Source organism: Canis lupus, chromosome 16, assembly GCF_003254725.2.
Source record: "Canis lupus dingo isolate Sandy chromosome 16, ASM325472v2, whole genome shotgun sequence".
Classification (NCBI taxonomy): domain Eukaryota; kingdom Metazoa; phylum Chordata; class Mammalia; order Carnivora; family Canidae; genus Canis; species Canis lupus.
Genome location: NC_064258.1, coordinates 12851534 through 12915249, shown reverse-complemented (window position 1 = coordinate 12915249; position 63716 = coordinate 12851534). Strand labels below are relative to the sequence as shown.

The window sequence follows — 63716 nt, the reverse complement described above, 5'->3', positions numbered from 1 at the left end:
TCACTCTCTTCCCTGTTGGTCACTCGGCCTTGTACCTCAGAGACTGACATGCACCCTTTCCTACAGACCACATCACCCTGCTCCCTTGCCCTCTGGCTGCCAGCTGGGCTAGACTAATGGGAGCAGAAGATGGAAATTTGAAAGTGGGAGAGGAGAGAAGTCAAGGCATCCGCTCCCCTGTTCCGCGCTAGGCCGTGGTCTACAGCAGTTGCATCCTTCTACCTGGCCCACAGCTCCTGGCAGGTGGCCTCTCTCACAGTTCATTGCAAACAGTGTATTTCCTCCCCTTGTCCCTGAAGCCTCTGAGGGATGTATCAGTGTCCCAGAGCTGCTGTAACAAAACGTCCCAAATTGGACAGTTGGACAAGTGTATCGTCTCCCAGTTCTGGAGGCTAGAAGTCTGAAATCAAGGTGTTAGCAAGGCCGCGCTCCCTCTGGAACATGTCAGGGAGGCCAGGTAGGGCTTCCGAGGGAGAGGGACACTGAGCCAGAATGCAAAGGATGTAATATGGAGTCAACAGCAGCACAGTAGAGAGGGTACAGCAGGAAGTGAGCGCCTAGAAACTAAGGAACACAGGCCCAGAAGGCAGGCTCAGCACTTCCACACTGAAATCACAGTGTCCCGGAAGCCAGCACCACCTCCTTCTGTGCTCAGAGTCTCAGCTGGGGACACCCCAGAACTTCTTATCTGCCTCCTCTCTCCCTCTCTCAGCTCTTGCTCTGAGGAATCACTGTGTGTTCCCGATTTTACCTCTTCAGTCTTTCTCAAATCATGCCCTTCTCTCCTTCACCACTAGCCCCTGCCCTGATTCAGGTCCTTAGCATCTTTCCCTTGAACTTTGCATCTGCTCCTTCCTCGACTGGTCTCTACCCTATCAAATCCACCCTCAGCAGCCTAGCCACCTCACTCCTTGGTGGTGGCCTCCAGGACTCCCTGTTCCTGGCAGAGTACCATCCAGGTGTGACGCAAAAGGTTCTCCGAGATTGGGCCCTGCCTCCCTACCAGCCTGCCTCCTGCTGCTGCCTGGTTCACCCTTGGTCTTTCAACAAGACCACCACTTTTAGTTCCACATTCACATCAAGTTGTTTCTCCCCTCTGTGCCATTTTTCAGGTTGCCCCACTCCCCACTGTCGCTTCTCCCACAACCTAAGTAAATCAAACCCATACTATTTCAGGTGTCAGCTCCTCCAAGAAGCCTTCCCAGATAACCCTCCCCTCTCATTTACTACCATAGGATCGTCCCTCATTAACTCTAACATCGCATGTTCTAAATACCTATGGGGTGTCTATTTCCCTGATTAGAATAAAGATCCTTGATGCCAGGGACCATGTCTCCTTTGGTTTGGTATGCCTACTGCCTGGCATGGAGTTGATGTTCAAAGACTACACAAATGGGACAGCTGGGTGGCTCAGTGGTTGGGCATCTGCTTTTGGCTCAGGGTGTGATCCTTCCACGTCAGGTTCCCCTCAGGGAGCCTGCTTCTCCTTCTGCCCGTGTCTCTGCCTCTCTCTGTGTGTCTCTCATGAACAAATAAATAAAATCTTTAAAAAAAAAAAAAAGACTACACAGACTACACAGATGAAGGAGTGAACAACAAAACAAATGGGTGTTGACCGTGTCGCTTCTGTGCTGGAGCCCTCAAAATGAACAGAATCCTCCCCACCCATTACTCCATATTACCTGGGCCCAGCCCAGCAGTCCCTCGGCCACAACATGCTTCCAACGTGTAGAAGCTGCTTTACTGGTGCCATGTTTTTATCTCAGCCCCTGCTAGGTAGGCTATGGGAGTACTCACCACTTCATAGTTGTGTGACCCTAGCTCTTTATCTTTTCTAGATTTCTATTTGTCATATGTAAAATGGGTTCTATTTTAATAATAGTCTCCACTGAACAGAATTGCTATAAAAGCTGAATGAAATAAAATGTGTGATCAGAATTCAGTAAATGGTCAGGGTAACTAAGCTGTAAAGCATCTGGTGCTGACAAGAGGTACACAGGTTACATGCACCGGGAGTTCAGAGGCAAGAATGTCCTTGAAAACTGTTACCCTAAGTAGCACATCCTCCCCAACCCCTAAGTGTTCTTTACATAAGCAGTAACTCCGTGAAGCTCCATTGTTGTGGGTTTACTGTATTGTCACATAAGGCAATGTTTCCATTTGCTTGCCAGTCCTACCTGGCATGTGCAGAATTGCAGCATGAACAAGAAAAATCAGGAGAGCGGGGGAGGGGGGGAATCAGTGCATTAGGCCAGGGTTTTCCTGGCCAGGCTTCAATGAGGCTCCCAAAGAAATGAAGCATTTCCCTCCTGCTGCCAAGTTGTAGCAGTGGGAGAGAAGGCCTAGTTCATCATCGTATGAACTGAAATTAGTTACAAATACATTCATTCCCAACCCAAATCCAAAAGCCAATCCTCAATCCAGTTTAGGAATTAGTAGGTAACAGTTTGGTGATTTGAGCCTACAAATGAAAAAGTCTAGGACCAGAAGCCAAGAGTATCATTTCTGGCCCTGGTTTCCATGTGGCCAGGCAGTCATGTCCATCTTCCCTCCCCAGTACTGTCTCACTCGTGGAAGTGTTGGCAAGAGAACAGGGGGAGCTGGAGCTTTCTCTGTTTCCTCATCAGTCAACAAATATTCCATGGGAAGCTAGAGTGCCCAGTCCCGTGCTAGGTCCTTTGGGCTATCTTTGTAGATTTAAAAAGGAAGTACATTGAATAGCAAAGGAAACCAAAGCAAAATTAAAAGACAACCTACAGAATGGGAGAAATTACTTGCCAATCATATATCTGATAAGGGATTAGTATCCAATACATATAAAGAACTCATACCCCCCAAAAAAAGAACTCATACAACCCAACAGCAAAAAAACAAACAATCTGATTTAAAAAACAGGCAGAGGAACTGAACATTTTTCTGAAGAAGACATACCAACACGTATACGAAAAGGCCCTCAACTACACTCATTACTTTCTCTGAAATTATAGATTTCAGAGAAGGTGAAGAAGTGATACGAGACAAAAACCACGGTGTCTGTCTATGGCAGTACTTTAAAAATGATCAAGGACATCCAGTGTTCTCGTCACAAGAAAGAAACGACAATCATGTGACATGATAGAGGTGTTAGCTAACGCTACAGTGGTCATCATATTGCAGTATGTAAGTGCGCCAAATCGAATCACCACATTGTACACAATGTTACATGTCACCACCAAATCAAAACCACAATAAGACATCACCTCACCTGTTAGGCTGGCTATCAGCAAAATGACGAGCAGTTACAAGTGCGGGTGAGGATGTGGGGAAAAGGGAACCCTTGAGCGCTGTGGGTGAGAATGTAAACTGGTGCAGCCACTGTAGGAAATAGTATAGGGGGTTCTCAAAAAATTTATAATAGAATTATCATATGACCCAATGATGCCATTTCTGGGTGTATATAGGAAATGAAATCCCTATCTAAAGCTGACATCTGCATCCCATGTGCATTGCAGCATTATTTACAATAGTCAAGACATGGAAACAACCTAGTGTCCACCGCAGATGAATGGAAAAGAAGATGTGGTTTGTGTATACACAAACACAAACACACACACACACACACACACCGGAATATTTTCAGCCATAGGAAAGAAGGAAATCACACCATTTGCAACAATATGGATGGAACTTGAGGGCACTATGCCAAATGAAATTAGCCAGATAGAGAAAGACAAATACCATATGGTCTCATTTATATGTGGAATCTAAAAAAAAAACAAACTTAAAGAAACGGAGAGCAGACTGGTGGTTGCCAGAGGTAGAAGAAATGGGTGGAGGTGAGTCAAAGGTACAAACTTCCAGTTATAAGATAAATGTGTCCTGGGGATGTGATGTACATCACGGTTAGTACGACTAATAGAACTTGATTGTACATGTGACAGTTCTAAGACAATAAATCTTTTATGAGGTAATAAATGCTAATTAAATTTATTGTGTTGATCTGGCTCCAGAACCTGCCCTCTTGCCTTCTAGCTTTGCTCTGACCAGTAGCCGCTGGTCACATGTGGCTGTTGACTACTTAAAATGTGGCTGGTCTGAACCAACATGTGCTGTGGGGAATACACATTGGATTTCAAAGACTTGGTTTGAAAGAAAATATCCTGTTGATATTTATATTGATGACATATATGAGCTTATATTTTAGATATATTGGGTCAAATAAAATGTATTGTTATGATGGTTGCAATACTGTTTCTTTTTCCTTTTTTTAACCGGCCTACCAGAAAATGTTAAATTACATTTGGGACTCACATTATATGTCTACAGGACAGGAGTGCAGTCCTGTATTGTCCTCATAGCTTGCTGCCAGCATTAAATCAATCAAGATAAGGAGAGGACCTAGCACAGTGCCTGAAACAAATTAAGAACCAAAGGCTATTGTTAATATTAGTAAGATCAGGGGTTTTCACATCTTATAGCCAAGTTTGTTTTTCAGGCAACTTTTTATAACAAATTTTAAAAAGGAGCTCTGCGGGTGCCTGGGTGGTTCAGTTGGTTGAGAGTCTGCCTTTGGCTCAGTCATGATCCTAGGGTCCTGGGATCAAGCCCCATATGGGGTTCCCTGCTCGGAGGGGAGTTTGCTTCTTCCTCCACACTGCTCGTGCTCTTTCTCTGTTTCTCAAATAAATAAAATCTTAAAACATAAATGATGTTCTGATCAAAGCAGAGAGACCTTGAGGTCTCCCCCAAGGACCCATTCACACCGGACACCTCCTCCCCAGGTTGGAAACCCACATGGCCAAGTCATCCAGAAATGTCCTTGAAGCTCTAGCATTACACATCTAGAATTTCAGAGAAGGTGAAGAAGTGGCATGAGACAAAAAACCACGATGTCTGTCTGTCTATGGCAGTACTTTAAAAATGACCATGGAGCTCCAATATTCTCGCCACAAAAAAGAAATAATAATCAGGTGACACGAGAGAGGCGTTAGCTAACACTACAGTGGTCATCATATTGCAATATGTAAGTGCGCCAAATTGAACACCGTACACAGTGTTACATGTCAATTATACCTCGATAAAAGTTAATTAATTAAGTACCACCACCCCCCCAAAAAAAAAGATCATGGAAAAACTCTACCATTTTGCTTGGGGGAATCAAAGGGGTTGGTCCTGGGCCCAGCTAGACACAGTCCAAAAATCGGGCTGTCATGGATGTGTCATGGATCACTGTAGGTCCCTGGGTCATTGGCTGCATACACCATACCTGGGCGCCACAGCCCTGCTCTGCTTCTACTCCTCACCACTGCTGACTCCCCATCCAGCCACCAGCTGGGTGGGGAAGGCTCCCGGAGCTGACCCGAGGCACCAACTCCACGGAAGAGCCACAAGTGACGCTCAGCCCAGACACCACAATGACTCTGCTGTCCTGAAGGCAACTCTGGCCCGGCAGCCCCAGTGTCTGCCAACCAAGCCTCCCAGCTCTTCCTGCAGCCCTCGCCCCTGGCTCTGCTGTGTGTGTGTGTGTGTGTGTGTGTGTGTGGACGGGGACAGCAGCCAGCTCTCTGCCGGGCTCTCTAACAAGTTCCACGAGTCTGTTTGTTAAAGAAAAATTCCAGTGGGTCCATCCAACACATGGAACTCAAGTACAGAAATTATATTTATCCACCCCACTGCCAAGGAGATCACATGCCCCGTGAGTCACTCCAGATGTGCTCAAAAACAGCGTCTCTCTGTGGAAGCCCAGTCCCCAATCCCGGAGAGAGTCGAATTAGCAGAGGTCCCAATTCCTGTCCCAACCCCCCGACCCCCCCTTGTTTGATGTTCATTATTCTCCCACCCTTCTGGGGCAGGAGAGGGCATCTGTGCACCTCTGCAGAGGGAAGGGGGTAAGAACTGTATCCTCACACTGGGAGGACCAGTAGGGGCATACCTGTAGCTCCGGAAGTCCCATTGGGTTTGCGGACAGTTTTTCACCTTTTTGGACGAAAAGATGTGTTGGAAGACGTTGCTGCTTCTGCTGTTGTGTTACGATGCCCAGGCCACTGTGTCCCACAGGTGGAGCAGGGGTAAGTGGCTTTGTGTTTGTTTGTTTGTTTGATGTTCATTATTCTTTTCTTAAATACAATTGGGAATTTGAGGGGGAAAGAGTAAGTTGGCAAAAGGAAATTAGAAGCCCTGCACTCCTCCTCCCTTTTATCCCCCCTCTGCCAATTGCTTTATGCTTCCTGATGTGTTAGAAGGTGCTAGAAGCTGATGAGGATGGATGGGACACTGCAAAATATCAAAGCCACTGAGGGCACCTGGTCGAGGTGAAGAAAGCAGAGGGCATCCCCTTCTGACCTCTTTGCCTCAAAGAAGATTGAGCAGACTCCCTCGAGCCCCCGCGCCCCTCACCCAGCAGCTGCAGCCAGGCAGGGCATATCAAGGGCAGGTACCTGATGCTGGCATCGAGGGACTCTGGGTGCTGCAGTGCAAAAGGCCTGCTACCCGGGGGACCCCAACAAGGGACGCTGGGCATTGGCTGTCCACATGGAGGTCTCCATGCTGCTTCCGAGCTGGGGTGGACGACACCCTTCCAGCTGGGGAGAGCTGGCCCAGGGGCAGGAGAGGAAGAGTAACCCTTTGGCGTTGACGTGCATACCGGACTGCTACTGCCACCCACCGGCCCCTGGGTCCACCTGGAAAGGAGGGAGCCCGGCGAGGCTGTTCCCTCATGGACAACTTCCTTTCCCTTGGGACCATGTGGCATCTTTTTCCTATGCCCCGGACTGGCTCCAGTTGGAATACAGGCTCCAGTTAGCACGTCCAGCCAATTAGACTTGATCACTGCTGGGGACTGAGGGAGCAGGAGTGTGGACCTCTCTGTGCAGAGCTCACCAACCCTCCCCACTGCCTAAAGTCAACTGAGGTCTCTCTCCTCAAAAGCACCCGAAAAAGAAGTCAGGCTCCTAGGTGTTTCTAGAAATCCAAAACAGGATGAGGACTGGCCTGGCGGGAGGGGTGGGGGTGGGGGGCTGAGGCTCCACGTTCTCCAGGAGAGTGTTGGGGAAGGAAGGAGCAGCCAGTGCGGAACTGGAACCGAGCAGCACAGAGCAAACGGATCTGACACGGGTGGGGAGCAAACGGCGCTGCATTGATTCGGATTCTATTCCCTCATTTTTAGGCTTGAGATCAGGGACTTGCCAATTCTCTTAGCTGAGCTGTGAAATGATTGCTACTTAGAGGCAAATCATTAATGGAGCATTTTCCTTTTTTTCTGGTCATATCACCCACACATCCCTTCTCTGCTCGTGATGTGCACAGACTTTAGAGGCAACACTTGGGAAAGCAACGAGACCTTGGCATTACCTTAGGCCACTTACCCTGTGTGCTACTGGGGCCCTTTCCTATTCTGTCTATTAGAAAAAGAGGATAATATCCCCCCCGCCCCCCAATGCAGAGGCCGTTAGAAAGCCAAATGAGATAATTCGCTTTATAACAAGGCTTGCAAATACCAAAGCCACGTCATGGGCAATCCTGCAAGGAACTCAGATTTAAGCCCTGCCTCTAATTAGCTGTGTGATGTCTGGCAAGTCTCTTAACCTCTCTGAGCTTTGATTCACTAACAGGTCACATATTAACCTATCAAAGCTTATCTTCGCTGCGCATGGTGAAGGTCATATCCAAAATGTGAATAACACGCTTTGCAAGTGGTGAAGCAGCTGATAAATGTGAGTGATCACCTACCACATAAACCAATGGCAAGTTTTCCTTGAAGAAAGTTTGAGGCTCTCCTTCAACAGAAGGTTCTATCAGCAACGTCCTGGGAGCCAGTGCTGTACCCGCCCCCCTCCCCGGGGAAGGTCTGCTCCTAAATAATAATATCAAATCTATCTAGAGACAGGAAGCCTGCACAGCTGGACCAGAGGCCATGAGGGGGCAGCTTTGTTAAGCGCTGGATTAGCGGTTCCCGCAGGGTTTGGAGTCAACAAGTGATAGAGTCCCTCCAACCATCATCAGAAGTCTTCCACGTAGTTGACTTTTTTTTTCATTTTTGACATTTTTTCCTAATTATAAAAGGAATACCCAACTGCCGTTTTTGAAAGATGGAATGGGAGTCACACCCAAGTAAAAAAACAACTTTTCCAAATGTACTTAACTGTTCCTTTCGCCTTCATCCTTACCCCCACCCCCACCCCAGCGCCAGGCCTAATTTAGCGGAATTCCCTGTCCATACAGCCTGAGGACGACCTCTCCCTGCGAGGTCCTCCTCCTCTTCCTACAACACCTCCCCCTCTCCCCCCGCCCTGGACCCCTCTCCGGCACCACCACCACCACCCACCCCATCCCTGCACCAGCAATCAGGCCTCCACCCTCTCCCACCCCCTGCCCCAAGTGGAAATGTAGAAATAACCCCAAAAGGAACACACCCTGCTGTCAGGACAGCCTCTCCCTACAAGTGCTCTCTAGGATTCCGCCCTGGGAGGCAGCTTTCCATGCCAGCCCCACCAGCTGGACCGAGACCCAGATGACTCACCTGTGGTTAGTGAGGCCAGCCCGGAAGCTGGACACATCTGGCCCAAGCCCCCAGGTCCTGCCAGCGTGCCCTTTGGGGGGCTGATGGGAACTAACCAGTCTGAAAGAAAGAAAGAATGAAAGAAAGAAAGAAAGAAAGAAAGAAAGAAAGAAAGAAAGAAAGAAAGAAAGAAGGAAAGAGAAAGAAAAAAGAAAGATATGTATTAAATACTATAAATAAGCGTTTTTATTAAACACATGTAAATTGTTCTTTTTAAAAGCAGGTTCATAGGGAAGAATGGCCCTTCAGTTAGCAGGTGGATTGTCTTTGTCAGGAGTCCCTTTTAGTGCTGTGTGTGTTTCCAGTCATGAACACTCCACGAGGGGCAGGGCCTGTGATTGGTGGATCTGTATTCAACAGGTATTGACTGACTAACAGGACGTAGCTGAGCGCACCCCCGCCCCCCTCCACGGCCGCGGTGCCTCCATGGGGCAGGCGCTCCTCTGAGCATCCGCAGGTAGGAAGGTAGAGGATGGGCAAGCAATCCATGAGCCCAGATCACTCAACTCGAAGGCGACAGATGGATTTTTGGCAGCCAACCCATGTCTGGGGCATCAGGGTCTGGCTGCCCTCCCTCACCACCCTGGAGAGGGTGGGCATCCCCACCCAAGATCTTTCATAAAGGAAGTTTTTCCTTTCCACGCCCATTGCCATTTCCATTGAGTCGCTTCAAGGGATTCGTTGAAAATATCATTGGGTTTGGGCTGATACGGTGTGCAGCCTGAATCCCTTCCAGCAAGCTCTTTGGTACAAATGCTGTGTACAGTTACGTGGGAGCCATGGTTAGGCTTAATGCCATTCTGTTCTATTAGACATATTTGGAGGATTTGGGGGAGGAAGATTTTTATCCCCAGATTACAGAAAGTCGACAAGAAGGTCAGGCTGCAAAGCAAAGATAGGCCCTTCCACTTAGGGAGACTTTTGTCCATATGTCTGGGCAAGAAGACTTGGATGGCTAAAGTGTAGGGGAGACAGCTGCCGGCCTTTGATTGAGATCATTAAAAGTAGCTTCTCGGGGTACCTGGGTGGCTCAGCAGTTGAGCGTCTGCCTTTGGCCCAGGGGTGTGGGATCGAGTCCCACATGGGGCTCCCTGCATGGAGCCTGCCTCTCCCTCTGCCTGTGTCTCTGCCTCTTTCCCTGTGTCTCTCATGAATAAATAGATAAATAAAATCTTCTAAAAAAAAAAAAAAGTAGTTTCTCCTAGGGAGGAATACAGGCTCCTGGGAGATAAAGGGAGGGGATGGCAGAGACAGACCTTATCTATATTTTGATAATTAGCCAGCACTTGGAACTGCAAATAAGTTCTAGAATCAACTTGTTAGATAGAGAAGAATTGAGGGGCGTCTGGGTGGCCCAGTCAGTTAAGCCCCCAACTCTTGATCTCAGCTCAGGTCTTGATCTCAGGGTTGCGAATTCAAGCCCCATATAGGGCTCCACACCCAGCTTTTAAAAAAAGGGAGGGAGCCCCCCCCCCCACCCCGGAGAGAAGGATTTAGTAAAGCACTCTGTTTGAAAAGGGTGGAGTTTAGTGACAAGGGTAGTTAATGTGTTTCTATGGGATCATCTAATCCTTCAATAGTCATGGGCAGGATGCTATGTGCCGGGAATACAGTATCGAGCAAAACAGACAGGATCCTGGGATCCCTGGGTGGCTCAGCGGTTTGGCTCCTGCCTTCGGCCCGGGGTTTGATCCTGGGTCCCAGGGTCGAGTCCTGCGTCAGGCTCCATGCGTGGAGCCTGCTTCTTCCTCTGCCTGTGTCTCTGTGTGTCTCTCATGAATAAATAAATAAAATCTTTAAGAAAAAAACAAAAAAACAGACAGGATCCCATGACCTCAGGGAGCTGACATCCTAGTAAGGGAAACTGACATAAACACGTATATAAGTAAGACCTCTGGTGTGCTGGATGACACTATATGAGAGACAGAGTATGCAGGATTATATTTTCAAATAGAGAAGTCAGGGAGGGTGTCCCTGAGGGCGTGACTGATGGCCTGGAGGAGACATGGAGTAAGCGACTGCTGGAGAAAGTAGTCCAGGCAGGAGAAACAGAGGTGCAAAGGCCCTGCAGCAGAAGCATGCCTGGTAATGCTCAAGGAAGCGGCCTGTGGCTAGGGTGGCAGGAGCCGGTGGGGAATAACAGGCTCGGAGAGGTAGTAAGAAGTCAAGTCACATAGCACCTGGTAGCCATTTGAAGATCTTTGGCTTTCACACTGAGTGAGATGGAAAGCCATTGAAGGTTCTGGACAATGAGTGAAGCATCTGACCTATGTTTTCACAGAATCACTTTAGTTGTATTAAGAATAGGATGATTGGGGATCCCCAGGTGGCCCTGTGGTTAAGTGTCTGCCTTCGGTCCAGGGCATGATTCCGGAGTCCCGGGATCGAGTCCCATGTCGGGCTCCCTGCATGGAGCCTGCTTCTCCCTCTGCCTGTGTCTCTGCCTCTGTGTTTGTGTGTGTGTGTGTGTGTGTGTGTGTGTGTGTGTCTCATGAATACATAAATAAAATATTAAAAAAAAAAGAATAGAATGATGGGGCGCCTGGGTGGCTCAGTTGGTTAAGCATTCGACTCTTGATTGCAGCTCAGGTCGAGATCTCAGGGTCGTGAGGTCGAGCCCTGCATTGGGCTCCATGCTCAGCAGGGAGTCTGCTTGAGGACTGCCCCTGCCCCTGCCCTGCCCCTCCCTGCGCTCACACACACTCTTTCACTCAAAAAAAAAAAAAAATCACATGTGATTCATTTCAGAATATGTTTTATACCAAATGCCTTCATCCATAATGAACTACATTATCTTCCCTGAGCCCAGTCTTCAGGCGCCACACCTGCGGGAAGATAGCATTGTCCTCCGTCCCTATCAGGGAGATAGGCTTTGGGAGCCTACAGGTCTCGATTTAATCTCAGAGCTACAGCAAACAAATCGGGTGGCCTAGGGCCAGTTTCTTAACCTCCACGTTTCTTCATCTATGAAAAGGCACGTTAGTACCCACCTGACAGCACGCTGTGCAGCTAGGAGTGGGCTCACGAGCTGCCATGGCAGCTGAGCTTCCCATTGTGACCACTTCGGCCTGCGGTCCGAATGCATGTCCCAGCAGAAGAGCTGGACACGACCTGCCATAGCAGAGGACCCTGCAATCTCTGGATCCGGTTCCCGGACTATCTCAGTGCATGTGCATGACTTTTAGCAAGTGGGTCCCTCTCCAGCCTCTGGCCTCGCACACTGCGCCCCACTACCCCCCTTCTCTCAGAGAAGCTGCGTGGCTAATGGCCATCCGTGGGGAGCACTCAAGACTCCCTGCCATCAGCCTGCTGAAGATCATGCTGCCCGGAGCAGGTCACTGATCGCCCACAGTGCACAGGCAGCAGGACTTGCAGGGACCCCCGCAGAGAGCAGGCCAGGGGAAAGCTCAGCAAAGCCTGAAGGGTCTCCGTGGCTGGTTTGGCTTTCTTTAGGCTTTTTAGAAGTCCCTGGCTTTGAAATCCTTTAAAACCACCCCCACCCATACACTGAGCCTTCCCTTGGAGCCCAGCCTCGTGCAGACTTCGAGGTCAAGGAGGGGAAGCATAGACGTCCCCCCTTGCTCCCAGGAGCGGGCCACCCCAAGGAACGTTTTCGGGGGGCCAGATGGCAAGATGTGAAATGGGGGGCCTGGCCGCAGAGGGCAGAGGGGGCCGCAGCGGCGGCGGGGTTGCAGGGAAGGGCCCCCCGGGGGAGCGGGGCTGGTTCCAGTCTGCACGGCTCTGCTCCCGGGAGCTGCTCAGCTCCCGCCTGGGCCGTTCGCATGTCTGGGAGTCCAGCCTCCGCTGTCGGAGACTAGAACATCTGGAGGGACTGTGTATTTAACCTCTCACCCACATGTTTCGCTGTGGCCCGGACATGCCTTGTGTCCACCCCTGCCTCCAGCATCTCCGCAAAGGGGAACTTACACTCTCCGGGCCTCCCCCTGTTCACAGAAAGTCAGACCCGGGCCTCTCCGACGTTGGGCCCAGGGCCGGCTGCACTTGCACACCCAGCGCCGTCCGAAAGCATCTGCCTGCCCCACTGTCCCAGCAGCCCCAGCATGGGGACGAGTTCCGGCAGAAGGTGGTGGAAGCAGGTGGAGCCGGAGAACCAGGAGGGAGGGATCCATCCGTCAGCTTTCTGTGCTTCCCTGCACACACTTTCTGGGGCAACGATCTGCCTCCTGGTCTAGAGGCTGACACCTACGATCGTCCCCAAACTGTGTTACCAGTTTTCAAAGAATCAGAATAAGGGCGCTTGGGAACAACAGCATTTTCATTATCCAGCTGAGCTTTGAATCCACATCCATTTTCCTCCCCATTCTTTGAGGAGTCAGGGTCCACTTGGTGGCGGGGAGGCGGGGTGTTAAAGGAGTGTTGGTGTTCACAGGGAGACAATTTCACCATGAAGAACTTCCCAGAAGGCAGCCATCCCAGAAAGGGCTCCATGCACAGGCCATTCATCCCCTCCTAGCCTCTTCACCTGCTGGGGTGTGGATTTTTTTTTTTTAAAGGAACAATGCCTGTAATTTCACAGTAAGAATGGAATCCCAGGAGAAGAATTAAAGAAGTAAAGTTGCTCTCAGATCCTATCCCGAGAATGAGATTTCATCCACCCTCTCATGGTAAGAAGAAAAGAAGGGCATGCAGAAAGAAGCAGGCCACGTGTTGGTCTAGGACCAGGTCTGGTCCTGGTGTCCTCTCCCACCAAGGAGAAAGTGGAGTCAAAGTACCTACCTTATTTGTGCCTCTATTCATTTGTCTCCAAGAACATGATGGCCCTGGTCTCCTTAGATGACCCCTGCAGATGGGTGTGGGGTGTGCCTCGTGGCATGACCCTGGATCTGGATAACCCAGTGGCTGCCCACTGCAAGGACCTGGGAGCTGTAAAAAGTCCTGCTGCCTACACCCACCCCAGAGATGCCCATGCATTGGTCTGGGAGCTGGCCTTCGGCCTTCAGGATTCTCCAAGCTCCCGGGTCAATATTGAGAACCGCTGGGTTAACTTCCAAGCGGCATCCGGCCAGGGCAGCTCCTTCTGCACGACGTCAGGTCAAGCACCCTCCGATTCTCAACCCTGGCTGCCCCTAGAAGCCACCGTTAGAAGTCTAGGAAACTTCAAAAAAAAAAATCTTCCAGTCGCATTTGCACTCTGGTTCCATTAAACCCAAACCTCTGCGGCTGGGACCCAGGCTTCATCCCTTTGGGTGATTCTAATGTGCGATCTAGGTTGCAAATCAGGGAGCAGGAGAGGCCTCCTTCCTCCACCTGCCACCATAGGGAGAGGCAATGAGCGAACAGAAACGAAGGCCTTCTCAAGCCCTAAAATCGATGGTTCTATGGGAAGTTGGCACTTTTCTGGCAAAGAAAACAAATTTTGCTAAACTGCTGGGCTAGGAAATATTGCTCTGCGATTCATTGGCTCCTTGCCCCGAAGGGCTCTGGGGGAGCAGAGCTGGTTACCCCACCGCTCCCTGGCTGTTGGTCGCCAACACCTGCACACTACCCCGGAAGCCTGCGGGGCTCTGCTGGGGGTGCAGAAACACGAAACCATCTGTATCCTCGCCCATGAGGAGCCCGCGGTGTAGATAATAAATGACTTACACAGTAAACAGTATTACAGCAGTACGACGCCTTGCTGACCAGTTTTTTCCAGGAGGTGGGAGATGCCTACCAGTGAGCTTTTCAGGAAATGCCCTTTACATCGAAGATGTTGCATTTTTATCACTTGCAATAGAAAACCCCAAATACTTGAGCAGTGCCCTGCCTTCTTTAACTGCAGTATGCTGGACCACACTGGACTCTTTCTAGATGGTTCCAAGGGCACCATCATCGAGAAGGAGAACTGTCACATAGGATTGCACAGCTTGTGCTTCACACACCTTTGGGGGGCGCTACTTACCTCCAGGTCTCTCGTGGATTTTTACAGCTAGCTGTCCAGGCTTCTGGTAGATCCCAATCAAGTGTCTTGAAGAAGATCCACGTTTTTTTGTTTTGTTTTTGTTTTTTTTTAAATCAGCTGGCAGCAAGATCACCAGTCACTTCTGCGCAGTGCCCTGGTACGAGGTGGGGCCATGGGGTACATGGGGTTGTAGGCTCCCACCCAACACGATCCTAGAGGACTGCCATTTCTCATGATCATTCCCATACTCTGTAACAGTTTGTCTTCTCCTTCACCTGTCCCGCGTCACCTGCACCCCCCGGCCCCGGCCTCCAGGGGCTCATCCATCTTCCTCCAGCTACAACTTCTAAATGCAGTCACCAAGGAATAACACTGGCAAGTCCTTGACTTCATAGCAAGTGCATCTCTAAGTCCGCCGGCCCTTGGGGGAAGCCCTGAGTTTAGCTCCACACACCCCGAGGGCCAAGTGTCAGGGTCTGGTGGCCGCTCTCTTCCTGAACGTTGTCACCTGTATTCAGATTCCTGGCAGCTCTTGCAGATGCCTGGGGAATAGCCGCAAGTCTGCTCCTCTGATTAAAAGGGTTGTCCATAAACACGAACCGGCCCTTCACACTGATCAGCGGGACCGTATTAGAGAACTCCTTTGTTAAATTAGGGAGGGCAAGGGGTTGTCGGTTTGCTCACTTCTGTTTTAGTTTGCTTTACATAAATGCCTTAGGGGATACATATCCTATTTTTCAAGGCTTTCTGGGACGCTTCTGATGAGGAGCCAGGTTTGAAGTCACTGGTCTGAGCTAGTAACATCTGACACGCCTGGGAGCCCTCGGGGACACACCAGAGCTGTCACCTCTCCCCGCTTCACAGCCGCCACCACCTGGAGTCAGTCGCTCCCCAGGCCGGCTGGGAGCAAGGAAGCCATGTGCACGCAGTGGCCCCCCCGAGCTGACTCTTGTTTCTTGCAGCCGTGCTCTTCCCTGCCGCCCACCGGCCAAAGAGATCCTCATCGATGCCATTGAACCCCGTCCTGCAGAGCTCCCTGGACGACGTAGAACTGCTCTACGAGGTAGGCAGATGGGACAGTGGTCAAGTCCCGCCAAAGGCATTGCACCCTCTCTGTGGTCTCTTGGAGAAGGAGCCTAAGTGTGGGAGGATGAGCAGCCTCTTGCCATAGGGCCTGGTCTAAATGAATTGGTAAAAAAATTAAAAAATTAAAAAAAAATAAACGATTTGGTGGGCTCATCCCATCCTGTCCATCCCAGAATGACGTCGTCCTCACACCTCCTTCCCATGACAGGGTCACTCATGGTGGCATCAGGAGTTCAGTGGAGGCAAAATTAGAGATTTCCATGTGGCCCAGAGGTGCCACTACAGGCACCCAAGGAACAGAGCAGGGCAACATTCCCAAGCACAGGCCTTGAGGCAGGACCCGTCGGGGGGGCGGGGGTCAGGAGATGCCACACCACCATCTGAGGAGAGCCGTGTCCCTGTCCCCAATAACTGCATGCAAAGACCCCACCCCGCCTGCAGACCACGGGGGAGCTCCCCAGAGCTGCTCGGACTGGTTCACGATAAGGCTTCAGATTCAGGATCCGAGCTGTAGCCCTGGCCCCCATCAGCTGTGTGACCTTGCGTAAGCTACCATCGCTCTCTGGGCCTGAATCTCCTCAACTGTTAACTGGGGAGCTATGGCCATCTCCGAAATTCCCCTCTGGCCTCTCACATCCCCCACGGACCAGGACTGTCTGGCTCAGAAAGAGACAGCCTACTGCGGCCGAGCGGTGAGCTAGGGGGAGGAGGGGAGATTTCAGATCCTGCCACGGGGAACCAACTTTGTCAAGTCTTGAACTTGGGAGTCACATGAACAGAGCTGTTCTAGAAAGATAACAGACAGTAGCATGGAGGATGGATTAGTGCCAGGAGGAGTCAGAGACAGGGAGGAAAGTTAGAACTCGGAATCCAAGAGGCATTTATTAAGTTCCTGGTATGAGTCTGGTACGGAGTGGGGGACCCATGTGGCAGGCTCTGTGCTGCTCTTCAAGAACAGGTGAAAAATGTGGCCAGATCTCTGAATCCCACTTCATTCCTAGCACCATTCTCTGCATCCTTCGAATTCAACTTCTGATCTTGGATTACCCAAAATAGTCAGTTCATGCTTTAGGAGATCTTTGGTGGATGTGAGGGAGGGAGGCAGGGAAGCAGGGGCTGGCGCGGTGGTCCAGACCACTGGTGACAATGAGCAGTCACTGAAACAGTGGCTTTGTGCCTGGCACGGTACTAGACGTCGTCCGTACTTGTCTTACTTCTCTCAATATCCCAGGGAAGTATGGTCACTAATCATTTCACAGAGGAGGAAAATGAGGCTCAGAGAAGTTGAGTAACTCGTCCGGGGGGTGACACAGCCAGTGGAAAGGTCAGAACTGGAACCTTTTAGGCAGCAGCCGCCCTAAATGAACATCTGTGATAACGATCGCAGTGATGCCCTCGACGATGCCCGAATGCTTCATGTCTTTCTCCGTCCCGTGTCTCTCTCTCCAGTTCCTGCTAGCTGAACTTGACATCAGCCCTGACCTGAAGATCGCCATCAAGGACGAGGAGCTGGCCTCCTTGAGGAAGGCCGCTGACTTCCATATCATCTGCAATGACGTGATCCCCAAGCACATCCCGGATATCCGCCGGCTGAGCGCCAGCCTCTCCAGCCACCCTGGCATCCTCAAGAAGGAGGACTTTGAAAGGACAGCGCTGACCCTGGCCTACACGGCCTACCGCACAGCCCTGTCCCAAGGGCATCAGAAGGACATCTGGGCCCAGTCCCTCCTTAGCCTCTTCCAGGCCTTGCGGCATGACTTGATGCGGTCCTCGGGCCCCAGAGGGTCTCCCTGAGAGACCGGCCCACACCCGACCACGGGACAGGGACCAGCACACACAGTAATCCAAATACTCTTCCTTCTCTACTCCGTTTACAGAGCCCAGCAACAAAGCACATGCCACCAACTCAGAGTAGCGGAGGTAAAACAAGTGGCGCCACGTTCTTTGCCCTTTGTAGATCCCTGACAAGCACGTTTACCCATGTCACCATGTGACCTGCACTGGAAGAAAGGGCAAGGGTGGGAATTCGAGATTCCTCCAAAGGCCAAATGATTTGCTGAGTGTCATGTGGAAGTCTAGGATATGCCTCAACACTGACTGCCGCAAATACCCTAGGGCAAGGCCAGAGCTAGAGGATCCAGCACAGAGGTTTGGGCACAGCGGGAAGATGGAGGACAGACCTCTGGGGTGTGAGTTGATTAAACATCTTTCCAAAGATTCTATGGTAAAATATTAAAAAAAAAAAAAAAAGCCAACCTAGAACTATAGCCAGATAAATACGTTGTTGGTCAAAGATAGGCTTCTCAACTTTTCCAAAAGTCACCAAGAAGAATCAGTTAGAAAAGCAGTAATTTAATGACCTATATGTCTTGATTCTTCTTCTCTGAAAGCTGAGCTAACACAGAGGAGAAACAGGAAGGGGGCTGCCTTCCTGGGGAGAAGCAGAAAGCCAACAGTCATGCCCTGGCTCTTGTCTTCTCAACAGAGAAAGCAAGCTAGTGCACAGAGGGTCCCCCTAATGAGGAGGTGGCACCAACGGCCATGCCTAGCCAAACGCTTGAAATTATTTAGCACCATCAGAAAATGAGATGCTCCAAATAAAGATATTTCGGATGATGGAATTTCCCCTCTCAAATGCCAAAACTTTCCTTCTAGCAATATTGACCTGGTACCTTTTTAAACTACACATACGAAACACCTTAAGCTTTTATTTAGTTATCTTGAAGAATCCTGATGGAGTTGGATAAAACACCTCTAAGAGGGCTCTGCTTCTGAAATGTCCATGATCACTGAGGGAACCGTGAGCTATTACAGAGAGGAAAGCAGGACCGAGGGGTCTGTTGGACTGTCCCAACCAGCCCTGGAAGGCCCCAGGCTTTGCTAACTCTGCGTGTATGGGAGCTCCTCTGTCACCTTCTTCACTGTGAGACTGTAAGAATGCACTTTTTCTTTCTTGCCTACATAGCCTGCCCTTTGCAATTTGTTCTTTTGTAGAAGAACAGGATGGCTAGGCTTGTTACAACCCGATGTCAAATAAGTGTTAGTAGATGAAGGTCTCTGCTCGCAGTGAAGCACTGGGCTCTCATACAGATTCCTCACCAGCTCAGAGATCTTTCTGGCTCCCCTAGGTTGATGGCTGGGTTTGGGAGGCTAACACCGAAAGAGGTCTAACCTTTGAATGAATGAGACCTTATCAGGCTAAATTTGATTCCGAAATGGGTATTTAACAACTGTCACTTGGTGATGCCTAAAGCTGCTCTGGACTTCTTAAAAACTTCAACTACATGATTGCCAAGCAGCCCAAGCTGCATGATCGCTTTGGAGAAATAACATCCTGATGTTCTTGGGCTCAGTATATTAATAACTTCAAATTTAGTCTCTGATACAGGCTTTCTGTTCAATTTCTCTCTAATAGTATGTGTTCTCTTTGACACACGGTCATTAAGCTGGTCTCTTTTTGTTTTACTTGATGTCTCTTCTGCTCTTTCTTGGAGCCCATTGCTGATTATCTTTGGATCCACCTCTTCGAGGCATCTCCCAGTCTCTGTTGGTTGACTTTTGCTCACTCGAACTCTGCCTGCCTGCACTCTGACACCCATTGTCTTTCCACCCCCTTTAGGTATCACTGTGTAACTCAAACAAAGGTCAATGTACAGGGTCAGGATTTCCCAAGAGGCAGATTAGCCTCATGGCCTGCCTTCACTATTTGCACTTTCCCTAGATGTGGGATGGGGAGGAGGTAGGTGAGCAGAGGCCACAACCTTCGACATTGTGCAATAACCTGACATCAGAGACTTGTATCCCACCCCAGGGCCCCACCCCCATCAGGATAGATCTGAGCGCTTTCTTCCAGTCACTGGGTGGGAAGACCACCCTGTAGTCCCTGGCTACCATGTTATGATATACATGGCTGCTTTGACAGGTAGGAGATCCATGAATGGGAGGATGGTCCCTAGGACCAGTGATCAGATGGTAGTTCATTCACCCAGCAGCAAAAAATTAAAGGCACTTGTGTAGTCATAAATTGGGGCCCATATTTACGTGGCAGTCAATGATTGAAAAAAAAAAAAGAAACAAGAAGGGCATGACCTTTTGAAAGGCAAATGAAAATTTCATTTTCAGTAACTGGATGACACTATTAATTACTATTTTAGGCTGATCACAAAGTGATCGTTTACCCACAAGAAATTTTATAACAATAACTTTATTTGAGTGCAAAATCAAATATATCGCTCGCCACGACCACCCCACGACCCGACCTTTTGCTCAAGGAACAGTGAAGTAATAGACCAGACAGAAACGGACTGTCCCATTTTTGCCTCATTAATACCACACTGTAAACACCATGATCACAACCAGGTCACGTTTTGCCCTATGTACTCATAGACCGAATAATTGGGGGTGTGGTGTCTGTGGCGGGCATTGCCATTTCTATACCACCGGGGACTTTTAGGATCTAAAAATTCTGAAACTTCTTCCAGGGTTGGAATCCTCATGGCCACCTCTGGTGTCACTCAAGAGACATTGAAAAACATCAATGTTTTTCTGAAACTTCCATTGCTCTGTCATCTATCATCTTGAGTCTAAAAGAGAATCACCTCAGTGATAAATCAGCCAGAATATGTTTCTACAGGTGAACTGGTCTCAAATGAAATGCTTGTCAAATGTCTACATGGCGTCCCTTAGTCTCCTAACCCCTTTTTAATGTCTTACGTGTTTTTAGTTGTGGTCACCAACACAACGCGCGATTTTCCATCCGAATGTCTACGTGTGAGGTATGGAAACACTCGGACAGATCTCTAGAACTTTTCATCTTGCAAAAAAAAAAAAGAAAAATAATACTTCTGGAACCATCCCCCCTTCCCCTCTGCCCCGCAGTGCCTGGCAACTGCCTTTCTCCTTTCTGTTTCTAAGAGTTTGACTACTTTAGATACCTCATCTAAGTGGAACCTGCCTTGTATTTCTCAAGCACAGTATTCTGGAAAATGTTTTCTTCATCTGAAAAATGGATAAAGTCCTGAGGGAGAACTACTGGTCTTAACTGTGTTGCTCACCTTACCTAATTTTATTTAACAATTAATCACTTTTGGTGTAATAAAAATGTCATGATTGACTTTACTAGGCTCAGTGGAATCTTTGTCATGTCAGATTATCTCACCAAGGAATTTGAAGTGGTCTGGGGGTTTAGTGGTGGATGTTGATTTCCTCCGCTGTTTATTATTTTTCAACCTCTTTACTATTTGCCACCCAGACATCACACAGTGTGGTCTGGTTCATTCTGAGTTTCAAAATCATCACGAGAATGAGGCCCGAATGGAGCGGGTCTCCACTGGGGCGGGTCTTTAAGACGTGTTTAGAGAGATGGGTCGCTGTCGCCCATCCTACAATGGCAAGATAACCTCAAGGGAACCTGGACTGTCCATAATTGCACCTGCCTTGGGAGTCAAGAAGAACTGGTTTTCTGGAGTCACTTCTCCAGTCACTTTGCTTTTAGCCTGGGGATCATTTCTGACTGGTATAGCTGCACACCTGGGGGTGCCATTCTTGCATTTTGCGAATTCAAGAAAACAAAGGTAACCTCAGCCATGTGTCCCTTCTGGGGGAAAAAAAAAAAAAAAGAGGCTAACAGCTTCTCCTGATCTCGAAGCAGCAGAAATTCCAGAGTGCAACAGCTGCTAGGGCCCTGACCCTGAACTCTTCAGCTTCTTCTCTGCCCTCCCACGTCCTTCCTCCTTGCATACCAGCAAAAGGAAGCTTTCTGCTTCTTTTTTTGTAAAGAGCCTCAGAGGGGAGCACTTGAGCCCCTACCCCAGTCAAGAAAGACCACTGATGTCTGGGCTCCAGGGGTCTTGAGTTGAGACTGGCATCTAGACTTTTCGAGAGAGGTAGCTATCCTTCCCAATGTCCCTAAAAAAGGTCTGTGGTCTTTTCTTACAGGCTAACACTCTCTGCTGACCCAGATGCTTTGTATTTACTCAGACACTGAAGCAAACGGTCTTTGTCATCAGCGAAGTCTGAAAGGCTTAATACTGTACACACCGGGGGGGCAAATTTCTCCAGAATTATGATTTCATTTTCTCCCTGCCACCAAACACATGGTCCTAAGGACTGCATTAGGAAGTGGCTCTCCCAGGGAAAGCTCTGCGTGAGTGGGATTATGCTTACGGTGATGATCATCACTCCAGCCCCTAGGATGTTTGAGAAACAAAAATAAGCTCTGCAAGTTGCCTGGGTTCTGCAGACTCAGCAAGCCCCTGCTGGGACCAACCAAGGAGTGCAGTTGGAAGAGATACGGCCCGGATCTTTCCAACCTACCGATTGGCTCTGAGGCCTGGGCGGGGCTGCTGCTCCCTCCGGCTTCCCATAGGTGAAGGAAAGTTAAGGTGGACCTCCCGCAAGATTTTGTCCCTTTGTCCCGTGACAGCAAGGAAAGTCTTGGGGATTTTTTTTTTTTTTTCTGCTTTGGAGGCCCAGGCTCCAGGCAAATTATAAGTGGGAAACCAGTTTGAAGGAAAGAAATTGGAACCGAGTGCAGGTGCCAGATCCTGGGGAGAGAAGACCAGCCCTGTTTGAGGCTGCACCTGCCGTCGCCAAACTTAGGGGCCCGTGTTAAGGGAAGGGGGTGCAGCAAGCAGAGGTAGAGGAGAAATCGGTACTGCCCCAAACGGGCCATCAGACAGAGGAAAACTGATGGAGGGTACTTATCACATGTGCTCGGTAGTCTTCAGTTTCTAAAGCCTGTCGGTGATTTCTTCAAGGCTCAACAGCAGCAGCAGAGGTGCGACTTTGATTGGTTAGGGGGGCTTTTGCCTGAGCCCTAGGATGAAGTTTCTGTACTGCTAACCGAGCCAAGGGGGACCCCACTATGCCTCCATCCATCACCCTCCCCCGGTGCCTTTCTGCTGGGCCGAGAACGATGCTCAGCAACCCCACCTAAACCTGAGGCCCGGCGTCCAGGCTTCCGTGCACAAGAGAGGAGCTGTCACTGTCCTCCCCTTCTGCCCCCAAGACAGGAGAGGACGCTTGGAAGCCCAGAGGGGTTGAAGAAGTCTTTCTGGACTGAGCCGAGGTGGTGAGTGGCGGAGGGAGGGCGCGCAGGGTCACCATGGGCCTGCTCAGGGGCCTCCTCGGCGCCAGGAACCTGTTGCTCGTCATCTTCGTGCCGCTGTTGCTGCTGCCACTGCCCGTGCTCCACCCCAGCAGCGTGAGTACCGCCGGGCCGCGCAGGGAGGGCAGGTGCAGGTGCAGGTGCAGGGCCGGGGGGAGCCCTGGATGGGGTCTTTCGCGGGGGAGGCCTGGGTGCTTCCCTCCCCCCATTCCCAGGGCCCGGACCACTTGTCCCAGCCAGGGGTGAGGGGTGGCGGGTGGCTGAACCGGCTCATGGGTGCTATGCCGTCATCGGGCCACCTGCACAGTGTGGGGGGGCCACACACTGTGCCCCAGGACTGGCCCGTGGCCAGGTCACTCTGTGACCATGGCTCTGTGAGGGAGCAAGGAGGCCTCCCAGTAAGGGGGGGGTACCGGGGAAGGGGTCACCCTGCAGGACTGGAGGGTCGTGGGGGCGTTGCCCGGAGGCCCCTCTGCACCCAGCGGGCTCCGGGGGCAGGCCATGCTGGGTGCTGAGAGCTACACTTTAAAATGCAATGGCCTAGGACGCTTGGGTGGCTCAGCAGTTGAACATCTGACTTTGGTTAAAGGAGTGATCCTTGAGTCCCAGGATCAAGTCCTGTGTCGGGCTCCCTGCATGGAGCCTGCTTCTCCCTCTGCCTGTGTCTGTGCCTCTCTCCCTCTCTCTCTCTCTGTGTGTGTGTGTGTGTGCGCGCGCGCGTGTGCATGTGTCTCTCGTGAATAAATAAATAAAATCTTAAAAAAAAAATAAAATGCAATGGCCCAAGTCACCCTGAACCTTACATTGGGAGCAGAGCCTGGCATCGTGCCCCAGTCCCATGCACATGGCCCTCTGATCCTTTGTAGCCTCTGTGGTTTCTCCTCTGTGCTCTTGAAGGAGAGACATGCAATGACACAATAAAAAAAGAAATAAGAGCCCCCAACTCTAGACCACGGCCTAATTTTTGACTGGGTCCTTGTGAGCAGAGATGCCAAAGCTTTGGCTCTGCCTTGCGCTTGCTTCTCAGACCACCCTTCTCCTCCCCCTTCCCTTCCTGTCTCCCTCCTCCTCCTCCCCCTCCTCCCCCTTCCTCCCCCTCCTCCTCCTCATCCCTCTCCTCTCCTCTTCCCCCTCCTCCTCCTCTTCCCTTCTCCCCCTCTCCTCCCCCTCCTCCCCCCTCTCCTCCCCCTCCTCCTCCCTTCTTCAGGGGCTTTACCCCTAGTCCCGCTGGCACTACCCTTGAGACTTCAGGAAAAACAAGCTGAGAGAAGTTAATCATGTTTGTGAGCGGAGAAGAGATTTTCCAGGCAGCTCCCCGAGTAACTTGGTAACCAGCACTGAGTTATAAAGTTAAATAGAGGGGATTAGAATGGCTCGTCTTGAAAACAAACTGGCTTAAATCTTTACTAGAATAAATACCCCGGAGTGCCAGGGAGATGCTGATTAACAGCAGGCTGGGATTAGCAGACAGTGTTTGCTGCTGACAGTTTTCCTGGCCTCACGCTAGTCAATTCTCTGCTTTAGCCGAATGGGCTGATTTCCTCTTTTTCTTTCTTCCTTGTTTCATGGTGTGTTGTTGTTGTTGTTACTCAGTGCCTGACGCATTTAAGAGAATGTTCTCCAGACACGTGGGCCTCTTCTGCACAGTGGGATCAGGAACCTCTGTGTCCCCCGAAGCCAGCCCCATCTCTGGGGACCATGACTCTAGGCTATGGTGTTGTCTACCTTTCACCCTGGGGCCCTGGCTTTGAGCTTCTCGGTCACCAGTGACCGAAGTATCCACAAGAAGAAAAAAAGTAAAGTCACAAGTTATTGAAGTAGGCAAAATAATCTATAAATTCGATGGAAGACAGGTGTTATAAAAAAAAAAAAAAGAGGAGAAAAAAATCTTAAAACAAGAGGAGAGAAAAGTGGTGAGTCTCTGCTCTGTTTGGATCTATCGATGACCCTTGAACAGATTTTGTCGGCTGGGCTTACTGAGACCAAGAGCCTACGTCCTCTCTTGGCCTAACTTTCTCTGTCAGGCTCAGCTTCAACCTTCAAACGTGGTGTCTCAACAGCCACAGCAGTGGCATTCGGGGCCACATAACTCTTTGTTGTGGGGAGGGCTGTCCTTTGCCTTGTAGGATGTTTGCAGCATCCCTGGTCTTCACCCATTAGATGCCAGTAGCACACAGTGTCCCCCCGCCCCCAACTAGGACCGTCAAAATGCTTCCAGAGATTACCAAATGTCCCCTGGGCCAGCAAAGGGACGGCAAAGGGGGGTGCAGAATCACCCCTGCTAAGAACAAGTGCCCTTTTAGGAAAATCGACATAACACTATGCCAGAGCTTCCCAGCTGGTGCGCATGGGTGGGTATCTGGACGCCCATAGCCCTGGGGGCAGCTAGATGGAGCCTGGGGTGGCCAGTGCCCTCAGAGCTGGATGCAGCTAGCTTGCCACTTACCTGGTGTGCCCTGCAAAGATGATTCCTCTGCGTGCCACAGTGCCAGCAAGAGTTCTGCTCACCCTGTACGGTGCCATACAATCACCTTGCGGTCACCAGCACCCACAGTAAGCGCAAACCAACACGTAGAACATCTCTTGCCCATTCTTACTCCCGGGCCTGGGACTTTTCGAGTCTGATATTTAATCCCCAAGATTCCTAAATGGACCTGTTTGCTCTGGGCTGGCACTGAGAGATGTGACCTGGACAGACGTGACTCCCAGGCTGCTGTTCCGATGGGTTCTTCAATAAGATAGTCCATAGCGACATTTTAGGAAGGATTAGAATGACCTTTCCCCTTTTCCTGCCCAACTCTCTAAAACCAGGGGCCCAGACTTGGTTTAGCATGTTAAAGAAGAGGAGGGTACAAGAGGGCGGCCTCCATAATTGAGCCCTGCTTTGGTATCTCTGGTGGGATAAAAGTTCTACCCACAGCCCCAAGCTAAATTTCGGAAAGGCCTCACATTCACTTATGACAGCAAATAAACAGACCCTCAAGCCCTTTCCAGTGAACTTTGAATGGAACATAATGGAGGTGACTAGACAGCACGGGAAAGAACAGACACAAACATCAGTAGGTAGCGGGGTCAGGAAACATCCCATATGGAGGGAGGCCCCCTTTGAGCTCCCTCTTTTATTTGTAAACAGAAGCAAAAAGAGAAGTGACAAGAAGTGACAATCCTTTAAAGGCACTGCCTGAACCCTCATCAACCCCTAGGCACCTGCTGACTAGTGGCGGTGGTAAAGGGTCTAGGGCTCCCAGAATATTCTCTCCAATAGATGCATAAGGGAAACCTGATAGCCAGCCGAGGAACCCAGTCCAGTTCCATCATCATTCACCCACCAGACACTGGCCAGACATGGGGCCGCAGGACGCCTGCACTCAAACCTCACCAAGGTTTTGGGGGGTTATCTAGATATAAGCTTACCTATTGAATTTTGAGAAGGTTCAGAAGGAACAAAAAGATGTGTACATAAATTCCATGGGTGGACTGGGGGGGAACTATGCAAAGGCCCTTGGAGGGGGTCTCTTGGCCATTCTTCTGCTCTAAGGAAAGTCCAGATAAACACGATGGTGGTAGTTTGTCCTATTCTTAATGATGCTGGATGAAGGTGGCTTGCTGACTTCTTCCAAGCCAACCTATTCTAATTCATAACAATAATTACAGTCAGAAGGTGTGCCTTGGCTTACCCAGATCCTCCTCGTTCCCACTAAGATGGTACCTGGTAGAAAGTTGGTTCTCTCTCTCTCTCTCTCTCTCAGTCTGTCTCCCCTTCCATTCTCTCTTAATTCGTGGCCCTGTAATGACAAGAAAGGCTAAAGGTTCTCAGGAAGGAATAAAGGCTCCCAGTGAGGGCCAGATATCCTGGCCCCTTTGTCTCCAGCTGGAGTTAAGACCCGCATTCTGTTTCCCAGGGAAGAGATAGGAATAAGTGGGCTGAAGGTGGCCAAGGCCTTTGAACTTCTTTAAGTAGTTTTATTTCTGCAACAAAGGGGGCATGTCTCTAAATTGCATTATTTTCCAATGGAGCCTTTGTTCCCCCCACCCCCATCCCCCACCCCTGACTGACTCTGTTATCTTATCAGCAACCTCCAAAAGTTTTAACTTCTTTCTCATCTTTGGGCCCCAGAGGAAATCTCAGTGGGAGCTACAGTCAACAACTGTTGGGCCCCGTTCCCATTTCTCAAACCCCAAGGCGGTGATCCATGCATATCAGGAGGGAGCAAGGGCCCATCCAGCCAAGCTGGGTTAATCACTCCTGACGCCCCTCACTGGTCCTGGCGACCTTTTGTAACTTTCCTGCAAGAGTTTGAGGACGCTTGTTCTGAACCCAAGGGAGAGATAAACAGAACAAGATTGGTCAGGTTCCTTGATCACCAGCCAGCCTCGGGGCAGGTCAGACCTGAGCCCAGATGGCTTAGAACGATGTATAAATTGAGGGACCCATAGCCAGCTCGGGCCTTCTATACAGTGGCTCTCCAAGTCCACTGTGAAGGCCCTTGGACAGTGACCCCCACTGACAGCAAGCCAGTGACCTTTCTCAGCACCGTTAATCAGCATGACTCCCAGCAATCAGCATTGCTAGGGACTGAGGTTAGGGAGGACTGGCTGTTGATAACAGGGTTGTGCTCTTTCACTGTGTACACACCAAGGTTGCACAGCCAGCACAGTGAGGGTGTTGGGGGGAACTCTGGTAAATCTCCAGGCCTTTCCTTGCAGGTGGATAGTACTCTTTACTCCCTTCATCAGAAGGGCGCGTCTAGGTGCCTGGGTGGCTGGCTCAGGGGTCGAGTGTATGCCTTTGGCTCAGTTCCTGATCCCGGGACCTGCTTCTTCCTCTGCCTGTGTCTCTGCCTCTCTCTCTCTCTCTCTCTTTCATGATTAAATAAATAAAATCTTAAATAATTAAAAAAAAAAAAAAGATGTTTTCATGTGCATCAGGCCAGTGAAATGGAGTCCCAGAGCAGTGAGAACCAGATGCTGATAAGGGCATGGGTTCTCAACCAGGGACAAATTCTCCCCCACCCAGGGACATTTAGCAATGCCTAAAGACATTCGTGATGGTCACAATTGGGAGGTGCTACTGACATCTAGTGGGTAGAGGCCGGGGATGCTGCTAAACATCTTGCACAGGACAGCCTCCCACAGGTGGAATGACCCAGCCCCCAAATGGGCCAACCTCACCCGTGAATGAGTTGCATGAACTAATCCCAGCTTCCAACCACCCCAAGAACAACTAGTGGCCAATCAACTCGACACCAAAACATTCTGCTGCACGCTGAAGCTGGGAATTCCATCTTTGGAGACCATGATCTGGAGTCTGGACCCTGAGCTGATTTCAGTCCCCATCCTGCGCAGTTTCAAGCGCCAGCAGAGCGGCGCTATCCTAAGTCTGGTGGCGAGGCCCGGCTGCAGACCACATGCCAGGCACGGCCCACGCGAGGAGCAGCCATCACTTCGCACACCCAAGTATAGGCCCCTCCAAGTAGCCACCACATTCCCCTGCCAAGGCCAGCCTTGCACCTCCCGGGGCCGGCCGTGCCTTGGTGCCCACATTCGAGTGTGGGTGCCTGCTGCCTCCACCCTGGGTCTCGCGCGGGTTCTCAGTGGCAGTGGCTGCCCTGTAGCTAACGGCCCCCCTTCCCCCCCTTCCAGGAGGCTGCATGCGCTTACGTGCTGATCGTGACCGCCGTGTACTGGGTGTCTGAGGCCGTGCCTCTCGGAGCGGCAGCCCTGGTGCCCGCCTTCCTCTACCCGTTCTTCGGAGTCCTCCGATCCAGCGAGGTGAGACCACGTGTGGCCCAGGCCCCCGCTCGGGTCACTGCTGGGCCAGTGAAAGAGGGCTTGAGCTGAAGGGAGAGTCACCAAGCACTTGAGGAGGGGGCTCTCTTCACCCTCTGGAACAGCCTCTTAGCACTAAGCCTTTGCACCTGCTGTTCCAGACCCTGAGTTCCTCTCCCATGACCCTCATCTCCCTCAAACTGCCTCTTTCAGGAAGCTTATTTGACTGGTCACAGCCAGTCTCTCCTTCAGTCTGAAACCCTCTAGGAACGGTGTGATTGGCACATACAGGCAATGGCTGTTGACTTTTCTTAGCCATTTATATGTCCACTTAAACTACAAGGCAGGAATCTGAGGCAGGAATCGGGTTTCCCAGGTCTTTGGAATCTCATTATAAACCTGAGCCCGTATACAGTAAGTAGGTGCTGTGTGTAGGATCAGTGTGACTCTGGGACCATGGCTTTTGTCCCTCACGTTAACGCATTGGGCATTCAGAAAAGCATCTTCTGAGTTCTGTCTCTACCATGTGCCATGTGGGATGTTCCAGGTACCCTGAGGGTGACAAAAATGAAACACACAATCTCTGCCCTCTGGAGTCTCACAGCTGATGCTCTGGAGTCGCCCACTGCCAGCTTGGACGTATGCGTACAAATGGTTAATGTTTGTGGTGTGGCGATGACGCGACGGTCAGCAGGTGTTAAGAGTTTGTTGCATGCAGAGCTTAGACTTCCTTCTCTGTGTCTTGCTGCAAAGAGATACAAAATGATAGAAATGCCTCCTGACCTTGAGAAGCTTCTATTCCAAAAGAGAGAAGGCACAAACCAAATGGGAAAACACAGAAGACCCATGTGGTAATGCCTCGTTTTCTGCCACTGCAGAGGATTCACACAATTCCCTTAGAGGGAATGTTCTAGATAAATGAAACTTACCCCACCAAGCATCCAAACTTTGCGTTGATTGCGTTTTGATCGACGCCTTTCTAGAAGGCTTTATAATTTCCCTAGCCTTTTTAAACAGAAGTTGTTGAATACAAATTAACTTTTTCTTTGGAGCCTTCAAAATTTCCAGAGGGGAAAAAAATTCTCAATCAAAGGAGCCAGTGTGGGCTGGATGATAGTGCAGCTGAGCAACTTGAGTGCTGGCTGAGCAGCTGAACCTAAAGAATCTTGAGTAACATATTGACAGTAGACTAGAGAGAGAGCCCAAATGAAAATATAAAATGGCACGTTATCAGATCTGCAGATGACTCCAAGCTGGATGGACCAACTAATGTCTGATGACGGAATCAATGCTGACAGGATGAGACAATGGCCTGGAACTGACAAAATGAAGTTTAATAGGGATGAATGTTAACAGTTTGTGTGACCAAGACCCTTGGCTTTTAATTGAGTACGGATTCTAGTATGAATCATCCATCAGCCCAATGTGGCTGCCAAAATCTGGAGCATTTACCATATGCCAGGCACCCTGGGAGGTCCTCTACATGCTCTTCATCACTTAATCCTCTGGAAAGTAGTTATTCTATCTTTACAGAGGAGTTCAGAAATTCAAGTCCAGAGAGGTTAAGGAACTTACTAAGGGGTGGAGCTTGGACTTGAACCCAGGAGTGTGTGATTCCAGAACTTGTGCCCTTAACCACTGGCCAATATGTACCGAAGTCTACTGAGTTAATAAATGTATGTGTCCAGAGCCTCAAACTCTAGGTAAGGAGCTCATGCAGTGGTGGGTGGCCAAGATGTCAAAAATCAAGAATGTGAGTCACATGGGGAATGAAGGGAAAACTCAGAGGGACGTGATTTCTGGCTTCTGCAGCTCAACACATGAGGCTCAGAGGGCCAAACCAGAACCAGAGTCCAAGCGCCATAAGAGACACCCTCTCTATGTGAGGGAAGATGCTGGAATGGGCTGCCGTGCTAGAAGGGGCTGCCATGGGGGGTCTGGGTATTCCTCTCCCTGGGAATGCAAGCCAGGTGACCATGTCAGGGACATTAGAGGTAGATTTTGTGCCTTGAGAGAGGGGATGGATTCAAGGGGCCCTTTGACTTTGATATTCTATGATCTCCTTGTTAGCATCCTGCCACTACTTTCCCTCCACTGGTATCCAGAGCTCAGGCCTGGATGTTAGGTTTGTTCTTTATTTGGTCTCCAGCATGACGCTCATTGCTATCATTATATCTGCCTCAGAAGCCCTCTATGCCCTTCTAAGGTGCTGCCGAGCCAGGGACAGTACCGGTGTCCATGAAGTTAGCTCAGATTTACTGTTTCTAGGAGGGCCGGAGCGAGAGTGCTGTCCGGGGCAATAAAAGGCATGGTTTGAAGGATAGGGCTTGGGAATAGTCTCTGGGGTGTCCAAAGTCAGGAACCACTTCCAGCAGAGATGACACCTGCTTCTATGTTCCCCTTCCCAACACACACTCACACGCACACACTCCCCCTCTGCTGTCTCCATGACCCTGCACTGCAGGCCCCTGGCAAGTCTCCTTCACATTCTAGCCCCTGCCAGGGCAGGAAAGACAGCAAGACAGCTCCAGCTGGGGTAACAAAACGGCCTCTGCAGCCGCAGGACACATGAATCTGCCTCCCTGTTGGTACCGATCTTTCTGACCTGCCAGATTCCTGACCATCACCTAGACCCTGACTTTCTCTGTTTCTTTAAACCTGGGAGCATTTTGTATACCACTCACTGCTCTGCCTTTCTGGCCTCTGCTCCCCACAGAGGCTGACCCCCCTGCGTACAGGCCTGTGGGGAGGTAGGCTGAGCAGCAGGACACGGCCACCTGCCTGAACCCACCCAGATGCAGCCCAGAGCCGAGCTTCACAGCCTTTTGAGGGAGGAACCTACAGATGTTGTAGCCTTTTGAGGCCAAGTTAACATTTCTGGGGTAAGAGCTTCTCCCTGCATAGGAGCCAGCCCCTTTGCCTCTGGACTCAGAGCCCAGCCCCCTGCTTTAGTTTCCTCCACTGGGGGCAGTTCGTAAGGTCCCAGAGAAGAAACGGGGGTTGCTTTATGGGTCAGCATCCCCAGGAGCTAAGTCGACTTCTGGGCCAGGTCAGCACTCATCTGAGTCTCTCTGCTTTAGACCTCTCTAGGGTACGGTTGGCAAAGAATGCTGTTGCAGCAACAAAACCTTTTCTTTAAACCACATCGATACATAAAAAAGATGGAAGAGGAAGTCCTACTCAAACTGGGCATGGAAGCACAGTGCCCCCACTGCCTGGGCCCTCCCCACAGGCCTCCTGAAATTTCTGAGGCAGTGAGGGTGGTTCACAAACCTCTGGCCTTGGGGAGTGCAGTTAGGTGATTAGGAGGGTGTTGGAGCCTGCACAGATTTATCTAGCAGGAACAGCATTCCTCTCCCCAGGGAAAGGCCTAGAGTCAGCCACACTGGATTTGGCTGCCTTGCTGGGGCACCGGCTGGAATGAAGTAGTGTGAGCTCCAGTTCTGGCTGGGGGCTTAGCTTCAGGCTGAGGGGGATCCAATCCAGGTGTCCCCTCCTGGGGTCTAGAGGACCTCACTGCAAAATTGTTCAGATGTCCAAAACCGCCTCAAAATGTCCAAAATGGCCAGAGGCGCCCACTGGTATCCTGAGGGGCCACCACATTCCCACCACTTGTAGGGGCTCCCACAGCTGACCTGCAGAGTGCTGACTGCCTACCTTTCTGGGGCACCCACCCAGGGCCGCCAGATGTCCGCAGCAGGACACCGCCCGATCCACCACACATCATGGGGTCTCTGGCTGCTGCCACCATGAGCCAGTAAACTGGCAGCGTGGAAAGGGTCAGGACCCAAGCTGGGAGTAGAGTAGAACTGAGTTTGGATCCAGTTTTGTCACTAACTAGTTTTGAGCAAGTTGTATAATCTCTGCAAACTGCCATTTACTCATCTGAAAAATGAGGACGTAGAAATAGCAACCTCCCAGGGGGCTGTGAAACTTTTCCGTTCTGGTGAGCATGTGGCGGCAGGCAGGAGCCTCCTCCACCGGGATGCCCCCAGGGAGGCTGACTTACAGTCCTCCTGAGAAGAGCACCGAGCTGAGCCTGCTTCCAGCGCCTAGAAAGAGAGCCACAACCTTAATAAAAGCTGTTTTAAATATTTAAAACCTAACGAATCTTGAGATCAATAAATAATTCCACCTTCAGAGAAAGTAATGTCTTAAAAGCTCATCAACTAATGGAGGTCGCCTGCAGTTCACTAACTGCGAACCCTCTGTCCTCAGGCCTCTCTATCCAGCCTGGAGCACTACGCTCTTCCCGTGTGCTCACACTTGGCCAAGAAACCTTGGAGGAACCTCTGGTTTTTAGGTCCGCCTTGCTCCTCCTTATTTCATTTCTTTCTCTTATTCCCTCCTTGGATCATGCTGATCTACCTGGCATCACTCTCAATCTCATCGTGAAGCTTTTTATTTTTTTTTAAACTTCTTTAATAACATGGACACTTATTGAGCACTTCCTGTATGCCAGGCACCATTGTAAGACCCCGCCTGCCTAGCTTGCCAAGAGCCTCCAGCCCACCTACAGGGAAGCAACGACCCTTCACTCCCAGCTAGTCCTAGGCCCAGGACCCATGCGATTGCCCTTCTGGGCCCCCCCTTTCCAAGCAGCCTCCTTGAATGCATCTCTTCTAGAACACAGTCCAGGAACCCCTCCGCTCTCTAGGCTCAGGGGTCTGGCAATGGAGAAAAGCTGCAGAGCAGAAAAGCCACCACCCCAAAACCACCACCACCAACAGGGCAGAAAGTGAGGACTCTCCCCAGGGGAGGAGCCCTTCTGTGGGGACCCTACTTCTCCTTGCCAGTAATTCCAACAAGTGTCGTTGCCTGGGTTCCTAACTCAGAGAATATTAGTCTGAGAAATGAGGGAGTGGGGAAAGGAGGGCCCCCAACAAGCAGGAGCAAGCAACGCATTTTAGAAAACAATGAATGAAAATAAACCTCAAGAATCCTGGAAGCCTGGTGTTCCCTGGGAGGTTCTGAATAATCGAGGTTTTCTTGTAAAACAACAACAACAACAGTGGGCTGGATAACTAACAAGCACCGCCATTGGATAGAATTTTAATGTATAAATGTGGCAGGGCGGCTTTGTGCCGGGACGGCTCTGGGTACGAAAGGCCTCAGCAGGTCAGCCTTCGTGCGGAGCGCAGAGTGACAGGGGGAGCTGCCCACAGTCCCGGCTGCCGAGCTGGCGGGCCCTGCTAGCTGATTTGCCTCCGTCGCTTGCTCTCCGACAACAGCTTTACAAAAGGTGGGAACTCACATAATCTTTTTTTTTTCTTCTTCTTCCTTAAATTTTAGATGTATAAATGAAGCCCAGAGAGGTTGAATAGCTTGCCTGGGATCACACAGCTGAGTCCTGGCTGACTCTGGAGGCCTTGCTCTGCCCCGCTTGGCTGTGCTGCCTCCCAATCACAACCTCCACCCAGGCTGGCTGGCCCAAGCCCCTGGCACGGCTTCCCAGGGGGCAGGGAGGACACCCCAATAGACCTAGGCCCACCAGACACCAAGTATGAAAACAGCCCAGAGCCAGTACCCCTGGAAAGCTGGGCCTCGGGCTTACAGTGGCCCAGGCCCGCCTCTGCAGGACCAGTGTCAGGACTGTGACCATGAATGGAGACAGATGTGTGTCAGGGAGACCTAGAAGACCCCTCCCCACCCCGCCAGAGCTGCATTAGCTGCATGGTTTCCCAGGGGTCCACCCTGAGGATGTGTGGTGCAGCAGCTTCGGATTCAGATGCTCCACCCCGCACCCTCAGACCTTGAGGACTTCCTGAACCCCTCTGGGTCCTTCCTCACCTGCAAGGTGAGGTGCTAACATTCCCTGACTCCTAGACTGTTGGGGCGCTCCAACGAGAAAGTGAATGTGAGATGCAAAACTCCTGGCACAGAGAAGGCACCCTGCAGGTGGGTTCCTTTCTCCTTCCCCTTGAGAGGAATCCCGAGAATGTGGCCCCACTGTCCTGTAGGCTCTGGGCTCCTCAAATGCCACCACCACCCGGCATTCTATTCTGCTACATGCTAAAGAGGCAGAAAATGAAAATGTTGCCAGCCAGTCCCCTGGGAAAGTAACCCCGAGACTTTGTAAAGGCTTTTTGCAGTTGGGGTGGGGGGCCCTTGGGTGGCTCAGCAGTTGAGCATCTGCCTTTGGCTCAGGTCATGATCTCAGGGTCCTGCGACCGAGTCCCGCATCGGGCTCCCCAAAGGGAGCCTATTTCTCCCTCTGCCTGTGTCTCTGCTTCTCTCTGTGTCTCTCTCTTTTTTTATATGTGTATTTTTTTACTGGAGTTCGATTTGCCAACATATAGTATAATACCCAGTGTATCTCTCATTTAAAAAAAAAAAAAGGCTTTGCAGGGGTCTGGAGTCATGGGAGTCATGGGGCCAGTAAAGGGACCACTCCCTCTACTCATGTCTCCCATAGGTTTCCTTCCTCAGTAGATAGAGGAAAAGAAAACACCGAGTCCGCCCCAGAGCTGCCCACCCCAGACTTCCAGGAAAGTTCGGGTGCAGTAAGACAGGTCTCGGATGCCCTGAGGCATCCCCGCAGTGCCCCCCCTCCCACCAGGGCACCGTCTTCCCTGATGCTCCCGCAGCCCAGAGGCCTCCCGGCCGCTCCCAGAGGGGACTGTGCCCTAGAGTCACCAGCCCTCAGAGCCAGGGAGTCTTCCCTGCCCGCAGGAAGCACCAGTGACAGTGCCAGCTGACGACTGGGTTGGGGGACAAGAACTAGATTAAGCAGAAGCAGAGGGCTCTTCCAGGAAATGGTCACGGGGAGGGCAGGTGACCCTTCTTGTCCTACATAGAGCTCATCCAGGAAACACAAGGACCTCTCCATGGGACATGAAGGGGACGGGAGGGAGAAACGGAGCGTGCTGCTTTGTCGTGGCTTCTAGGCTGTCAAAGGGTCAGCAGTGTTTAAAAAATCAAATAATACTGAACCACAACGCAAAACCAGCAGCTGCCTTCCCCACCCCTTGCCCTCTGCACCCCCACCGAGCCCCCCACCCCCACCCAGGGCCACTAATTTTCTTCTTCATTAACTGATTCTTCTGGAATTAAACACCATATAGATTTTCTTTCTTTTTTTTTTAAGATTTTATTTTTAATAATCTCTATACCCATGTGGGGCTGGGACTCACCACCCAGAGATCAAGAGTGGCGTGCTCTACCTACTGAGCCAGCCGGGCTCCCCTCTTACTTGATATTCTTATATTAATTCTTGGGTTATCACTTGTAGACACTCTCAGTTGACTTGTGAGGACAGCAGACGAGGATTTTGTCCTCTTACATCCCCCGCTTCTCCTCCTGGTAAAGGTACACCATGGTTTCTGTGAATTCAATAATCAAAGTTTACCAGTAGGATTATGTCGCTTTTGCTTATTTCCAACACCACATAGTTTACTATATTTACGTTTCCTCCAATTTTCAGCTTTCCTGCAATGAGAAATGTTCTTGTTTTCCCCCTTTACAGAGGGTCTCTACATTAGAAGTTCAACGCCTCTGTATCTTTTCCTGTCCGTTTCTGTCATGGTTCCCTCGTTGGGAACAACTCCGGGTGTGAGAAATATTTATTGAGCATCTACTTTTGCATCTTGGACTCCTAGAGGTTAAGAGATACTCAAAGAAGCATGGCCCTTGGCCTGTTGGCAGCCTAAAATTAAGTTGAGAGAGACGAGAGAGGTACACATAAAAAAAAAACAAAAACAGTGTAAGCATGAAGCAACATAGTCAAGCATCGCCCTGGCTGCTCTGTGAGGGGTGGAATTATGGTGCCCACAGGAAATGTTCTAGAGTCAGAGGCCAGAGTCATAGGAGTTTTCTTCTTTCACGAGGAAGGTCTCAACTGGGATTTGAAATCTGATTATGAGAAAAGGGCAGCCCTGGTGGCTCAGTGGTTTAGCGCCGCCTCTGGCCCAGGGTGTGATCCTGGAGCCCCAGGATTGAGTCCCACATCCGGTTCCTTGCATGGAGCCTGCTTCTCCCTCTGCCTGTGTCTCTGCCTCTCTCTCTCTCTGTGTCTCTCATGAAGAAATAAATAAAATCTTTTAAAAAAAATAAAAATAAAACAGAGAAGAGAATGTTCCAAGTGGAGAAATCAATGCAGGGTTGATCTGCAGACCTCAAACACAGAAGCATCTAAACAGCCCCAGCTTTAACTTCCTTGTCGTTAAGGGGCAGGAAGGAGTTAATTACTGGTGCTTGGTTGTGGAAGAGAAAATTATTGTTCGTAGAAAACAGTCACTGAAGTGTTTTCGGGAAAAAAATTATTGTTCGTAGAAAACAGTCACTGAAGTGTTTTCGGGAAAAAGCTAAAACATACATAACTTACCCTCAAACAGCTCAGGGGAAAAAAAATATAGACAGTGTATGGGCATTCCTTATACTGTTATCACTTTGGAACTCTGCAACTTGGGAATTATTTGGAGTTATTTATTTATTTTTAAGATTTTATTTATTGGAGAGAGAGAGCACGTGGGCATAAGCAGGGGCAGGGAGCATCAGAGGCAGAGGGAGAAGCTGACTCCCCCCTGAGCAGGGAGCCTGATGTGCGGGACTCGATCCCAGGACCCTGAGATCATGACCTGAGCCGAAGGCAGACACCTAACTGACTGAGCCACCCAGGTGCCCTTATTTGCAGTTATTTAAATTTTTAAGAGTTTTTAAGGATTTAAAGCAAGCTACAAAGATACCCTCAAGGAAATAATCACATTTATATAAAGTTGATGATTTAAACAGATTCTTTGTTCCATTTGTAGTCTTAAAAAAAGGAATCAGCCTAAACATTCAATGAAAGGAAAATGAGCCAAATTCTGTGGTATGTTATGCCTCTATTAACATGAATTTTTCCAAAACAGTGAAGTCAAATAAGAAAATGATCAGGGTCTGATGTTAAGGTGGGAGGAGCAGAATATAAAACTACATACTGTATAAATCTGATTATGTGCCCATGTAGACATAAAGTAGAAATATACCAAAGTAAGGACAGTGGTAGGATTAAGGGTAGTTTCACCTTTAAACTTTTCTATGAAGTTTTCCATAATGAGCATGTATTAATTTTCTAATAAAAAAAATGAACATAACTTTCTAAAAAGCTAAAGGAAACGATGAGATTTGGGGATGAACCCAGAGTTATTTTACGCTTTAAATTTTTAGTGGGGGGACGCCTGGGTGGCTCAGTGGTTGGGCATCTGCCTTCGGCCCAGGGCGTGATCCAGGATCCAGGATCCAGGATGGAGTCCCCCATCGGGCTCTCTGCGTGTGTCTCAGGAATAAGTAGGTGAGATCTTGAGAGAGAGAGAGGATGGGCTGTGTTGGGCTGGGCTGCGCCCCGGCCGGCGGGAGGGCTGAGCCGCCGTGTCCCCGCAGGTGGCCGCTGAGTACTTCAAGAACACCACGCTGCTGCTGGTGGGCGTCATCTGCGTGGCGGCTGCCGTGGAGAAGTGGAACCTGCACAAGCGCATCGCTCTGCGCATGGTCCTGATGGCCGGAGCCAAGCCGGGCATGTGAGTAGCCCCCGGGGTGCCCAGCGCAGCGCCTCCGCAGCTCCCCGGGGCCACCTGGCCAGGCTCCCAGGCCACAGGGTGACATCCCGGTTGTTTCCCTACTAACGGGGATGGAATGACATCAGGGCTGCTGGGCTCCTGCCTGTCCCCTCCACCAGAGGCCCCCGATCTGAGACTTGAGTGTGTGACTCTGGTGTCATTTATGATCATACTCTAAATACCTTATCTGAGCAACCTAGACTTCACGGGCAGCAAGTCACAAAACCCGGGGTAGGTCACAACCTACCTCGTTGGGTAAAACGAGGCAGATGACCACAAACTGTTTCTCAACCTTTGCGGGTGTAACAGGGACCCGGCCAGACAAGGAAGTGGGTGTCTTCTCCTCTGTCGCTTAAGGAGCCGTGGAGGAGTCCTCCCCTCCACCCTGAGCTCTCGCTGTCCCCGCCCAGACATGTGGCCACTGATCGGGCGTCGGAGATGCGCTGCAGCGCGCGCTGGGCCCTGGCCTCTTGTCTGTCGGCGGCCAGGAGCGCCAGTGGAGACATTCCCAACCTCGGGGAACGTGTGGGCAAGTCGGGATTGAGGCTTCTGTGTTAACCTCACCTCTACTGCAATCGAACAACACTGCTCCTCTCTTCCCTTTGGAACACAGGTCTTACCTCCTGCTGTTTACGGCTTCCCTGCGACACTTTATATAAGCTGCCCTGACTCCTTTGGGAGTCCAATAGAGTATAAATAAATGATACGGTACCAGTTTTCAACAGTAGTCACTTTGATGGACACAGGTCCATGCCTCAAAGGAGATTCCTATCTCCCATTTAACTACAGCTTAATTTGGTGTTAACTTGTCCCCTTGCTCAGTAATAAACGTGCACCCCACACTCCACCTACTAGGCACACAGTGGCATCTACACATGGCGTTGGGACTCCACAGCTCTTTGAAACCTCTGTGTACTCAAGCTCAGAGTCCAACTCAAGAATGCTTACCCCATTGCATCCCCACTCTTTCTCATTTAACCATCCCCCAGCATGTTTCCACCACACACACCCCACACACCGCGGTGCTCTCTGTCTGCTGTTGGGGGGCCAGGCCAGGCAAGCTCAGGTCACCGTCAACCTAAACAGAAACATCACCAGGACGTGGGCCTGCCTAACATAATCCACACGATAGATGCGCTGTCCCCACATTGCGTGAAGCCAGCGACCCCATCCCAAGTCATAAATGTCGATAAGTCTTTACGTTGGCTTGTCTTATAGATGTGAGAATCATGTCTGCTCCGACACATTGTATGTCCTTAAAGGCAAAGCAAAATAACCTGAAAGTTATTTTTGTTAGTGTTTTCCTCCAAGTGTTGACTCCTCAAGATCTGCTGGAAAAGTGCACACAGTGATATGGGACACTTGTGTGGCTTGGTGGGGGCTGTGCTTTCAGCAAGCTGGCAGTGGGGCAGGGGGTGGGCGAAACTGTGAACTCCATACGTTAGTCTCTATTTGGTCACTAGTAACTCCGGCCACGTGGCTGCGAAGCAAGGACTGTAATTGTGCCTGAAGAATGGCTGGCTGCAGGGCAAAAGAAGAATTCCATTATACATAAAACACACATCTTTACCAAGTTAAAGTCTGCAGAGTCGAGCAATCAGTAGGTCTCTGCCCTGTGCACCCACGAGCAAAGCTAGTCTTCGCTTAAGGAAGGGCTTTCTCTAGCTGAGGCCATGAGCCCGTGAAGTGTGATTTATCCATTCAACAAACATTAATTTAATGTTTACTCTGTGCCAAGTCCTGGGAGTACAAAGCTGAACGCACCACATAAGACCCCGATCTTCTGGATACACACCAGCACCCCACCCTTCTCTAGGCCGGCTCCATCGGGTTTGTTAGGAGGCCCCAAAGTAGCCCTGTGAAGTGAGCGGGGTGGCCCCTGGGAGATGGCCATGCCGTGGAACCATGCCCCAGCGCCGCTGCCTTGCAGGCTGCTGCTCTGCTTCATGTGCTGCACCACAATGCTCTCCATGTGGCTCTCCAACACGTCCACCACCGCCATGGTGATGCCCATCGTGGAGGCCGTGCTGCAGGAGCTGGTCAGTGCCGAGGAGGAGCAGCTCGTGGCTGGCAACTCCAGCGCCGAAGAGGCCGAGCCCATCAGTACAGTTTGCTGGAGTTCACCTCCCCTTTGCCCCTGGCCCCTCCTCTTGTGACACTGCCCAGCTCAGACCCCTCACCTATGCCCCTCTCCTCCCCTCCGTTCCAGACCAGCCCTTGAACCTCAAGCTCCCTTGTAACCCTGCATTCCTGGCCTTTCCTTCCTCCCCTCTCACAGCAGCCACCACTGCTCCTTTCCATGCACCCCTCACCCCAACACTCAAGGGTTCTGACAACACCCTGGGCTGCCTGTGTGTCTGCAAGCCCTGCCATGCTTTCAGAGCAGAGGGAAGGGGAGTTGCCATGCATGCCTCCAGCAAGATATGCCCTCCCCATTCAGCCCCAGCCCTGAGCCCAGGCCTTACACAGTTTGCTCCGCCTCCACGTCTCACGTCTGCTTTCCTTTGCTACTGCAGGTCTTGATGTAAACAACAGCCAACCCTCTCTGGAACTCATCTTTGTCAATGAAGAGTGAGTATGACTGCCCTCCTCTCAGAGTCTCGCCAGGCCTATCCCAGAGGTCAGGAAAGCCGGTACCTGAGTTCCTAGAGAGCTCTTTCATTTTTTTTTTTTTAAGATTTCATTTATTTATTCATGAGAGACACACAGAGAGAGGCAGAGACACGCTGCGGGACTCAATCCCGGGACTCCAGGATCATGCCCTGGGCCGAAGGCAGACGCCCCACCATTGAGCCCCCCAGGCGTCCTTAGAGAGCTCTTTTAGGTGTAAGAGCCAAGCTCACATCTTGCAACACCATCACTTTCCTCTGCCTCAATTTCCTCTCTGTACCTGGGAACCACCTGCCAAGATCCAGAGGGCAACTCCTCAACCACAGGGTGTTGCAGTCATGCGGGAAGAGACAGGCGGGCTCAATCTGATTGTCCGCACATCTGCCAAGTAGAATTTCATCAGAACTGCATCCTTAGGAAAATCATACATTTAATTAATGGAAAAAGCATAATAAATGTCACCGGAGACGCTCGGAGAATCACAAAGTATCTTCTAGATACTAGATGTGGTCTTATTAGATTGGGCCTTGCCAGATACGACAGGGAAAGATGAGGTGACAGGCAGTGGAGCTGAGGACAGTTGATGAAAGAGCTGTGTGGGGGCCGAGAGAAGCTAAAACAGGAGAAACACACCCCCAAACATTCGTGGGAACCAGATCCATTAACAGCTCACTTCTTCCAGAAATTGTATATCAACATGTGGCCTTCAAGGGGTACTGTGAGGAATAGTGCCTGGAAAAGCTGGGTGTGCAGCAGAGCTGAGTTCTGCAGTCTGGTGTCTTCATGGGCAACGAGAGCTGCCCCGAGCGGAACTGGGAGAGCCCCAAGGGTGGGGACGAGCTCGGCTCCTCCCCCGCACCGCTGCCTTCCGTCACGGCCACCCCGTCCCAGTCCACGGCCCTGATGAAATCTCAGGCAAACCTCGCTTCTCTCTGGTTCCTTTCGGTGTTGGAACACATTGAGCTCCTTCACAGATAGTCCACAGTCTGGTCCCCACTCATCAAAACTTTGGCCTCTCGGCTGCAGCACCTGCTGCCTATCCCCCAGGCCTGCAGGGTCAGAGGTCAGAGTGCATGGGGACAGACTCCTCTCTCAGCTTCCCTCCTCCCAACCTCTGGGCCCTGCTCTCCCTCTGCTGCTTCTGACCTCTGCGGGCATCCTCCCCTCTCTGAGACCCCCTGGCCCTCTCACTTGCAGGGGCCCCCCTTCAGCGTCCCTGGAGCATCCTCCGGGTGAGCTTCTGCATGGCGCCGGGCTGATGGCGGTGGCGAGGCCCTCCCGGATCTGCCACCACACACCCCCCCCCCCGAGCCTCTTCTTTCTGGGGTTGCCTCTGCCTCTGGGGTAGGGACTCTTCATGCAGCTCTGGCTCTGCCACCGTCCTTGTGCGCCACCTGAGATGACACCCAGCGTCATGCCCTGCTTTCGTTCTTCTGCGGACCTAAACATGTGTCCCCAGACTCCAAAGCTAAAGCTCAAGTAGCCCCTCGAAATCCCTAGCGGGGTGCTGGTGGGAGCCAGGCTGTGAGCCGGGTGAGGACACCAGGGTCCCCGGGGGGCCAGCCCCCAGGTTGTCTGAGGGGCTCCGGGCTGGCCTTCTCCCCCGCTTCGGGAAGGAGGGACAGGAAACATTGGCCCACTCTAAGCCTTCCAGGCTACCAACCCTCTTCAAAGAACGCCTCCCCCCAAACCCCATCAGCTCCTGACCCTCCCCAAAGGTAGCCCTGACGCTGACAGCCCTGCACACCCGGCCACCGCCTGTCCTCACGGCACCACTGTCCCCGAGCCAAGACAAACTGAAGCGTGCACCTAGCACCAAGCAGCGTTGCAGTCCAGGGCCACCCCCCTGTCTGGGGTGGGGGGACCCGTGGGGCGGGCGCAGGAGCGGAGGCCACCAGTCGTGCGGTGCAGCAGCGATCGGACGCTATCCCAGCCCCTTGCTCTCATCTGTCCCTCTCCACACACAGCCCAGGCCCCCCCGCCCCTCCAGCCTCAGATAAGCCTTCTGGGGATCCCTGGGTGGCGCAGCGGTTTGGCGCCTGCCTTTGGCCCAGGGCGCGATCCTGGAGACCCGGGATCGAATCCCACGTCGGGCTCCCGGTGCATGGAGCCTGCTTCTCCCTCTGCCTGTGTCTCTGCCTCTCTCTCTCTCACTGTGTGCCTATCATAAATAAATAAAAATTAAAAAAAAAAAAAGATAAGCATTCTGCAGGTGTCCCTTAGAGTCAGTGACCTTTGCCGAGTCAGCTGTGAGAACGTGCTCAGGGGCCCCGGGGCTCCAGGCAGACAGACAGACAGACAGCAGCTCCTCTCTGGGCCCACCGTCTACGTGGGAAACACATGTAGTTATGGGGGCGCCTGGGTGATTCAGATGGTTAAGCACCTGCCTTCAGCTCAAATCCTGATCCCAGGGTCCTGAGATTGAGGCCCATGTCGGGGAGTCTGCTTCTTCCTCTCCTTCTGTCTCCCCCACCTCTTCATGCTCTCCTCTCTCTGAAATGAATAAAATCTTTTTTTAATAAATATTTTATTTATTTATTCATGAGAGAGACACAGAGAGAGAGGTAGAGACCCAGGCAGAGGGAAAAACAGGCTTCCTGTAGGAGCCCGATGTGAGGTCATGCCCCAGGCCGAAGGTGGTGCTAAACCACTCAGCCACCTGGCTGCACTGAAATGAATAAAATCTTAAAAAAAAAAAAAATGCAGGCAATGGTACCTGTGCCATCCGTCTGTTATGAGGATAGCACTGTCGTGAGAACTAAAGTCCATATGTAAGTGGACTTGGCCCCTAAAAAGCACTCCATCTTAGTTACTAGGAGGGTCAGCGCTGCTTCCGAGGAAATGCTGACAGCATCTCTGTAAGGCCAGGAAGACCCATGTGAGATTAGTCTTCTGGGTAGCCAAGGAAACCAGACCCTACAGAGGTCACTTACACCAAACACCACTGTTGGCTGAGGGACAGCATTCCTATCTCGTGAACTCTGGTCCTATGTCGTTGTCCCATTTTCTTTGCTTTCTTCCAGCCCGTCGACTGCAGACTTCGCCTCTCTGATGCAGAACAAGGTAAGGCTTTGGGTTTCTTCGGTGCTTTAAGATCACTTGGAGGCCCCTCAAGATAACTCAGGGACAGAGGTGGCCGGCAGCTGGTCCTGGGGCTCAGCGGCAGCCACTGGTGTGGGAGCAGAGAGGTGCTCCCAAGAGCCTGGACAGGAGAAGGGCTGGATGGGCTCTGGGTGAGGGGTTGCCTGCCTCCGAATCCCGGCCCTGAGAGGGCTTAGGTTATAAGCCCTCTCATAAAGTGCAGGTTAGACATTTGCATGGAAACCCAATACTCAATTCTATATGTTGGCAAATTGAACACCAATAAAAAATAAATTTATTTTAAAAAAAGAAAAAGAAAAGAAACCCAATACTCAGCCATCCAGATTTCCAAGAGTCACAGGTTCACCCTTGGGATTCCTTGTGGTGGGGATGCCATACAAAAACTGTAGTATAAAAAGGGCCATATTTAAAGATGTATTTATTTTAGAGAAAGAGAACACACATGTGCTGGGCTCCTGCTGAGCATGGAGCCTGATGCAAGGATCATGGATCATGAGATCATGACCTGAGCTGAACCCTACAGTCGGATGCTTAACCGATTGAGCCACTCAGCTGCCCCCCAAAGGGTTGTATTTATAGAGGAAAACTCAGTCTATGGCCTCGCCCCTTCCCCCAGAACTGGTTCTACCTCTTCTGACATCAGCCCAAATTCTGATCACCAAACTCTGGACTTTGTTATGGTGAGATTTTTTTTCTTCATTTTCTTCGTGTTAAAGAAAAATGAAGGATTCTTCATTAGCTAATGAAGTTCCAGAAAGTCAAGCTCTTCTACAAGGACAGAGCCATGTTCTACCAAGTTTTGAAAGCCTCTGCAAGTGGGCAGCTTGGCACCACCTGGATGGGAATCTGTGTCTCGGAGGCACAGTGGGGTGGCTCCCCACTGCATGCTCTCCCTGGCTTCTGGTCTCCAATGGCCACAGTGCTGAGGCATGGGATGCCGTGGGGTGATTATGTGGCACCTCTGGAGGCCCAGCACATCCCCTTCCTGACAGAGGGATGGTCTTTGTCCTCACAGAACCTGAATGGTGTGCCCACAGTCACCAACCCAGTCAAAACAGCAAATCCCCAGGGCAAGAAGCAGCACCGATCCCAGGTAATGGAACTCACCCCCTGACCCTGTTTCCTACATGGAATTCCTCTCGAGCTTCCCAAGGGGCACTGACCTTGAGGTTATGAGGGTGGCAGGCTAGTGTGCTGTCACCAGGCACTCCATCCGCATACATGTCTGGCCTGCGTGCGCCATGGAGATAAAACACCTAACTCACCGTTGATTTTGGCAAGTCATTGTACCATCTAAGGCCCTATTTTTTCCTTCAACTATAAAAGCTGGGGGTTGGACTAGATCATAGGTATTCACATTTTTTTCCCAAGGGTGCTTCGGGGACAATGCAAATTATATTTGAGTATTCTAAGATTGCAAGAAAACTACCTTTTTTGTGTGAATGAGTATTTTCCTGCTACTTACTATCCCACTGAAACAACATACAGAAACAAAATGGATATTGAAGCTGGCATGAACTTGCGGTTATCACTGACAATCCTTGATTTCAAATTTTTGTGTCCATCCAAATAATCTCAATTCTTTTTTTTTTAAATCTCAATTCTTTAACATCCACCATCAACATCAGTAACTGCCACCATTTATGAAACACCGATTATGTACCAAGTGCAGTGTGCTGAGCGTTTTCTCCCTAGTTTTGGCTCGGGGAGGTAGCAAGTCTTGAACTCCATTTCTGCAGATGAAATGGAAGGAGGTGACATCGCGTGTCCAAGGCCTCAGAGTCAGTAATTTGAGGAATATCTCGATTCAAATCCACGTCTCCCTCACCACACGTGTCTACTTTCAGTTATAAAACAGATGTATGCTTAGTAAATGCTACATTATGCTTTATATATTGGAGGTCCATGAAAATTTTCATGGAAAATTTAGAAAACCACCAGACCAGAGAATCTGAATTCTCTTACAGCTCGAATAATGAATCTCTCGGGAAGGCTTGCAAGGGTCCAGACCAACTCAGGCCCTCCTGGGAGGTGGGGCACTGGTTAAAGGCTTTGAGAAAGGAGGCAAGGCGGCCTCTTTCCCAGGGCTTTCCCAGGATTTGGCCTCCTGATGTTTGCATCAGGCGGCTCTGGGTCTTACGAAGACTCAGTTGGCAGGACACCAGGCCTGGAGGGGCAGAGGGTACTTGCTGCTGCTTCTTTTCTTTTTCTTTCTTTTTTTAAGATTTATTTATTTATTATTTGAGAGAAAGAGAGTGCACTGAGGAGAAGCAAAGGGAGAGGGAGAGAGAGTCATAAGCTGGCTCCATGCCAAGCATGGAGTCCAATGCGCGGCTCCATCCATCCCAGGATGCTGAGACCACGACCTAATCTGAAACAAGAGTTAGACACTTAACTGACTGAGCCAGCCAAGTGCCCCACTTGCTTCTTTATCTACACTTAAGGCCAGAGGTCAGCAACCTCTGACCCTGAAAGGCCACACCATCAGGCTAAGCAGGGCCTTGTAGGAGCACAGAAGGCCAGCCTCATATGCAAGGGAAGGGAGAGAGTGGGGATTCAAAACCAAGAGGCTAGAAGGAGAAAAGGGTGAGGAGAGAATCACACATTGGACTCCCTCTGCCTCCCAAGGCGTATTTCTCAGTCCTCTCCCAGGCAGGACTTTTACTCCAAATCCAGAGAGAGAACCACCAGCTCCCATGTGTCACTGACACACAAAGCGGAGAGCGACCAGGTCTGCTGGAGTTCAGGTGAAAATAGAACATGCTGTTACTAACAACAAAAGTAATTATCGCTTACCATTTGTTAAATGCCAGGAAGTATTCTCAGTGCTTTCCATATATTACCTCAATTACTCTTCACAACAATCTGGTGGAGAAAATAGGCTTTTCTTCATTTTGCAGAAGAATAGGTGACTCAGAGGAGCTGCCCAAATTGGTAAATGATAGAGCTAGGATGGGGATTTATCCTTCTGACCCCCAAGCATCAAACCTTCCATGGCACCGTGGTGCCCCTGCTTTCATGCTTTGTGTGCTGGACAGCCCACACTGGGTTGGAAAGATTCACTAATTTTTCTCTGATAGGAAAAGCCACTAGTCCTGATCCCCGGCCCCAGGAACCAGGAGCTCAACAGAAAGTACAAGTCCCAGCATGACCAGATGATCTGCAAGTGCCTGTCTCTGAGCATATCTTATGCTGCTACCATTGGGGGCCTGACCACCATCATTGGCACGTCTACCAGCCTCATTTTCTTGGAACACTTCAACAAGTAAGGAACTCACCAGATCCACAAATATCTACCAACCACCCAGTACATGTCGGGAGCAGAATGAGATGATAAGGATAGGGCAGAAAATGGAACTGGAACCGTTTCCATACCCAGAGGGAAAAGAGACTATGGAGCATGATAGCTCGGTGTGACTGGAGGGGGGGTGGTTCTTCTGGGAGAGCCCACGGGGGCCGCCCAGTCTACAGGGAGGACACGGCTCCCCAAGGACACAGCTACAGAAACAATACTGGAAGCACAGTGGGCATACCCTGGAGAAAAGGAGGTTTTCCAGACCAACACAACAGTGAGTGGAAGGACTCAGTGGCCAGTGAGCAGAGCACATAGGAGAGAACGGTAGAGGGTAAAGGGAGGCCAGAGGTAGACACAGAGATCGCAAAGGGCCTCCTGTGGCCCACTCAGGAACTTGGACTTCATCTGGAAGGCTGTGAGTAGCCTTTGAGGAATTATAGGCAGGGAGCAAGGTGATCAGATTTATAGTTTTGAAAACTGATTCAGGATTGAAAACATGGAAGAGAGAAAGTAGGCAGCAGGTGGACAACTTTGGACACCACTGCAGATGCCCAGGAGAGAGCTGGTGGTGGCCTGCAAACCCAGGCAGCAGTGAGGAGAAGTGGTCAGATTTGAGAGAAAGGCAGAGGTAGGCTTGACCAGCCTCAATAGGATTAGAAAGAGCCTGAGGGAGGGAAGGGCCAAGTCTGATTGTCAGACTCATGGTCTCCGCAGCTGGGAGAACAGAGTTGCCCTTGACCTAAAGGAGCAGAAAAATAAGGAGATGTTGATGTAGAGGTTGAGATGGCCAGAGGGATACACAGCTCTGAATCTCCTAAACATTTTTAAGTGAAAGGCATAGATTTAAAGTCAGCGGCCTGCAGAGCTGTCTTCCTGAGCACATGACCTGTATGGTCCCACTGGACCACGATGCTGAGAAGGACCCCACACTTAGCTTGATGGTCCACTGTCACCATCTGGGAATTCTTAATCATTTTTGAACAAGCAGCCCCACATTTGCATTTTGTACTGGGGCCCACTAATTAGATAGTAGTGGGTCCTGGTGGGAGGCATGTGGCAAGTGAAGCCAAGAGAGTGAAGGAGATCCATCACTCTGGGAGAATATATGGAGTAAGTAGAGCAGGGGCCATAAATATTAAGCTCAATTTTTTAAAGTAGACTATAAATGAGAGGACAATAGGGTATCACACAGGGAAGAGGAAAATCTGGTGTCATTCTATCCAAGGGAAGAAAGCGTTCAAGGAGGAAGGCATGAGCCATACTGTCTAAAGTGGCTGAATGACTAAGCAAAAGGACAAAAAGATTCAATTCCATGACATGAAGGTCACTGGTGACCTAGGCAAGAGCAATTCGGTCAAGTGACTGAAAAGTGAAGCCAAATTTCCATGAGTTGAGGAGTAAGCTGGGGGTGAGTGGACAAAGTTGTCTGTGATGAGAAGGAGAGGTATGGGATAATGATAACGGAAGAGTCAAGTGGGGTCAAGAGGGACTTTTAAGATGGAGGACATTTGAATGTAGATAGGGACATCCAGGTGAGAGGAAGATGAAAGATTTGGGAGAGAGGGGACGACTGATAGCCTGATGTCCCTGAGAACGCAGGAAGGGTTCTAGAGCAGACAGGAGAGAAAGAGATCAGACAAGAGCAGAAGCACTCCTTTCACTTTGGCAGGAAAAGGAAGGAAGGAAGCAAGGAAGGAGAGGGAGGGGGGAAGAGACGGGAGGAGGAAGGGCCAATGAAATGTTAAGACCCAAGTCCCCAGGATCTGAGCTGTGAGAATCCTCACATCATATTACTCTGTCCAGACTCTGAGTCTCTGCTCTTTAATTCCTGATTCACCCTGTGGTCGGGCCAATTCATATTCTCTTAGCCTCCTTCCTGGGCTGTCATGGTACCTTTAGTCACAACCGTGGCTTACGTGGACGATAGGGATCCTGTGAAAGGACGGTGGGCTCTCTGGATCTCCACTGTCTGAAAGTGCCGCCACACTGTTTCTCTTGGCGTTGGTGAACAGACCACCCCCCGGGTTCAGCCTGGCCGTGTTGCAAAAATCTACAAGTTAGTTGCTACACTTTCTAAAGTGCCGTAAATGGTAGTAGGCCCTCATATTCACCCACAAAAGTTTATTTAATCTATTCTAAAAGCCCATTCCTTTTTCCTGAGTCCAGGAGCAGGGCCTAGATTTCTATGTACAGAGAAGAGATGACGCAACAGACCTTAGGCCGGTTAGCCTGCGCAGGCCAGAGTGAGTCACCCAGTGATTTACGCCCTCTGGTATCCTTCTAGCTCCAAAAGTCCTTCTTCCCGCCACCCGCTATCAGTGAGCCACTCTGGCCCTTAGGGGAGGCACAAGCTGTCACAATTTCCCAAGAAGCAGGTGGATGGTAAAGGTAAGTCCCTGACCAGACCACGGTGCAAAAAAGTGGATGTCCCTGGGATGACGTTGCATTCTCCATTGCATTCTCTCTTGGGGGGAGAGGAGAATCTGCTCTTGGTCTCTTTTTCCACGCAGTGCCTAGTGTGAAAAGAGGGGCAATCTCCTCCCACCTTAGAGGTAGCAATCCCAGAGGAAAGGAACACAGACGTTGTCTTGGCTAAAGTCATGGCTCACCTGTGGCCCATCCCAGCTCCCCAGGAAAACAACATCAGGGCTGGAGGCCACAGCCCTTCCTGAGGAATGAAGAGTCCTCTGGGTAACCTCCCTGAGCCCCTAGGATAGCAGTGGATGTTGATCAAATATTTGGGGATTCCAAGCCACGGTTCCCTATGGGCACAGTTAATACCTGGAACCTTCGTGATGCTCTAGAGTCCAACTTCTCCAGAATCAGTGCCTTGCATCCCCTAATCAAAGCTCACATTCCTTTGGTTTCCTTATAAACAAAGTATACCAGACTGCTCTTTCCATTCTCTGTTGACCTAAAAACCAGATGAGTAACTTTCCAGGATCTTTCCATAAATGAAGAGCAAACAGATCCTGAGTGGTTCTCCTGAGTGCAAAATATATACACTTCAGTGATTTATCAAGTTTGGTTGCTTAGGTGTCCTTTTTGGCTTACTTCATCATTCTTGGCTGGGTCCTGTACAGTTACAACTGTCAAATACGTGAGTTCTAGATAATGTTTCACTGTATCATTACCGTCCTCTCTACCATTAGCTGTGATGTATGTGTTCTTAAGGAGCGTTTAGCTTATCACCCCCCAGAAACCACGTGAGAATCCATTTCCAGTCGCTGACTTGGTTCTTTCCCCTCCAGCCAGTATCCAGCTGCAGAGGTGGTCAACTTTGGCACCTGGTTCCTCTTCAGCTTTCCCATCTCCCTCATCATGCTGGTGGTCAGCTGGTTCTGGATGCACTGGCTGTTCCTGGGCTGCAAGTGAGTCCCAGGGCCCTGCCAGTGAGGTAGCGAGGCTCTCCCATCCCTCCAGAGTCATGGCGGGAGCCCTGGGGAGCACTATCCAAGGGGGAGCTGCCAAGTGACCACGGAGGATGTGCGAGGAGAAGGCGCTGGACTAGACGGGGAGTCAGGCATCACCGGTTCTAGGAACTAAATATACATGGCCTTGGCACTTCACTATAAGCTCTACAATGGAATGTTCTTAACACCAGCTAACTGGTAACCCCCACTCCAAACCCCCCCCCCCCACCAACTACCTGGTTAAAGGAAGTATCAGATTTATAAAAAGTCTGAATGGGACTGTGGTCAATGTAGTTTCATCTCTTTCAAAGCAGACAGAGTAATTTGAACTAACTTCTAAAGAAATGTGACTCCAAGTAGAAGAATTCCTTAGGCTTCGATAGATTCCTATCGAATCTTCTAGACATGAGTGATTCATGCATAGTAGTTACATGAAATATTCACATATCTCTCCAAATCACAAGTTAGATATTCCTCTTGCAATATTATTTCTGATATTAATCTGCTTAGCAAGCTTTTCTTCATAACCATATTTTGATGATCCTCAAACACATAAAGGGAAGATAAATAGGATGTCTTGGTTCACGGGATCCAAGACTCCCATTGGATTTTTTTTTTTTTTTCAAGAACTCAGAGGCAACTATCAAATATCAGTGACAGCTGTATACTTCTGTATGTAAAAACTACCCCCCATCCATACACTCACACAAGTCTGTCAAACATGATCCTTCACATCGATACACCAGAGATACACCCAGATGGATAGTCCTGGAAGCCAAGGGGAGAGTTTGAGGGGGGGCTGAGTCGTAGGACAGCAGGGGTTGGAGGGGCAGAGTGTGGAAGAGGGGGTGAGTGATTACAGCCAGCCAGCAGTTTAGTATTTGCTTACTCCTTGACTCCTCTAGGCCTCAGAAGCACGCTTTCTTTATCCTTCTGCTCTTCTTCTTTCTCAGCTTTAGAGAGACCTGCTCTCTAAGCAAGAAGAAGAAGACCAAAAGGGAAGAGCTGTCAGAGAAGAGAATCCAAGAGGAATATGAAAAGCTGGGAGCCATTAGGTAAAAATCAGCCCTTCATCCTCTCTCCTCCTCCAGGAGAGAAAGCATGGCAGGTAAAGTGAGCACACAAGCAGCCTTGTTCTCGGCAGTCCCTTGCGCTGGGGGGCTTTCCACAGCTACGAATCCTGGCACTTAGAGATGCTGCTGAATGCCCAAGGCCAGCTGGCCCAGATTGCAGGAGGCCGCCCTCCCCCTTTGTCGTGTTCCAAGTCCAAGGTATAGCCATGGTGTGGGGTGGATGGCGCAGATGGGGGGCCGGGGAAGGAAGTGTGAGACAACACAGCACCCTCTTGGGACAGACCCAATGTCCTGTGAAGTCAGCGCCCCACACTGCTCTGAACGGACCACTGCCAGTCCCAGGGCCACTCCTAGGAAGCTGGGGGGCATCGAGCATCATCAAATGCAGACTTAAAGCCAGAGGGCCCAAGGAATCACCACCCCCTCAGCCATCATCGGCTTTCTCCAGTGACCACAGATCCTACTTGGTGGGGTTTTTCTCCTTTCATGGTGTAGGCAGATGGCTTTAGGCAAAAGGATCCTGGTATAAGCAGTATTTTTAAATGGTTTGATTTATAAAAGGAGTGCATGTTCATTGTAGAGCATTCAGAAAATACGGAAAATAGAAAGAGAGAACTAAAACGGACTTTCCTTTTATTCAGTGTTAACTGTTCCCAACTGTTACCGTAATTACTCTTCCTTCTGTTTTTTTGTGCAAAATTATATGCATTTTTGCTAAAACTCAGTCCAAACTGAACATGGTCTTTTTTCACTCAGCGCTAGACTGTCCTCTTATTCCCAGGCCATTAGCTCTGCAGTGCAAACATAATGATCAGATGCATCACATTTGAACCTACAGTTAGACCAAAATGTATCTGATGTCACGGGATATCACTGAATATGTAGGTTGTTTCCACTTTCAGTGTTTAATCTTTAAGTAGGTAACATATCACTGTGCATCTCTGGTTATTCCCTTACACAAAAGGAAGGACCAAATTTAAGGCTCCTGGTAGCATCGTCAAATTCCCTCCGAAGGGTTGTGGCCGCTCCAGGCCCACTAGCCGAGTGTGGGGGCCTGTGTCACTGTGTCCTCGTAGGAGGCCCTGCTCTCTATTGTTGCCTCAATGTCTGCGGCTGTGCCCCCTCCTCCCTTCCTACCTCAGCTGCTCCCGGAGACACGGGCGACATCCTGTTTTCTGGCATCTTCTTGGCCCTCTTCCCACTTCAGTCGGGCTGCTCAGAGCAGCGGGGCAGTGGCTGTTCTGTCTCCAGGATGGGGGCTCTGGACACAGCAGCAGCCCCCCCCTCCCCCCCCCCCCCCCCCCCCCCCCCCCCCGCCGGGAGGAGTGAAGAAGCCAGCAGAGACCTCCCAGATCCCGGAGCAGCTCTTCCTGTTGTATTTCATAGCTACCCTGAAATGGTAACTGGATTTTTCTTCATCCTGATGACCGTGCTGTGGTTTACCCGGGAGCCTGGCTTTGTTCCTGGCTGGGATTCTTTCTTTGAGAAGTAAGTGGTCTTGTCTCCTCCTTTAAGAATCACCCCCTGATGCAGATCCTTCAGGCAGGGTGTCCCTCCTTGGCTCGCAGGGGCAGCCATGAGCCCAGGAAGCACAACATCCCCTTGCAAGTGGCCTCTCTTGAGGGAAGCCAAAGTGTGGAGGCAGGAAGAAAACAGAGCATGTGGCATCTGAGTCTGGGGTTGGGATTTCATGCTGCCCCCTGACCAGCCATGTGACCTTGGTTTTGTTTCCTAAGCTCTTGAAACCTCAGTTGTCTTGCAGGTGGCTCTGAGGCTTAAGGTCAAAGGCCAGCTGTGAGAGAGTGTGGCCGGAGGTGGCCGAGGCCTTGGCAGGCTGAGGCAGGCAGTGGCAGGCAGAGGCCCCAGGGCCACCCCCACAGGACCCCCGAGGACCAGGGCCACAGCTCTCTCTGTTCAGCTTCTCAACTGAGCAAAGACACACACAGAAGTGTGACCCTTGTAGGAAAGAGAAGTTATCCTTCCATAGTCTCCTCTATCGAAATAACCCCTGATCTCTCCTTCTAATGGGCCCATGATCCACACCGAGACGTCTACACTAGTGGGGCCCGGCCTCCGGCCTCCAACCCTTGCCCATTAAATCAGTATGGCAGCTGATGCAGGAAGGCAGGCGGAGGACCCTCTAGATTGGGCCCTAAAGAGAGGCACTGTGTTCCCACAGACCGTCCTGAGACCTGGTGTTCCCCTCCCTCCTGGCCCTCTGCCCCCAGCCCTGCTCATTTCTTTGCTAGGAAGGGCTACCGCACCGATGCCACGGTCTCTGTTTTCCTCGGCTTCCTCCTCTTCCTGATTCCAGCAAAGAAGCCTTGCTTTGGGAAGAAGAGTGATGGTGAGAGAGGTTCAAGGGAAGAAGTCAGGGCTGGCTCTGGTCAACCATACCCAAGTCAGAATTTTCAGAAGAGCCTCACCAAGGCTGTTCTGAGGCTCCCCTTCTGCCCCCCAATAGCAGAGCAGCCTCCCCAGCCATCAGTTCACCAATTAGGTCCTTGTCTCCACAAACCCTCATCCTGCTCTTCCTCTACCTGTGATCCAGGGCAGAGCCAGGAGCCCTCCCTGGGGACAGAGCCCATCATTACATGGAAGGACTTCCAGAAGACCATGCCCTGGGAGATTGTCATTCTGGTGGGAGGAGGCTATGCTCTGGCCTCTGGCAGCAAGGTAACTCTTGATTTCTATTCTTATTGGGCCAACAGTTTGTTTTAAGCAGCTTTACCTAATGAGTCATTTCTATTCTGGGAGGAAGACTCCAAGGTGCTGAGGGAGACATGAACATTCACCCAGGGGAAGAGTATGGCCAGGCGTGGGTATCCTGTCCTGCCCTGAACCTCTAGGCTAGCACTACTGAGGATGGGGAGTTAGAGACCAGCCGTGCTGGGGAGTCAGGGCATGTGGGCACTCCCACCTCACTCACCAGCCCACAATGCCACTGGCAAAAGGTTGGTTTCTATAGCCATCTCCTTCTGGGCATTTGACAGTGGTAGTAAGAGGCTGTAGGGGTCCAGAGACACCCCAAATTGACACACAGCAAACTCCTTCAATCCTCCCACATGCATACATTGAGCCCCTTTGGAGAATGCATGCTAACGCTGATGTAAATGCTACACAGGTGCCTCGCTTTCCTGATTGGGAGGAATTGGGATAAGATCTTATAGAAGGGGCTGGTGGGAAATAGTTGAATTTCCTAAAATGTTAGCCCTTCCTGAAATAGAAAAGGACTCCCCCAAATTAATCAGGTTCACACAGTTTTTCCCTCGACCTTTGCTATATTAACCTGGCTTGCTTTTTGGCTGCCCATTCACTGACGGCCGATGCTATCTGCATCTAAGATCACAGAATCCCCCAGGTGGAAGGAACCCTGAAGGACACTGCGTCCCGTCTCCTACCCAGTGAGAGAATTCCCTGCAGGACACCCCTGGGCTCGAACACCACCAGTGGCAGGGCACTCCCTGAGCAGGGAACAGAGAGGTGGTCTTTACTTTTAGCTCTGGTCTTCCGTATGTCTTCCACTGTTTGGCTCTGTTCTCTCGAACCCTAACCTAGGTAATAATGATTAAAGTAATAAAGTTATTAGATCCCCTTAGATCACCCCCCCCAAACTAAAACTCCCTAGTTCCTCCACCATTCTTCAAGAAGTAGTGACCCCTTACTGTGCTGGTTGCTCCTTAGGACTCACTACACTCTGCCCTTGGCCTTATTCCAACATGGTCCAGAGGTGGCCAGTCTCCTACAGAGTAAAAGTCGTATTACTGGAGCCCCATCTCTCACCTCCGATCCAAGCACCAATCTGTATTTTTATGAAAGCTTTTATAAGGCTTCCTTGACATTCATATCAACATCTTTATTGAAACTAAAATCCTCATTCTTTTCATTGCTAGCCACTACTACGTGTCCCATCTTTCAAGCAATCCTGTATATGTGCTATTGGTATTTCCAAGTTCAGAATATCATACTTTTCTTTATTGATAGTTTGGGCCACTGCATCTAGCCCGGAAAGATTTTAACTACAAATGTGTCTGTGCTACAGATAGCATAGTTGATATTTCTGTAAAATCTACTGAGTCTACTAATTTTAATATGTCAAGTATGACATAGGTGATTCCTATCAAGTTTGAGATAATTTCAGTCTTGACACGAGGTTAAATCCAATGTAAAATTTTTTTGTACCAAGGTTTAAAAGAGTAAATAAATAAGACGTCCTTTGTTGTGCTTTTCTCTAAATTGGCAATCTAATTTGTGGATTTCTTTCAAATTACAGTATAAAAAAGCTTCTGGAAAAAAATTGCTATTTTTACTTTAGCTCTGAGTACTATCTGTATAATGTGATAAATGGAGCTCTGTTTCTTTATAAGAAGTACTATTCCCACTCAGCTAAATGTTCTTCCTCCTGTTTATCCAGTGGGTAAGGCTTAATATGCTAGAAGAGGTACCAGTCATGAATTGCTGTAGTCCCATGTTGGATTTGCAGCCCATAGGCAGTAGAGCAAAAAGAAAAATGTGCTCCCAGGTAAAATGGCCACAGCAGAGAGAATTCTGAAGGCCTTTTACCACCAGCTATCTACGAGCTTGCCTTGAGGTGGTCAGGGTGCTGTAGAGATCAAATAGCCTTTGAGGAATTTGGAAAGGGGAGATAAAGCAGCCTGCTGACAATGCGGTGAGGCTGTCTTTAATATGAGTAGGAGTCATAGCTTGAGGAATCATAAAATCTCACCTTGCTTTGGGCTCTACTCTCCTTTCTTCAGTGCATTTGCAGTCTCTAGGGTAGGTACAAAAAGTTAGAGCACACCAACCATAGAAGAGAGAGGAGGAAGGAGCGAGGGCAGGAGAATGCATATGGTAACCTAGGGTTTTAGTATAAACCTCAACAGCGTCCTTTATTTTTTAAGGGAGGGAGGGAATCTTCACCACTGGCAAATGAACAACTTCTAACCAAATATGTTATTCCAAGTGGGAGATACTCATTTATTGGAGTAGATCTATATAAATTTTGCTAATGGAAAAGGGTTTGAGAGTGGCAACATGCCTTCGTATCTTGTGTCGTGAAAAAGCACTGGTGGATTGTAGATCCTGATGTCAGCCATGATGAGATTGAACCTGAAACAGGCCGGGGCTGCATGACAAGATTTGTGGCCTAGGGGGGTGGCATCTTCCCACTAAGCTCAGATAGACAGGTAATCCCTCTATGTAAAGCTTCCAGGGTTTAGGCCTGCCCCCCGACTCTGCACAAACCGCAAGGAAGGGGACTATCCAAAGATATTGATAATCTTCCCCCTTCCACAGGTGATAAGAGAGCTAGATTTCTTAAGATTTTATTTGAGAAAGTGCATGTGATAGAGAGAGAGAGAGAGAGAACTCGAGCATGCGCGCACATGAGCAAGGGGGAGCAGCAGAGGGAGAGGGAGAAGCAGACTCGCCGCTGAGCAGGGAACTCCATGGGTGACTTGATCCCAGAGCCCTGAAGGACTCGATCCCAGGAGCCTGGGATCATGACCTGAGCTGAAGGCAGATGCTTAACTGACTGAGCCACCCAGGCACCTGAGAGAGCCACACTTCAAAAACAGAATAACGATTACACTGGCGGGGGTGGTCTGTGTAAAAAGCACCATTGGCTGGATGACAGAGTGAAAATGTCACAGGCTGGAGAGAGTAAGGAGATTGAAGTTGAGGGGCCCATTGCCCCGAAGATCTTCAGCCCCTGCCAAACCATCAGCAAAATCGTAAGAAGAATCACAGCAATTAGGATGGGTTGCTCTCTATACCCTGTGATGAATGCCTAGGAAATCCCAAAATTGAATGTGATAGAACCATAAAGAATTTTCCGGGCTGTAAAAATGATCCCATCATCAAATCAGTAATGCCTCTGGGTCCAGTCTGCTTGAAAATAGGAAGGCAAATTAGATGACTCCTAGTGGTTCCTTCCAGCCCCCCAACATCCCTGACCTTCTGGAGTCTAAAACTTCCATGGGGAATGTGCTTTTTCTCCTTTCTTCTTACTCTATCACCCATCTTCCTGCAGAGCTCTGGCCTCTCCACATGGATTGGACACCAGATGTTGTCTCTGAGTGGCCTCCCACCGTGGGCTGTCACCCTGTTGGCATGCATCCTGGTGTCCATTGTCACAGAGTTTGTGAGCAACCCAGCCACCATCACCATCTTCCTGCCCATCCTATGCAGCCTGGTGAGTAGGGAAGGGCTCCCACGTGTCAGGACGGGCTGCCTTGGGCCCGAGGAGCAGGTCCACGGCTGTACTCTCTCGTCTGGTTATTGCCACAGCCTCCACTGATTGGTGCTCCAGCCATAGTTTGGAAATGAAGTGTTTCAAATATGATAAGTGAATAAATAACCCTAGGATTCCAATTCCTCACAATCATCATTTCTATCTCTCCTAAGACCTAATAGTAGGGCCAGAGGAAGAACTATGGAAAATGGGGACAAAATGCTCCCAGAAGTACACTCAGCTGTCAAGCCCAAGACCACAACTCTGTCATCACCACCTCCCCCGAGTTTCACTGTCGGGGGTGGGGGTAGGGGTAGGGGAGGTCCTGAGAATTGAGGCAATCAATGCCACCCTCATCCCATGGTCTCAGAACAATCTTTTATTCATGAGTGAGGGGAGGGGAGCCACCACCGGATCTCAGCCTGGCTAAGCAGCCCCCAAGGTACTGCGCTACACACAATGCTGCGTCTGTCCCATTAGCAAGGTGGAACCTATAAAATGAAGCCACCTCCTCCTCATCCCCAACAAAATGATATACTTCTGCTCTTTTTAACCCCAAACTACCCCCAGCCACTGTCTTTGCTCTTTGCTCAGATGTCTCCTTCCAACTGCTCCCTCCATCGTCTGTGTGAGCACCGGGATACACTTGGTTAAGACTCTGCAACACTGAGGGCAAGACCATGGGTTCAAATCCCATACAATGCAAGCATCTTACCTAGAGGGACCCCTCACCTCAACCAAAGTAACTTATCCAAGAGACTTGAGTTTGAAGAATGAATCTCCTGACTAAAGAATAAAATTAGACCAGCACCAGGAAATGACACATCCCTTCTAGGAAGGAATCCCAAACCCATGTTTCCACAGGGAGTGAGTGAGCAGTAGGAGCCCACCTGGGTTGCCCAGCACCGTGTGCCCTTAAGGGTAGTGATTTAACTACTTGTAGCACATGGCATCCAGCAGAAATTAGCCAACGCCGAGCTGCCATTTTGAGCATGTTTGCGATGTTAAGCCCAAGAAATGCAAGCCTAATGTCAATGCTCATGTTTCTGTGAATTCTCTCTTCTCCTAGTCTGAAACGCTGCACATTAATCCACTCTACACTCTGATCCCAGTCACCATGTGCATCTCCTTTGCAGTGATGCTGCCTGTGGGCAATCCCCCCAACGCCATCGTCTTCAGCTATGGGCATTGCCAGATCAAAGATATGGTAAGTCGTGGATGCCCTCTTCCTGCCATGAGGACAGGGACCAGTGGTCCCCAGCCTCCTCCTGAAGTTTATTATTTTATAGCAGGCTCTATAGTCTGTCAGCACTCAGTCTAGTGTGGTAGAAAGAATGGTGCTGGCAAAAAGGCTGTTGGGGGGAAAGGAGAAAAAAAAGTGAGAAATATCAGAAAGGGAGACAGAACATGGAAGACTCCTAACTCTGGGAAACAAACTAGGGGTGGTGGAAGGGGAGGTGGGTGGGGGGGGTGGGGGTGACTGGGTGGCAGGCACTGAGGTGGGCACTTGACGGGATGAGCACTGGGTGTTATTCTGTATGTTGGCAAATTGAACACCAATAAAAAATAATTATTAAAAAAAATAATAAAAAGGCTGTTGGTTGGTCCATGAGGCCCAATAACGTGCTCTCCCAGCCTTATCTGGGAGAAAGGGGGTACACAGAGAAAGCTGGAATAGTCACGAGATGCAGCCCAGGGTGAGAGGCACGAGGGTTTCCCTCAGTTTCTTCACTGGACCAGTGGGGATGTTCATTGCAAAAGGTGCTGTTTACTTAGAGACGTGAAGCAGGAGAAACTGTAGGAACCTAGGGTGGAAGGTATGATGGGACAGGCCCCTCCCATTGAGCTCTCCCCAACACAGGCAGCCCTTGAAGCAGCAATGGCCAAGCGAAGCACCCACAGCTCATTGCTCGGTTCTCAGCTGGACTCCCACAAGATGGAGGCAGATGGTCAGACTGTAGTGTTGGGCATATTTACCCTCGACCCCTCAGCCTATACCCCCTGCTGTGCTCCTGGGTATCCAGGCTCCTGGGGGGCTGGGGAAAAGATAAAAACAACTCATAATTACTGGGGCTGGGTGGTCTGAAATAGGGACCAGTCCCCCTTGCTGAGGGTCTCACACGTTCTTGTTCACGGACGTCCAGACGCATTCTCAGCAGCCCTGTAAATGCCAAATGGAGGAAAGGGAGAGCTTCGGGCTGGTAGCAGATATTCAGGCCCTTTCTACCATTCGAACTGCTCATCTAAGTCACCTGTAATACTTCAGGGAAGGGAGGTCACAGCCATCCCCCTCGCCCTCATCTCTTACTGCACAACCCTGTCTGCTCAAGAGAGTTGGGCTCGGTTCCAACTCTCCTGTCCCCCCTAGTTCCTCTTCTGGGTGCCCCCACCACTCATCCCCCACCCCCACAGTCTTTTCTGGACCCAAAAAAGTGATCAGAGACAGTGCCTTTCAGAGATACCGGGTGACAAGAAGTGAGCCAATCGCGGGTCTATTCTCAGCCCAGGCACTGACCTGAGACCTGCATTTCCTCATCTGCTAAAGATGGAGGGTCCGACCAGATGCTCTGTGCGGTTCCTTTCAGCCCCTTTAGAACCTGCCTCCTCTGCTAGGCGACATGGGCAGTTCTCCGCACCCAAAGCCCAGGGAGCAAGAACGACTAATAAGCCCAGGGCTCTGGCCAGAAAGCAGAGAACACCACATCTAGTCACTTGCTTGGGAACGATTTCCTAGCATTCATCTTCCCTCACAGCTTTCCCAACTAACTCAATGGCAGCTAGTGGCGGCCACACACGGTGTGCTTGGTCCCTCCCTGGTGGGGTGCCAGCTATCCTTACTGTACATTTTTCCATCTGGCCCTGGCCCTGCCATCCATCAACCCTCACACCCCTCTCAGCCTGTGTCAATTCCATGGCAGACGTGGGAGGGCTTAGAGCTGTTGACGGGACATTCCCTCGGCAGAAGGCAGCAAAGCTAGCACATCTGTCACCCGTCACCCGCCCCCAAGAAGGGCTGAGCAGAGGCAGCTGACCTGGTTCTCCAGGGGAACCCAAGGTACACCACCTTCTTCCATAAGCTGTTCCTTTGGGAAGGAACAAATACTGAACAGTGGCAAAGTCTTTGTGGAATATGGCCTCTCCTATCGGTCCCCACATGGGTCAGGACATTAAAGGCTCCAAGAAGCGCCTGCCTTAAAGCAGTCCCCTATCATGTAGCTACAGAATCCTTGCGTAGTCTAACCCTGGACATTCTAAGACCTGTGCTTCAAGCACCCACCTTCCAGGCTTCCACTCGGGAGTGAGAACACAAGTGGAGATGGTTCTCATAGCCTCTCTCCTCCTGCCGCAGTCCTGAGTCACCCCTGGAGGCCCCACTACAGATCCCATACAGTGGCTGGAGCAGACCAGGACCAGGGCTTGGGTGGGGAGGCACAGAGGAGGGATCTGTGCTGTTAACTGTTAGTGACTAGGGTGCACTGGTTTGTGTCCTACAGGTGAAAGCTGGCCTAGGGGTCAATGTCATTGGCCTAGTAATCGTGATGGTGGCCATCAACACATGGGGAGTTAGCCTCTTCCACTTGGACACTTTTCCAGCCTGGGTGAGGGTCAGTAATATCACTGACCAGGCCTAACACAAGTGGGCAAACGGCCCGAGCGAAGGAGCTGCCAAGCACCTAACAGAGGCTGACCAACAGGCCGAGAGCCGCCAGGACGAGCGACCAACTGACACCAGAAGATCCTGGAAGATCCTGCTGTCCGTCGCCTCAAGTGCAGCAAGCCTCCGACAACCTGAACACATGCTTGGATGTTAGTGCCCTCTTCCCTGCCCTCCGTCCTTAGCACCACCCACGTTAGTACCTGTTTTTGCCAACGGAAAGAAATCTCAGGAGGATCTCCAGGTTTCTGAGAAAAGTCTGCATAGCATTCAGCGCTGATTTTGCAGCGAGCTGGTAGAAGAGCAGTGCACAGCCTGAGTGCCAGCGTGGTGCCACCACGCCCCCTCCTGGGAAGCCACACCCAGCATCCCAGAGGCAACCTACCAGAGCCATCAACTCTGCCTGGGAGCGGTGCTTTGTTGATTTTGTGCAGGGTTAGCGAGATGTGCCCCAAGGTATTAGAGAAGCCAGAGAGAGGTTCCTCTTTGGGTCTGGGAATGCTCTTTGCTCAATGCCATTTCAGCTTACGGAAGGTTTCATAGGAATGCTCTACCTTTGCGTAGCTGGGGCGGGGGGGGGGGGGGGGGGACACCTGTCTCTCTCATCACCTACCACTCATCATCGATACCACTGCATTGGTTCTGTCCGGAGGGAGAAAAGAACTGTCGTACCTGTCTTACTCATGAGGCCAAAGCTAGGATTCGGACCACAGTACTATTCATGGTGTCCGACTAGCTTTCTTCCGGATGTAATGAGGAGTTCATGCCTGAGAAGACAAGTACAGAAGGTTCCAAACACATCAGTCGCTTTCTACAAGTCAGTAACCCCTTGAGGGGAGAGAAGATGTCTTCTGTTCCTTAAAGTTTCCAGCAACTTATACAATAAACTAACTAAATGTTGCCCGTGAGAAAAATCACTCTGGAAATTAAGGCCTCCTGAAAACCCTGCATTTTCTCCACAGCAGGTGTCCTCGCTATATGACTGGATGTAGCTCCCAACAACCCTGGCTTGTAAGCAATACATATTTCTGATTTCCACCACCAGTTCCTTGCTAAATAGGTCTTATTGGAAAAGGAATACCCCACAGTTACTACATTCTTGTAATTGATTTTAAGTTACTATTGATAGCATGGGCAGTCTTCCCACAACTTATCAATAAAGTCATTCCCTTAGTTTATCAAGTACCTGTGAATTATAAAATTTCTTTTGTGCCACCCAACATCTGCATGCTCTGATCACAGCACAATGACCAGATTTAACCATAGATAGTACTGCTGCCGCCCTATCAGTTGGGTTAAGCCGCATTATTGGACTACTTATAAAAATAAAGAACGACTGAGCCCAAATAAAATACTAGTGTTATATACACTATAGCTCATTGGATCGAGTCAGCATCTCTATAGTTATTTTACTATAAAATGTTCAGATCATGATCATCTTGTCACAGCTGCCGAGCTGTCAAATGTCTGACCCATTATGGAACTAGACACCAAGCCTCTAGTCACATGAAGACAAAGATGCACATAATAAGGCTCTGGGGGATCCCTGGGTGGCGCAGCGGTTTGGCGCCTGCCTTTGGCCCAGGGCGCGATCCTGGAGACCCGGCATCAAATCCCATTTCGGGCTCCCGGTGCATGGAGCCTGCTTCTCCTTCTACCTGTGTCTCTGCCCCCCCCCCCCCCCCCTCTGTGACTATCATAAATTAAAAAAAAAAAAAAAAAAGGAAAGAAACTGGGACATAGAAGTCTATAAAAAAAATAATAATAAGGCTCTGGGAGTATAAATAAGTAAAAAAAAGAAAAGGTGATATAACTTAGAATTATGGGCCATTGTTCAGCATTTGAGAACCTCATTCACTGCTAAAGGGAAAGCCTAAAACTCCCCTCAGCAGTTGCTTGCCAGATGCCCCAAGGAGCTAGTGTATTCAACCGGCCAATTTAGAAGGAGCATTTATTTCAGTATGGTCTACTGGCTGCCCTAAAGAGCAGCTGTATTCTTTCCCAAAGCCAGAGTTTAAGCTAACCAAGACTGCTCATTCCGGGGACAGGAAATGTCAGATATGACTAACAATTCCTTGTCATCTAAAATACTCCACTCCATGGGTGGACAAGAACTAATGGCTCTTCTTAGTAGTCTCAGATTCCTGGCAAATATTATTTGATTTTTATCTTCTAATAGCACAACACTATATGGATGGAAAGCAGTAAGGATCATCTTATACCACCTCATTTTATAGATGACTGAGAAACGACATTAAGTATAGTTGCACCTTATTTTCAAGTCAATTATGCACCAAAGTTGCTTAATTGCCTTTGAAATTCCTTTAAGTCACCCATGAAGTACATGGTATATAATCTTTTATATTAGCATTTACATGGCAAAGATTCATGAACCATCT

At 50.2% G+C, this 63716-nt stretch overlaps 2 protein-coding genes across 5 annotated transcripts; both read left to right on the top strand.

Moving 5' to 3' along the window:
- The first annotated feature begins 5681 nt into the window (after positions 1-5681).
- Positions 5682-20642, top strand: FAM180A (family with sequence similarity 180 member A). Its single transcript, XM_025464126.3, has 3 exons — positions 5682-6047; positions 15401-15501; positions 16974-20642. The coding sequence occupies exons 1-3, from the start codon at positions 5972-5974 to the stop codon at positions 17316-17318; spliced, it is 522 nt and encodes a 173-aa protein (XP_025319911.1). The 5' UTR covers positions 5682-5971; the 3' UTR covers positions 17319-20642.
- Positions 20643-21885: 1243 nt separating this feature from the next.
- SLC13A4 (solute carrier family 13 member 4) lies at positions 21886-62502 on the top strand. 4 transcript variants are annotated; one of them, XR_003142960.3, is made up of 16 exons: positions 21886-22728; positions 28276-28404; positions 37762-37898; positions 39868-40040; positions 40454-40508; positions 43571-43610; positions 44665-44742; positions 46730-46914; positions 50196-50315; positions 51311-51412; positions 52817-52918; positions 53680-53777; positions 53982-54106; positions 57462-57623; positions 58799-58869; positions 61157-61225. XR_003142960.3 is itself a non-coding variant. In XM_049094864.1 (16 exons), the coding sequence occupies exons 1-16, from the start codon at positions 22630-22632 to the stop codon at positions 59746-59748; spliced, it is 1968 nt and encodes a 655-aa protein (XP_048950821.1). In that variant the 5' UTR covers positions 21886-22629; the 3' UTR covers positions 59749-59763. The 4 variants fall into 4 exon arrangements, 3 of the variants coding, with proteins under 3 accessions (XP_048950821.1, XP_025319912.1, XP_048950822.1); XM_049094864.1 differs by lacking the exon at positions 61157-61225 and adding an exon at positions 59524-59763 and having other exon boundaries at positions 58732-58869; XM_025464127.3 differs by having other exon boundaries at positions 21890-22728; positions 58732-58869; positions 61157-62502.
- The last annotated feature ends 1214 nt before the right edge of the window (positions 62503-63716 follow it).

Coding starts and splice junctions, on each gene's coding strand:
- FAM180A (XM_025464126.3), top strand. CDS start 5,972: ATGTGTTGGAAGACGTTGCTGCTTCTGCTGTTGTGTTACGATGCCCAG. Junction 6,048..15,400: donor GTCCCACAGGTGGAGCAGGG/GTAAGTGGCTTT, acceptor TGTTTCTTGCAG/CCGTGCTCTTCCCTGCCGCC. Junction 15,502..16,973: donor ACGTAGAACTGCTCTACGAG/GTAGGCAGATGG, acceptor CTCTCTCTCCAG/TTCCTGCTAGCTGAACTTGA.
- SLC13A4 (XM_049094864.1), top strand. CDS start 22,630: ATGGGCCTGCTCAGGGGCCTCCTCGGCGCCAGGAACCTGTTGCTCGTC. Junction 44,743..46,729: donor AGAAGCAGCACCGATCCCAG/GTAATGGAACTC, acceptor TTTCTCTGATAG/GAAAAGCCACTAGTCCTGAT. Junction 58,870..59,523: donor ATTGCCAGATCAAAGATATG/GTAAGTCGTGGA, acceptor TCCCCAACACAG/GCAGCCCTTGAAGCAGCAAT.